Genomic DNA, 72,089 nt, shown 5'->3' on the forward strand with positions numbered 1-72,089 from the left:
AGTAATATCAGTAGGTTTCTCGATTCGAATGGCCAAATCAAGATCCAATACACCTAAGTGAAATTGGACTTTTTCACTCTCGTAAAAAAAATTTAGACTGGAACAGACGTAGCTTGCGAATGTAAGGCTACATGAGCAGATACTGCAATCACACATACTTAACATTAATACTTCGAGTCATAAACTAAACATACAATACAGATTCAGAAAACATTCTATGTATACTAATGTTCTCCTTTGGGAGATTCATTAATACACAAAACATAATGATGTTAATAGTATTAACTTTATTTGGCAAGATATATGCATTAACTAGAAACACTTGTTATCTTTGGATATACAAGCAAAACTAATAACACATACTCACTATTAACAATCATATCCATTAATTATAAGGACAATTGATCCACCTTTGGGTGATCCAAAAATGTCTTATAATAATGAATTTTCATTTACCCATATTTAAATAATTTAGCATTCATTCTATAGGTAATTGAAATAAAATTTATTAGTAATATGGAATTAAATAAAACTTAAAGATTTGATCACTTTGGTGATTAACAAATCTATCATACAAATAATTCTAGAAATTATATCATTAAATGAAATAAAATTCATCCAAAATTTGGAATTAAATAAAACATAAAGATTTGATCACTTTGGTGATTACAAATCTATCATTCAAATAATTCCAAAACTTTAATTTAAAAAATTAATATATAAAGCGGAAAAAAAATAATTTTTCATTCCTCACTTTTCAATCAATTAATTAAACTTTAATTTAATACAAATTAAATTACATTACAACATAATAAAATTTCATTAAAACTTTAATTTAATGTAAATTAAAACATAATAAAATTTCATTAAAAATTTAATTTAATACAAATTAAATTACATTATAACATAAAAAGATTTTATTAAAATTTTAATTAAATTTATTTTAATGCAAATTAAATTACATTATAACATAATAAAATTTCATTAAAACTTTAATTAAACTTTAATTTAATACAAATTAAATTACATTACAACATAATAAAATTTCATTAAAATTTTAATTCAACTTTAATTTAATGAAAATTAAATTACATTATAACATAATAAAATCTTATTAAAAACTCTAATAAAACTTTAACAAAACTGTTAATGAAATTGATGGCGTAAGGTGCACAAATTAACGTAAGGTGCATAAATTAACAACGTAAGGTGCAAGAATTCACACATGCAATTATATTATAACATTATATTTTAATTTAATGTAAATTAAATCAACTTGAATCTTAATGTGCAGGAAATTAATTCACACACAATTTCTTTTTCCCTTCTGCTAAAACCCTAAAACATCAATTACAGTCACCACTGTCACCTTGCACCATGTAGCAGCTGCCAGCCACGGACCACTGTGCGCTGCCGGCCAATCCACCGTGCGAGCCACTGCACAAATTACCACGCCGCTAAAGGGTCCAGGAACCTCCGCGTCGCAGCCACGAACCACCGTGCACGAAGACAGACTATGCAAACGCTCACGCGAACCACCGCGCCGCATCAATACCGTGTTGCATGAACCATCGCGTCACACTAGCCACCATGCTGCCGAACCATCGCACTCCTTCACGTCGACCAAGTTGCGGCCACCTGCTTCGTCGGCTGTAGATATATGTGTTAACGAAGATATGCGGGTTGACAGCAGTGTTCACATGTTTGGGTTCACAAGGTGTTAACGCCGTTAATGGCGTCTAGTTTAGGACAATTAGGGTTCTGTTATTATGGCGTGAAAACCTTAATCTATAAACCTTTAGTTAGTCTTCGCGTGCGGTGGTTTGTGGCTGCGACGCGGATGTTCTTGGACCCTTTAGCGACACTGTGGTTCGCGCAGTGGATTGCCCGGCAACGCGCAATGGTCTGTGGCTGGCAGCTGCCGCATGGTGTAAGGTGATGGTGGTGGCTGTAATTCATGTTTTAGGATTTTAGAAAATAGGAAAAATAAACTATGTGTGAATTAATTTCCTACATATTAAGATTTAAGTTCATTTAATTTATATTAAATTAAAATATAATATTATAATATAATTGCATGTGTGAATTCCTGCACTTTACTATCGTTAATTTGTGCACCTTACGCCATCAATTTCTATAATAATTTTATTAAAATTTAATTAAAGTGTTTAATGAAATTTAATTATGTTATAATGTAATTTAATTTACATTAAATTAAATTTTAATTAAAATTTTAATTAAATTTTATTATGTTGTAATGAAATTTAATTTGTATTAAAATAAAGTTTAATTAAAGTTTTTATGAAATTTTATTATGTTATAATATAATTTAATTTACATTAAATTAAAGTTTCATTAAAGTTTTAATGAAATTTTATTATTTTGTAATGTAATTTAATTTGTATTTAATTTGTATTTAATTAAATTATAATTTAATGTAAATTAAATTACATTATAACATAATAAAAATTTATAAAAACTTTAATTTAATAAAAATTAAATTACATTATAACATATTAATTTTTTTTTAAAATTTATTTTAATGCAAATTAAATTACATAATAAAATTTCATTAAAACTTTAATTAAACTTTAATTTAATACAAATTAAATTACATTGCAACATAATAAAATTTCATTAAAATTTTAATTCAACTTTAATTTAATGAAAATTAAATTATATTATAACATAATAAAATCTTATTAAAAACTTTAATTAAACTTTAATAAAACTGTTAATGAAATTGATGGCGTAACATGCACAAATTAACGACGTAAGGCGCAGGAATTCACACATGCAATTATATTATAACATTATATTTTAATTTAATATAAATTAAATCAACTTGAATCTTAATGTGCAGGAAATTAATTCACACACAATTTCTTTTTCCCTTCTACTAAAACCCTAAAACATCAATTACAGTCACCACTGCCACCTTGCACCATGCAGCAGCTGCCAGCCACGGACCACTGTGCGCTGCCGGCCAATCCACCGTGCGAGCCATTGTGCAAATTACCGTGCCACTAAAGGGTCCAGGAACTTCCGCGTCGCAGCTACAAACCACCGTGCACGAAGACCCACTACGCAAACGCTCACGCGAACCACCGCGCCGCATCAATACCGTGTTGCGTGAACCATCGCGTCACACCAGCCACCGTGCTGCGCGAACCATCACACTCCTTCACGTCGACCAAGTTGCGGCCACCTGCGTCGTCGGTTGTAGGTATATGTGTTGAAAAAGATGTGCGGGCTGACAGCAGTGTTCACATGTTTGGGTTCACAGGGTGTTAACGCCGTTAATGGCGTCTAGTTTAGGACAATTAGGGTTCTGTTATTAAGGCATGAAAACCTTAATCTATAAACCTTAAATTTTAAATTAGGATTCTTAAATTGAGAATACTTTAAATTAGGGTTCTGTTATAGAGGAATGAAAACTTTGATCCATAAAGTGACTCACATGACTTAGAGTTTGGGCGTTGGGCCCGAGTATGATTTAATAATAATAATAGAATAAAGTGCCCGTTGGTTAACGTGAAAAATATATATATGATGATACCTAATGAAAACCTACATCTGATGGAGATTGAGAACTAAAAGCAATAGAGTTCTGTGTCTGCAAATAAACGTTGTCTCACTATTAGACAATGAAGTAATTGTCAAGAGATAGATTGGGACAAAGGAGATAAAGTAACTGCTCAAGTAGGATCACTCATGGATCAAGGTAAATGTTTATTCCTTCTTTATTGTATGAATATATGTGAGAATCATGATGTGATAAGATCTATATGTGAACATAAATGTATGCGTTCATAATCATGTTTTAATTTACATGTGGTATCACAAGCTTGTTGTTCATTTTTGTGATTCTCCATTAATGTTTTTCCATAATTTTAAGAACCCTAATTTTGTTGTTCCTAATTGAAGAACCTAATTTTAAAATTAGGGTTTATGGATCAAAGTTTCCATTCCTCTATAATAGAACCCTAATTGTCATAAACCAACCAAAATCAAAGAACCCTAATTTTTTTAAATATTCCCAATTTAAGAATTCTAATTTAAAATTAGGGTTTATAACAAATTATAAAATACTTTGAACAGACAATAAACATATATATTATATGTTGCATTATCCAATGAACTGAACTATAGAGAATATCCCAGTTCTGGTTTAGGGTCAGAGTTAACCTACCAGCTCCAATTCCTTATGAATATTCAATCCATTGCCCAGTTGCCACGTCCAGTGTGGTTCCAAATAATTTTAATGAGCTTTGCATACTCCATAGCTTGTGGCTCATAGATGAAAGAAGATATCGTAGCAGACATTTAAGATTTTGAGAGCACGGGGAAGTAAAATTAACAAAGATGTATTGTCAAGGGACTACCTGGATCAGTGATTTGTTTTCGGATGCTGGTTAATCCATTTAGATATTAATTGATGCAAGTTCTTCTCCGACCCTGAACTTCTTCTCACAGCAACAAATTCCTACCATCACATGAACACAGTAACACAGTAAATTCATCACAACAACAAAGCCATAGAGTTTAGGGCGCGCAAGCACAAACCTGAATCCTTGCGCGGAGGTGGCGATGGCGGACCCGAGAGTGAGCGTTAGTTCCGTGAGAGGACAGAGGCATTAGGGTTTCGTGAGAGGACGGAGACATTAGGGTTTCGTGAGAGGAAAAAGGCGTTAGGGTTTCGTGAGAGGACAAAGGCGTTAGGGTTTCGTGTGGAGCAACCAGATGTAAAAGGCGTTAGGGTTTTGTTTCGTGTGAAGTAGAGAAAGGGAAGAGGCGGGTGTGGAGCAGAGAGAGGGAAGAGACGTTAGGGGTGTGGAGCAGAGAGGGAAGAGGTGTTAGGGTTTGGTTTCCAAACTCAAACCAAATTTTAAAAAAAATTATTTTAAAGGAAAAGTAAGTTTTCAAAAAAAAAATTCAATTTTTAAGTGAAAGCAAGTTTTTTTTAAAAAAAGAATAATGAGAAGTGGTGTATGGAGAGAAAAAACTGGGGAACTTTTTTTTTTGGAAGGATAATTGCGACAGTTAAAAATGACATATTATACTGAAATGACGTATTATACAAAGATAATTGTGGCGGTTAGTCAAATGACATATTATACTGAAAATTGTGACAGTTATTAATAACCGCCATAATAAAACCGCCACTTTTTACACTGGTTTTTGTAGTGAGATTAATGTTTCTATTCTTCAATAATAGAATCCTATTTGTCCTAAACCAAACGCCATTAACGGCGTGAAGACCGCTGTCAGCCCGCGCATCTTTGTGACCACCCATATCTGTAGCCGACGACGTAGGTTACCGCAACCTGGTCGACGTCAAGGAGCGCGGTGGTTCGCACAGCACGGTGGCTGGTGTGGCGTGGTGGTTCGTGCAGTCGCAGTAGGTTCTCTTCGCGTGGTGCGGTGAGTCTTCTTCATGCAATGGTTCGCGCAACACAGTGTTGGTGCAGTGTGATGGTTTGCGCGAGTGTTCGCATAGTTAGTCTTCGCGTGCGGTGGTTCGTGGCTGCGACACGGAGGTTCTTGGACCCTTTAGCGGCATAGTGGTTCGTGCAGTGGATTGCCCGGCAGTGCGCAATGGTATGTGGCTGGCAGCTGCCGCATGGTGCAAGGTGATGGTGGTGGCTGTAATTCATGTTTTAGGATTTTAGAAAATGGGAAAAATAAACTATGTGTGAATTAATTTCCTACATATTAAAATTTAAGTTGATTTAATTTACATTAAATTAAAATATAATTGCATGTGTGAATTCTGCACTTTATTGTCGTTAATTTGAGCACCTTACGCCATCAATTTCAATAATAATTTTATTAAAGTTTAATTAAAGTGTTTAATGAAATTTTATTATGTTCTAATGTAATTTAATTTGTATTAAATTAAAATTTAATTAAAGTTTTATTATGTTATAATGTAATTTAATTTGTATTAAATTAATGTTTAATTAAAATTTTAATATGTTGTAATGTATTTTAATTTGTAGTAAATTAAAGTTTAATTAAAGTGTTAATAAAAATTTATTATGTTATAATGTAATTTAATTTATATTCAATTAAAGTTTAATTAAAATTTTAATGAAATTTTATTATGTTGTAATGAAATTTAATTTGTATTAAAATAAAATTTAATTAAAGTTTTTATGAAATTTTATTATGTTTTAATATAATTTAATTTACATTAAATTAAAGTTTAATTAAAGTTTTAATGAAATTTTATTATTTTGTAATGTAATTTAATTTGTATTTAATTAAATTTTAATTAAATTTTAATTTAATGTAAATTAAATTACATTATAACATAATAAAATTTTAATTTAATAAAAATTAAATTACATTACAATATAATAAAATTTCATTAAAATTTTAATTAAATTTTAATGTAATGTAAATTAAATTACATTGTAACATAATAAAATTTTATTAAAATTTTAATTTAATACAAATTAAATTACATTACAACATAATAAAATTTTATTATACTTTTAATTAAATTTTAATTTAATGCAAATTAAATTACATTATAACATAAATAATAAAATTTTATTAAAATCTTTAATTCAATTTTAATAAAATTATAAATGAAAGTATGACGTAAGGTGCACAAATTAATGACATAAGTGGAGGAATTCACACATACAATTATATTATAACATTATATTTTAATTTAATGTAAATTAAATCAACTTGAATCTTAATGTGAAGGAAATTAATTGATAGAACATATTGTTTTTAGTTCCCAATCTTCATTAGGTATCATCAGATAAATATGTCTCACGTTAACCAACATACCATTTATTCTATTATTATTATTAAATCATATTTGGGCTCAAAGTCCAAACTCTAACTCATGCGTGTCACTTTAAAATTAGGGTTCTTCAATTGGGATTAATTAAATTGGGAAAAAAATTAAGGTTCTTAAAATTATGGAAAAACATTAATGGAGAATCACAAAAATGAGCAAAAAGGTTGTGATACCACATGTAAATTAAAACATGATTATGAACGCATACATTCATGTTCACATATAGATCTTATCACATCATGATTCTCACACATATTCATACAATCAAGAAGGAATATACACTTATTTTGATTCATGAGTGATCCTACTTGAGCAGTTACTTTATCTCCTTTGTCCCAATCTATCTCTTGGCAATTACTATATTGTCACACACTTTCTTGATGGCTAATAGTGAGACAACGTTTATTTGCAGAGACAAAACCCTATTGCTTTTAGTTTCCAATCTCCATCAGATGTTGATTTTCATTAGGTATCATCATATATATATTTCTCACATTAACCAACGACCCCTTTATTTTATTATTATTATTAAATCATATTCGGGCCCAAAACTCAAACTCTAAGTCATGTGAGTCACTTTATAGAAATTAATTTACATAATTTCTTATAGCTCTTCCATTTCTTCATATTTTTCGTATTTTATTTCTTTCTACCCTTCTCTTTGGGAATGATGGTCATTGTGAAGGGGATTTATACCAATGTACACCTCTAAATCCATAGCTCAATACTCGCACTTTATAAGTGTAAAGGTGTCAAAAATTGTGCCCATCCTCTTCAACTTCTCACAAATTTCCCACTCTTTGACATCCAAGTCCTCCAACTAACGAGTGACTTGAGTATAGGAGTTCGGGGTCCAATACAAGGGAAATCCTTTCAAAATATTGGACTCCTTGGGTAAAGATAGGACCTTGACTAAACGAACCTTAAAAATTTTGTACGATGACTAGAAAAGGATAAGCAAGCCCCTTCCACTAACACTACTCAAGGACGTTCATAACTAGCAAGACAAACCTTTAAACTCGAAGAAATAAAAAAACACATTCGACATTGGAATAATGTTGAAATGGGTACAGAGAATACTAAAGGCGCAAACGAAGACCCAACTATTAGGATGTAATTGGGTTAGAGCAACATTCAAAGCAGTCAATATTTATTTTTCAAATAAATCTAGTGACAATCGCAACCCTAATTTGACAAAAACAGTATCATAAACAAAGCAAAACAGACTCTCAGTATCCATAGTTTCATCTTTACACAAGGGTTCATCCAGCTCGCAAACTTGAACCCTTACTTGTTTTTCATCAATTTTATTGAGAGCTTGTGATTCCCTCAGTTTCTTAATTAAGCCTTTTACTGAATGTATACATTGAGATTTCCCTCAAAAGATCCTTTCTTGCCCAAGGATCGAAGCAGCGTAATCCATGGAAAAAAATATTGAACTGCGATTAAACAACAAATAGTTTTCTAGAAGACTCCTAGATGAATCTCGTGATGAACAAAAATACACAGAGCACACAACCTCACCAATGCATCCACTCGAAGGAAAAAAAAATTAGTTTGAACGAAAGGAGTATTGGACGTACCTATAAGTATCGAGGTGAAAGGGGTAAGTTGCTCAAGACACATTGCAAGGGAGAACGTGAAAAGACTCTTGGAAAGTTATGGAACACGTCCAAATGTTTTGTATTCTAAGAAATGAGGAGTTAGAAAGAGTTACACAAAGTTAAAAAAGTTATAAGATGTTTCAAAAAAGGAAAACCACGTTATTGTTAAATAGATGCCACATATAAGAACAAATGAGAAACTGTCATAGGCATATCGTTCAACATCTTAATTTACTTTTATTTTGTATTCATTTATGCATATCTTCGGCATTGTATGGTAACAATATTGTTATTATTGTGCTGACACAAATAACGTCATAAAATACACGAAGACAACAATTTAATCAAAATTATAACATAACTATTAAAGAAAACAAAATAAAAGAATAGTAGGACTTTGTTCACTGTATAAAAAATTGAAAGGGAAAAAAACGTACCAGATAAAAGTGCGTCGGTGGGAGTGAGAGGGGTTAGTCTATGAGAAAGAGAGGGCTTAGGGAGAAAAGGGGAAATGTGTTAGTGTATGAGCGAAAGGAGTGAAAAAATTGATGGGAAGAGGGAAGAACAAACAAGCGAAAAGCTAACGTTTTGGGATTTGATTGGAAAGGTTAAGAATAAGAGGGTGGTGGTGATGGAGGATATAGAGGGAAAGTGGTTGACGGTAATGATAAAGAATATGAACGGTTTGACTAAGTATCTCTGTAAGTGTAAGACAAAGAAAAGACAAACATATTTCATTATATTTTAATGATTAATGTTGACTGAACAATTGAGGATAAATATTTGGTTTATTGCTTAATGATGTCACATGTGTTGTAATGATAAAAATAAAAAATACGGATACACAACTCGCCTAGTCATTATAAAAAAAGTAGTGGAAACACATGTTTTTAATATACATTTTTTATTAATTTCATTCTTATTAATATAATTAATTTTATAAAGTTATTTATTTTCTTTTTATTATAACAAAAGTGATGCCATAAAAAAAAGACATAACACTTTGTTGCTGCCCAGGATCGAACTGGGGACCTTTAGTGTGTAAGACTAACGTGATAACCACTACACCACAGCAACTCAACGAAACATACATTAATTGTACGTAGTATACTCTATAATTTATTACTAAAAGCAGGCCTATCAAACCTGCGGCCCAAATATTCATACATGGTTGGATGAAATTGGATCCCAAAAACTTCTTCATAAATAATTTTAATCATCGCCAATTCTTAAATGCAAGTATAACTAGCTGTTATTTTTCTCATTTATTTAAGAATGAAATTGATGTAATGGGTACAACTAATTTTTTTGAACGATAATTCTTAAGAACAAGTTCTTAATTAAATATCAAATAAAAATATGAAGAAAATAAAGTGAATTAAGAATCCTGATATATATTTTTATTAGAAAGTAATAGATAATATTTTTAAATCTTATGTAACATTAAGAGATCGACCACAAATTGTACTAAAAATCTTCAAATAGAATACCCTTGATCTAAAAGAAGAAAAATAGATTAATATATGTATTTGATAAAGAGATTTTGAGTTTAGTATCATACATACATTTTTGGAGGAAGGAAAAAAATAAAAAATGAAAAATGGATAAAATAATAAAATTATTTAATGTCAATTTTGGAAAGTAATCAATATAAATTTCAAAACCAATATTGAAAGATGAGACATTGAAAATAAAAAATTTCTATATCGGTTAATATTTTATGTAAAAAGTTCAAATCCTACATTCTTAATTAACATTTAAAATTAGAACAATTCATACTCATTAAAATTAACCAACCTACAATCTGAAACCTGAATCACTACTACTTTTAATGTATATAATACGAGGTCTATGTTGATTATTAATGACAGAATTAATATTTTTAATATTGAGTATAATCATAACTTATATAAATTGTGTCCTTCTAATATGTTGGTTTCATCTTACAAAATTAAAACTAGTTTGATGCGGACAATTATATTTAAAAAATACATAAATAACACATGTATACATAAAAGCATACTATGTTATTCAAATTATAGTAGAAACCAAATTTGTATCCAAACATAGAATTTTTCATGGTTTATAAATTTCTAACTTTTGTTGTTCATCTAAGTCTAACATCTTCTCTTGTTTTCATGGGAATGATTCATTTTCTTTAAATACTTGCAACATAAATTTATTGATGGATATAATTTTAAAGATTACACATGTGGGTTGTTAAAAGTAATAATAAAAATTACATTATCTAATTTTAAAGATCTCTTATATTTCCTACTACTACGAGACATGTGTGAATTACAACCAAGTTAAATCTACATGATATTAATATGTACTAAAATCAAGTTGTCTTCTTCAAGTTGTCTATTATACTAAAATCAAGTATTACATATGTGAATTAGTTGTTTAAAATACATATACATTAAATTCCTTAAGATCATATTGGGAATATAAATAAATTAAAGTTATTTGTATCTTCTTCACAAATTAGATATACATGATGATGTTATATATTCTTCACAAATTAAATGTACATTATATTAACTCTAAATATTATACTCACTCAAGTTCTCATATAGAATAATATTGCATGTAACTTGAAAGTGTCATCTTGATGTCTATAAAATACTTTGACTCATTCCTCCCTGATAGTTGTCGTTTTGCTGTCAAATTAATATGATTTTAGCGTAGACTTGTCTAACATTAGAGAGATGATAGTATAATTGTGGTCAAATAACTCCAAGTCGTCTCCCAATGAATCCAATAGTAAAATCAATAAATCAGTGTTTAGAATCTATCTGCAAGCAATAAAATTTAGCAATAACAATAATAATAAAAAGGGGTAAAGATAGTTGTGTAGAAAATATAAAAGAGATTAAAACAGAAAATAAAAAGCAGTTGATCCCTGATGTGAGTTAATTTTAAATTTATCCATTTTACATATGACACTTTACTTAGGATTGAGATTTTTATCAATTATATGGTGAGAACCCAAAGAATATCTTCATTGAACACGAACTTAACCAAGTGGTTAAATAAGTGTGAAAGTTCGCTTTTAAAGGGCAAAGGAAAAATACAAGTATATGGTGATTGATGATGAAGGGCGAAAATTAAATGAACATGGAAGGAAACATAAAAGCAAGATGGAAACCGAATTGACAACGCAGGAAAATAAGAACAAGAGAACACAAAGATAAATGGAGTAATGGAAAAATGAAAGAGATCAAGGAAGGAAAATGCTTATGTGGTGGAAGAGAGTTGGACACGCCACTTGGAGTGTGGTTTTCCTCCAAGATAAGTGTTGATGACCGCCACTTGAGAGATCTCCAATCACTCAAGATGAGACCTAATGCTAAGAGGAAACAAGCCTAAAAAACACCTCACACAATTTGTGCAGAGTAATTTTTCTATTCAAATTCAACATGAGAAATACAAGGAATATGACACCCTATTTATAGGAATGGGTGGCTTGGAAAACAAGAAGAGCAAGGGTAAGATGAGAAGGACTAAAAGGGACGGCCTAGGTCATTGACTTAAGTCAAAACCACACCTAAGGCTCATTCTTCTAGAAACTAGGTTAACTTCCTAAACATAGATGCCTTGTCTTGAAAAAGTGGGCTTGAATCAAGCCCATTTTGCAATGAGCACTCCTATTTATGCTAAAAGCACATATTCTTTGCTTATCTTGCTATTTGGACCCCTCAAGTGAGTCCAATTTATTTACAACTTGTTTTATTCTTAAGAAGACTAGTAGAAAGAACATTAGATGCTCTGGTCTTTGTCCATTTCTCCCTCTGGTGAAGTCTTCACTTGAAAGTGGAGATGACTTCTCATTGTGTGAATGGTAATTTGCATCCTTGGTCATCATCTCCTAGTTGGCTTGGTTTGTATCAATCCCCAAGTTCTTCCACCATTGAATTCTTCCTAGGTTCTCTAAAGATTAATCTTTTCTCAATCCTCCAACAGAGCTCAAATATATTGAACATGCACCGACCTGATTCAATTGAAACTCACAAGTAAAGCATGCGTCTTCTGGTTTAATCAATACCCACTTTGTTCCATGCATATACTCTATGGGAATGCTTATCTCCTCTCCCTTGAATCATGCGCCCCTAGAAATTAATTAGAACAATGCAAGCTAACTATGAAACCAAAGTTTAAGATAAAGAAGACTCTCAATCGTGCGTTCAAGTATAACCTCTCACAAAAACTAGTTTTCCAGGAGATTAGACTATGAAAACAACTGCCATAGAGAATTAAAAATCAAAATTTTTATTGACCAAAACCTCATAACTCAATGAGAAATTACAAAGGAATCAACCAAAAAGGTTTAGTCTTCCATGCGGAGACAAAACAAAAGAATTACAAATAGGAAAAGTAACTAAGAAAACCCTATGAAGCTCCCATTTTCTCATTGATGTTTGTGTCCTTTTATAGGCTTTTCTGCTCCAAAGATCTTGGGAAAATATTTATATTTTCTTAACAATTTCCAAGTTTTAACTTTCCAGAATTCTTGTATTTTGCAGAAGATTTGTTTCCAATTCTGTTTCTGAGATATTGTAGATTTATTTTCTTTTTCTTTTCCTTAGAATTTGTTTTCTGTTTTGGTTCAAGAAGCAACTTGAATTTTTGCATATTTGGCCCATTCACAAAGATGCTTCCTCCGGATAATTTACTCTAAAAACACAAAATTAACAATAATAATAGTTAAGGCCCAAATAAACCCAATTATATGAATCCGAATTAAAACAATGGATTTATTTATTATTATAGTCCAATAATCCATTATTAAAGCTATTGAGTGTGAATAAATATATGTTAATCACTCCCAGAAAAATTCTTAAGTCATTTATCGAATATGTATCATTTTCATAATTTCCCAAACCTTAAATCATTAAAGATAATGTGATGTATTTTCCCTTTATGCACAACTAATATGTAAGATTGTGCATCATCAATTGACCATGAATTGTTAATGTCTAAGTCACAAAAATTAATATTTGTTTCATTTCCAAGTGGAGTTTTGCCCCACTCTCAAAATTTGAAAAAAAGATTATCAATTTTCTTCCACTAAAGATAATTAGTAGGATGATGAAAATCTCCATCACTTTCTCTTCCATTTGCATGTCATATGAAGTATTTTGCATCATATTTACTAGCAAATAATTGTCTAAATCTTAAAATTATTGGAAGGTACAATAAAACATTTGCAAATAGACCATTCATTTCATTTTTTTTTACTACTATTCAAATTGGGTATTTGTTGTGTAATATCAAATATTGTAGACATTTGTAATAAATTTCAAACTATTTTCTATATATTATGAAATCATTATGGTAAACATGTTTTTTTTTTTATGATACATACAATTTTTTAAGATGTTATCATTTCATAGAATATCCTTGAAAAAATTAGTAATTTAAATAAAATTTTATGACTTTAACATATTTTGTCTTCAAATTCACGACTTTTAAAATATATGTCAACCATGTGAAACTTATGCACATTAGAATATGTGTTTGGTAAAACTCTCTCAACCTACATCAAAAATAATTTATACAATAAATATATATCTAAACTTTATTTGAAAGATGTTGTCTTATCTCATTAAAAAAAATCATTAATTATTTTCATAATATTATGACAACATTCACATTAATATCCAAGTACTCAACATAAAATTAGTTAGATTAAATCCACTACAATAAAGAATACACTTGAAAAAAAAATATTAACATATACCAAAATTTCATAATAATTGAAATATATTTTAATTAAATAAGCAATAATAAAAATTTTAAATTGAACAATCCGAAAATATAATATTTTATAAAATAATTAATACTATTAAATCTCAAATGAAAAACAAGGTTTTACTCATAAATTCAATACAAAACAATTACAATCCTAAATATAATAAATAAATAATTTCATCAACTAAAGTATGAAATTTTAACCAAAATTTAACAAAGTCTCCTTTTCTTCTCTTTTTTATATATAATTCAATCGTGACGTAAAATGTATAATAAAACTATTAACTTATAATGTGTAAAAAAATTATATATCATGACTTATACAAATTATTGTGTAAAACTTTTTTATAGACAAATTTAAAATTAAATTAAATTTTTGTATCAATTAATTTTATTATGCAAAAATTATTTTTAACTTATAAAAAAGTTAATTTCTTTTGTCTATATATATTTTTCAAAAAAAAATTAGAAACTCTTCCATACATCTTAAATATAGAAAAAAACAAAAAAAACAAGTGATGGATTCAAAAGTATATGATTCTACAAAGAAATGGAGTGGGTTGTAATAAAAGCAATATTAATTTTAACAAATGGCAATAAATAATTCATTTGGTTTTTAATATAGCAGGAACTTTTCAACTTAAAAAAACAAAACACATTTGCTAATATAGCAGAAACACTTCCACTTATAAATAAATCCAACTAGATGACCCATGGGTGTTGGTATTGCTATCATATCATAAGTTTGTAATGCACAACTATACGGTTAATAAAATAAGAGAAAATATAATGTCTCTTAAGAATAAGTCGCTGCCATATATTATGAGCCTCTAGAAACATGTCAGAACTAGTAGGAGATATTGAAAACTGATATTTATTACTGATAAAAAAATATTAAAAAAAAATTATCATTCCAAATACATAAAAGGTAATTTATATAAAATTGATTTTCACATGAGATTTGTTTACACTATTACAAACTACATGTTATTATATTTTAATTTGATTTTTTTTTTACATCTTATAAGTCGGTTTTATAAAGTTGAATTAGGTTAAAATTCACTTCTTAATACAAATCAGAATCATTTAGAATCTATCATAATGATGGAACTGTTATCTCAATGTTACTTGTTCCGACCTTAAGTTCGAGATATAGCATCGCTAGGGTCAATCACCGCATCCAAGGTATTGTCCGCTTTGGAGGTCAATGCTCCATCACGATTTTGTCCTTTAAAGACGCCTCGGCAAGTTAAGGGAGGAGGGAGTATTTAAATTGCCTTTGACCTCGACTCCTGAGCAATGTGAGACTATATTGGCGGTACCGGAACAAACTCCCCAGTCGAGGTCTAAGGGGAATGGATTCCCTTAGTTGAAGGGCTAAGGAACATTTTCGTTCCTACAGACAGCACCAATGTTCTAACCCATCGAGGCGCCTTTTAAGGACAAAATCGTGACGGGACACCGACCTCCAAAGCGAACAATATCTCGGATGCGGTGATTGACCCTAGCGATGCTATCTCTCGACTTGAGATCAGAACAAGTATATTGGAATATTTAGAGAATATTTGTAACATCTTTCAGTTAATTTTTTGGAGATATTTCCCGCATATTTCGGGATATGAATGTGACTTGTTAAGTGCTATTGTAACTGTCGTTACTCTTATTTATTGCGTAACTTGAGGTGTTTTTTGACTCGGTCGATCGGTCACCAGGACCGAAACTAGCTCGTCTGGTACCGACCGGTACACTACTGCTACTGCAACGGAGAAAGAATGAAAGTGTTACGACATGAAATGAAATATGCAGCTTGAATGGAGATATATTATTTAAAATATGAAATTATACTTTATTTAAAATTATTTAAAAAATAAATAAAAAAATAAACCTATTTTTTCACAATTGATATGGAATTATAGGAGAAAAGTACAAAGGTGAGAGAATTTTTTAAATTTAAAGTCCACTTCTTACATTTGTGAAATACAAACACGAAATGTGTTAGTTTTTGTTCTCAGAAAATAGGAAGAATAAATTATATATATGATTTCAGAATTTGTAGGTGGCACTTTGGTGACGACCAACTCGATGGGCAGAATCACCAGCCAGCATCTTACCATGTGGTCTGAAGTTTGGAGAAACCGTAAAGTCTGTTGGAACATCTTCCACACTGTCCTACGCTATCAAAATTTGGAGGATTTTGTGCATTCAGATAGATAAAGATCCAACACTAACATGCCTCATACCTCTTCTCCTTTCATTTTCCATTTGCTTTTCCTCAAACCACCAATTTCAATATGTTACAAGTTTTTCAATGTTATATAATACCCATGTTACTTTCATTCTCCATATTCCTTTTCTCTTTCCTTATATTTAAAAAAGTTTATCTAAAAAGTCTTTCTTCAAACCCTATATACTTAATTGATTATAATGTATAAGTGAGCCATGTGCTCATTTCCCAGTATTCATATGGAAATCTTCTTAACTACCACTAATTAATCATACTTAATTTATTGAACGTGGCCTCAACCACCTTTTTATATTTGTATTAAGATAATCATTTCGTAGATAAAAGAAAAGTCTGAGAGAGAACGTGATTCATGGACACTCTTATTTTGATTGATTTTTTTCTTCTTCTGAGAATTAATAGATTTTACAACTGAAGTGAAGTGTATTTAATGTAAGCAATGCATTACAATTTCGTAATCATTTGTCTTATGATATTTTCTACCTAATTGGAACTTATTTGCTTTATATTTGTCAACATTTTTTACTTTGGAAATAAATCTTGATAATTAATTAACAATATATAAAATTCTTTAGTCTTTACAACAGCCAAAGAAAGCTTTACACGAATTAAATCCCACTTCACGTGAATCCTCTTTTTAAAAGCATTGGAATCAATATCTTTGGTTGATTTGATGTTGGAGTTTCTACGTTTGGTTCTAAAATCTTTGTATTCCTATATGGGATTTGGTAATCCTAATCCCACTCAAACTTTATGCTTCCGATAATTAAGGATTCAAAACAGACATAACCGTTTCTATCAATAATCAACAATCTAACTATAAAGATACGATAGAGATTTGTAGAGAAGATTACTGAAAGAAATTCCATCCATTTCTATATAGTTAGTGTACCGATAAGATCTGCACGACTGAAACATAATTAAGATTGACTGATACCGTAAATCTAACTACGTTTAACAGAGTTGGTGAAGCTAATTAGTAGTTAAGAGCTATAGGTAATATGTTTTTAAACATAGTCCAAGTTCTCTAATTTGTTCCAATAAAAAAATCCACCACAATTATATAAATAGACACAAATTTCAAACTCAGGTACGCCATAACACCAAATGCCGAACACCGTACTCACTACTTGAAAGTCGGAGTGTTTTTTGCATGTATCATCCGAGATCGAAGACCATAAAGACGAGAGGTAGAGCAACGAAATGGAAGTGGAACATCCCTCTTAGAAGGGAGTATCTACTGAGTATGCAATAGTTCTCTCGCCTCAACTCCGAGAACAGTTATAGATTAATTTTAATTCAAAAAAATCCAAATATTTATATATTTTCATATTTTAAAAATCAGTTATAATAAGTTAACAAAATCAGCGTGGTTCGTGATTGTTATTGCTACATTATTTGTAATGCCTTTTTTTATTCGTTTTTTCCATATTTCCAATTTTGCTGACCTTGGCCAGCTATAATTCATGAAGCTAATAAGTTATCCATGGATTTTCTGCAAAGTGTCTTTCATCAATAATTAGTGAGGTCTAATAGTAATTAGTTTAACCATCCCAATACAGGAAACACAATAATTATGATATTGATGCTAAGTAACTAACTAAACTCCCTCTTCCATCATTGCTTTACCTTTACGAATCAGTAAAATTGAATTCAATGAAACTCAATTTGCTCTCAAAAACCTAATCAGACATCAGTGTTCCAAACATGTTTAACAAATTACTGTAGTTGTTTTCATGGATCATGTTTCTTAATAGCCTCACATATATTTCATACCTAGTTCTAATAAACCGCTAAAGACTAGTGGTGAAAGAAACAAAATATATATTTATAAAGACATTTTATAATATATAAATAAATATAAATTTTATTAAATTAATTAAGTTAAATTTAAAATTTATTTTTTAATATGTTATCAAAATTATTTAAATTTTATTTTAATAAAAATTAAAAATTAAAATATTTTATAATATATAAATAAATACAAATTTTAATTAACATGTAATTTTATTTTAGAACTTTACATATAATAACCTATTTATAACAACAAAAAGTAGGACAATAATTATAATAATACAATCTATCTTGCAATTTTGTGGGGTGGGAGACATGAATTGACTGCATAATAGACTCCACAAATCATGTTATCTCAAAATTCAAACCAATTCTATCTAACATCTGTCATACCATAAATATCTAGGATTTTTTTTAAAAAGACGGGACCATTATTTTCTTTTCCAAAAATAACAGAAGAAAATCCCATAGCTTAATTTTTTTTATTGACTTTTCCTAATTTATTTCTACATGTGATGTCATCGTCTTTTATATTTCAATTCATTCAACAGGTCCCGTGATAATAGTTTAAAATAATATATGAGGAGGATACATCTTTTTTACAGTTTCTTTTTAATTTTATTCTTCGTAATATTAAAATATGATATTTTTCACTATTACTTTTTAGCAGTTAAATTATTATTTTAAACTTAGAAGTAGAATTTGAAAAAAAAAAATAAGAGAATATATTTTTTTTAGATAAAAAAGAAGAATACGAAAACATTTATCAACTTTTTTATATCTTAAAAGAATATGAAAAGAGACCATATCAGTAAGAATCTCTCTTTACCTTCTATATTTTCTTTTTCTTTTTCTTCTGCAAAAACTATAAATAATGTACATTTCTTAATTAGGTAAATTCAAATTTAATGTTTATCTTTTATCGTCTACTATTTTGCTTATACTCGTTTAACTTTTATAATTAAACATGTGAAATCCTTTAAATGATTATTTTTATTTTATTAGCAACAAATAGAATAAAAAAGTAAGCAATTCAGAAAATGTGAAGAAAAAATAAAGGGAATGTTAAATGCAACAAAGGAACCAAATTATGTTGTTTACATATAAGAAAAACAAATAGAATGACGCAAAACATATTTATGCTTCTATTTGTAATTGTCAACACTAAAAAAAAAGTAGAGATCAAAGTATAAAGTTGACTTAATCATGGATGATGTTAGACATACTCTATTGCAATACAATCAAGTTTTGTGTGGGTCATGCATAGTTTAGGCAAATGAAAATGGAAATAAAGTAATAGAATCTAATTGACATAAGAAGAAGGTAGGTCAAATATGTTAGGACTTGACTGTCGAAAGGTATTAGGTGGATGATGCTAGGACTCGATCGCAACAAGTGTTAGGTGAGGATGTGAGAGTTTTGTCTCCGCATGGTGTTAAGTGAGGTTGTTAGGGCTTAGCTGACGCTAGGTAAGGCTTATAAAGCCAAAACGTGTCTCATTCTCCATGCGAGCCATTTTTTCCTACTTTCTTAACTCTCCCAAATCCCTAGTTTGTGCATCTTCTTCTTCCCCTCATTCCTTGGTGTGTTGTTGGCCACAATAAGATGGTGTGGAGGTTCTTGTTGCAATCTCGCAAGACTCCTTATTGGCTGAGCTGGTGTGGAGGTTTGGGTAGGAGTTGGAGTAGCTAGTGCTTCGAATTTGTATTCTTGTTTAGGCTTTTGTTTTTTGTTAAAGGATGAGTTTGTTCTTGGTTTTGGTGATTTCATTATTGAGTTTGTGTTTAATTTTTATGGCTATAAGTTTGGATTTTGGGTGTGGATTACTTATAGTAACTTGCATGCAACTAAAATCTAACCACATGAAGTTGATTTCTCATGGTTGCTATTGTCGTGGACTTAATATAGGTTATTTGTAGATATTTTTCAAGAAAAAAAATGGTGACCCAAGATTTCAAATTACATAAACACGGGGTTTCATTCTTATCTTATTTCAATTGTGTTTGCCTTTGATTAGAGTCATTATTTCATAATAATATTTGAAAAAACGTTAAACTTAGAGAAGATTTAGCTCACTTTATCATTCTTTTATTTCAACTTAGCGAGGACTTAGTCTACTATATCATTTTTACCCATTTATGTAGTGTCGACTACACCCTACCTAAACACATAAATTGTTTAAACATACAATTTAGCGAGATTTTGACCCACACTATTAGCTGTCCCCCAGTGAGGACTGAACTCACTCTATTAGCTTCAGACTAACGTTATCTTATTAGCTTTCATAAATCATTGAATTTTTTGCTAACACAACTTCAACGCAAGTCTGACCTCAGAGTAAACATTTTCTCATACTTTTTCCTCTTGAGATAGTTAGTTAGTGACCAACTCTATGACAAAATTTTCATATAATACAAGTATCTTTACGTATATTTTATTTGATTAAATTATATATTTTATCATTCAATTATAATAATAGTTTCAAAATTATAAATCTTATCTATTTTTCCAAAATTTATTTATTGTTGTATTGTTATCATTCAAACTCAATTATAATAATATGAGTATTTATAATTTTCAATCAAAATAACTACTATTATAATTCATAATATTTGTATGCGTATAAAATTAATAAAAAAATAAATTGGAATAAAGTTATTTATTACTTTTAAATTCTTATTTATTCTTTTTCGTTAATTTTAAAATAACAAAATTTTGAGACTATACTAAATATATATGTTTATTTTTATTTAACTAATTTGACATATTTTTAAAATAGCATAGTTTTATCCTAAATGTTTGGAAAAAATATGTTAGTGTTACTTAGGTGGTGAATGTGTGAATTTGTTAATGCATTCCTTACTTTTGTTTGACACTTCTGCTATGTACCACTCATTCTGTATCGGGCCCACATGTATATTTTTGAAATTTTAATTTATCAATTTATTCTCCTAGGTGTAGTTAAAATATGGCTTAATTTGATGAAGATGCAATTTTGTTATAATTATTTTAAATTATTTTAATTATCTGTTTTAATTTATGTTAGTGGTGCACTTGATGATTGATCTTGCATTAAGTAACTTCTTTTTACAATTCAATTCCAATACTCCATCCTTAGATATTAAAGTGGTTTAAATTTGTCTTGAATTTCTTTTTTATAAATTCTTTTGAATATTTTTGTGCATTTTGGTATCACTTTTGGCAACACCCAACTTTTTTTTTAATCTTAAGTTTGTATTAAATTTTGGTGTGTTCCATTTACTTGACATCCAAAAATTATCATAATTTTATTTTTAAAAAAAGTATAAAAAAAAAAGTTATTCCTTAAAATAACGTCATTTTCTGAAAATGCTTCAGTTTCATTTTCAGTTGTTCTGATCGTTAAAAAAAAAGTTAACGGTAGAAAAAATAATTAATAACTATGGACCAATATACACAGTTGCTTCGACCGTAGGGCACGCACATGCGGAGTTGATGCCTCAACTGCCGGTGGGACCCAACACAGTGGCACCACTTGTAAATAAACACCAAACAAATGGATAATAAGGTCAGGGCAATTATTCCGTTGAGTCGACCCCACTGTATTCCAGTATAAAAACCCCCAAAGCCATGTAACGGTCTCATACAACCAAAGCAGAAACAACAAATAAAACTCTGCCGCCATCAATCAATAACTGTCGGCAACACTGCATTCCCACCTTTCCTTTAACTGCATTCTCGGGCTCCGAGCTTGCCGGAGCCGACATTCGAAGCCGCGCATTACCCTATTTTCTCAATCTCATTCTCTCAAAATGCAGCGCCACCGTGTCTCCGCCGTGTTTTTTCTAAGCTCGTGCTTTAGCATTGCGCTAGTATACGCGCAAGGACAGACTCCTCACACTGTCCTGGACCAACATTGGTACCCGGGAACCGCCACGTGGTACGGCGAGCCCGAAGGAGACGGTAGCACCGGTAAGGACTAAAACTGACTCGCGAGTTGACTCAACAATGCAAAGAGCAAATCAACCTAAACAATACCTATAGTTTCAGTTGCTATGTATGAATTACATGCACATGTAACTTCACGCTAATTATAAGTTTGATAATTAGCATCATTAACGCACTTTCTAACACATTTTAAGACGAGTTTTGTTGTGTGATTGCGAAGGAGGAACTGAATTTGATGAATTAATTGGATCAGGTGGGGCATGTGGGTATGGTACATTGGTGGACGTGAAGCCGTTGAAGGCAAGGGTGGGTGCAGTGGGGTCAATGTTGTTTCAGAAGGGAGAAGGGTGCGGGGCTTGTTATAAGGTGAAGTGTTTGGATCATAGCATATGTGCCAAGCGGGCAGTGACGGTTATAGTAACGGATGAGTGCCCGGGCTGCCCGTCCGACCGAACGCACTTCGACCTCAGTGGCTCTGCCTTTGGCCGCATGGCGTTTGCCGGTGAAAACGGTCAGCTCCGAAACCGAGGGGAAATCCCAGTCATTTACCGAAGGTATGGACCACATTTACACACACCATTTTATGTTTGTTTTTCTTCTTAATGTTGTTGGACTAGAATACTAGGATAGATAGAGCCGTTGAATGATCATTTGTGGGTGAAACTGAGTGTGAGTGAGATGTGAAGAAGAATTTCCTCGAAAATATCATGACTTGGTTAGTCAATCTGTGCAGTGGAAATGTTCAACAGAGTACAAAAAAGATAAAGAAGTTATAATGTTGAGAAAGGACTTCCTCCTTTTGTCTTTTGGTTCTACCATGTGTTTTTTAGTTTTTGACAATGACATCGGGTTAAGTGAATTGTGATAATAGTTAAATAAAGATGAAAGAATGGTACAAAAATTGTTATAACAATATTACGTAATGTAATATAATATAATAAATTCAGCAAAACTTTTTGGTATTTGCTGGTGGAGCATCGACTATTGACTTGCTACTTTTTTTTCATTTTCCATATGTGGATTAAAAAGAAGGATTTAGGTAGAAGATGTTTGAAAAAGCATGTTGAAACTACCCTTTTGTTATGTGGATTAAAAAGGAAAGGAAAATTTATACTGATAATGACCTTTGTCTCTGATGTGTTATTGTATTTTTGGCAGAACACCATGCAAGTATGCTGGCAAAAACATTGCCTTCCATGTCAATGAAGGTTCCACACCTTTCTGGCTATCACTTCTTGTGGAGTTTGAAGATGGAGATGGAGACATCAGCTCCATGTATATACAAGAAGTACGTTTTTTCATCTTTCTTCACCGCACTCCTTAACAAACATCCATGAATTATATCTATCTTGTAGTATATATAAGACTGAGAGAGAAAAAACCTTGAAATTCTGGTGTCCAGAAAATCATATACTGCCACTTTATAGCAGCATCTTACATATACTATAACAACATGATGAGATACTCTATATATTTTAATTAAAGTGCAATAGATAGTAAACTAGTACTAATACATTGCATATGGGTCCAAGGAATTTTCATACCATTAAACTGATTATGTACATTAGATAGAGCTGTTAAATTACCAGTGGACTTCCAAGTTTAAAATTTTGGAAACAAGAGGAAAATTTTGTATGTGAAAAAAAATAAGAGCAGAAAGCATGGGCATGGTAGGACATGGTTGGGTGGACAATGCCAACTCCAAGTGTTGTGGAATGTCTCTTTAGATCACGTGGCGGTGCTATGCAGTTCCACCTTTTGTACTTTAGATTGGAATCATTGTATGATATGCTAAAGGTTGCTGTAATCCATTTCTATCCAATTAAAAATACTATCCAGAGTGTTATCTTCACATAATGTTGACCATTGGCACACAATGTCCCTCTTGTGGTGCCTTTTTTCTGTATCTTTCGAACCCGAAGCATGTGACAGGGGACCTCTAAACAAAATTCCTTTCCCCATTTCTCCCCCACAATAAATAATATCTGCTGGGTAGGTCATAGGTGCATGTGTCAGATCAACTCCTAACTTGCATATTCATTCTTATGGTATTTTTGCAACATGTACAATTGTAAGTCTTTTTTCTTTTCATCTCTGTTAATTTTCTCTTTGTTGTGGTTTTTATAAATATATTGCTGATATGTTGTGACTGGAAATTGGTAATGGCAGGCAGGGTCAAGTGAGTGGCTGCAGATGAATCATGTATGGGGTGCAAATTGGTGCATTGTTAGAGGGCCTTTAAGAGGACCTTTCTCAGTTAAAGTAAGCACATCCACGGGGAAAAGCCTCACTGCCAAAGATGTTATTCCAAGCAATTGGATTACCAAAGCAACTTATACATCTCGGTTGAATTTCCTTTCTTAGCACAAGGTGTTTGCAACTGAACTAGAACAACCATTTCCAAGCAAAAGGGATTAGCAATTAATAAAGCACTTTTTACCTTGCTCAAGTTCCACTAGGAAGAGACTCTTCTTGGCCTTAGTGTCTGTGTTTTTAAATAAGAAACAAAAGTAGAAGTTGAGTGCACAAGGTTATCCCAATGATCCTTCCTATTCTCAATTTTTTTTTCATTTGTATACCTGTAAGTTTGTCATTTCTGTGGTGTGCAACTGTTTTGTACTTTGTATTCTAAGTCATGGTAGCCCTCTCCAAACTGGAGGGAGAGCGTCTGGTGCTAGTGTAGTGTATTTAGTAAAATGTGTGTACTAATTCCAATTTAAGTGATGAATAAATAAGTTTTGTAGTATATTTAGTAAAATGTGTGTACTGATTCCAATGGACTTTAAGTGATGAATACACAAGTTTTAGAACCAGACTAGACCGGTTATATTTTACTTCCCTGTTGATATTGGGATGAACCACACATTGTGGTCCTTATTATGGCTTCTTTATTTTCAACTTATTAAATCTTTTATACTGTTTTTAATTGTCTAAATTTAAATATCTTGAAAACAATTAGAATGTTGACTGTATATAAACTTGATGAAACTAAGAAAAAAAAAACTATAGTAACTCGGTCTAAAACTAAAACTATCATTTTTGTACCTGTCTGTAAAACTATCATTTTTTTACTTCGGTCTAAAACTATCATACTTCAGTTCATGTATGACATATATGATAATTACATGGTAGTAAGTATCGTGTGATTCCCATACGTATGGTTGATACAATTTTACCTTTTCACAATACAAATCGTAAGAAGAATCACTAAATCGTGAAACGATTTCGTATAGTGTGAACTTTAAAACTCTAATCTGAAATTTTTTTTCCACGCAAACCTCCTCTGTTTCACGAACTTTCTCTCCTCCAACAACGACGTCCTTCGAACTTGATAACGAGTAGAAGACACGCTGAGAGGTACAAAGATGTCGAAGCCAACGACAACAGAGATCATGGCAGTAAAAAGGACACGCTGAGAGGTACAAAGATGTCGAAGCCAACAACAACGGAGGTCATGGCAGTAAAAAGGCGCACAGCAGCGACAACGGAACAGAAAGAGGCACGTGAAAGCGATTGAAGACGCAATAGTCACCGGATGCGGCAGATCGCACGGCATTGAAGAGGCACAAAATAGCAGAGGAGGAGAAAATAGTGGAGACGCAGAGGAGGAAAAAAAGTTACTGATTTTCCTGCTTTCGATTTATAAAAATGAGTAAAACAAAAAAAGATAAATATGCACCACATTATTTTTTTTCAAGGTTGTTTTGTTGCTGAAATTGTGTGGTATATATAATTGTATCTTGAATGTATACATATCTTATATATTTAACTATATATTAAATTCACAATATGAAACAATTTCACTATTCGATTCAAAATATCAGTCAAAATATCAGCTCCCAAACACTATTTGTATCTCACTCTTGGTATCTCGATTCAACAGCATGCGTAAGTATACAAAGAATTGATGTTAGTGTAATTTGGGTTTATTATAAACTTGCAGAGTAATTGATTAAATTTCATGGATTTTATGGTTTCTATTACGCTCGCAAACAAGGGTAATCCTTCATGAGATTGCCATCAAAGCTAATTAGAAAATCTCACGACTATCATACACAGTTGCATCAATTCAAGAAATCTGTTGAAAACATTAAAATTCCAATTCCTGTGATAATTATTCAGCGAAGGTCTAGAGATTAACTCCAGCATAGGTTAGGCGTGTGTGTTCGGAGAGCGGGTTAATTTTGACGATGCTGGGTGTTGTTTGAAAAAATGAAAACCAAGTTTACCAAAACAACATTAAAACAAATCCAATGTGAACAAATTGGGGCCAGAGACAAAAGAGGAAATACGGGAGTGGACAATAATACAGTGGAGGCAAAAATATAGGCAAGAAAAAAATATAACGTAAACATTTCTCCCATCAGATTTCTTAAATGAACATGAACCCACATTCCAAAGTTCATAGCACTACAAAACCAAGTCTTATACAAATATAAATAACCAGCACAGATAGAAAACCTAAAATATCAATAAGGAAAGTTAAAGAACCACAAAATTTGACATGATATTGGAAAACGTCCCTAATCGAACAAGCCGAATCCCATATCATCATCACTCTCTTCTTCAGGTTCTTCCTATAAAATTATAACACATAAAAATTAGACGACCATAAGTGAAAAGAAGATTGAACACAGGAACAACAATAATTTCAAAAGGGTTACCTTCTTTTTCTCCTCAGCAGCAGGGGCGGCGGCAGCACCTCCACCTGCAGCAGCAGCAACTGGTGCAGCTGCAACAGCAACTGGTGCCCCACCTCCTGCAGCATTTGCTATCAGATCGCCGAGATTTTTCTTCGCGGCAAGCTTAGCAAACAAAGTAGGCCAAAAAGAATCGACTTGAACCTTGGCCGATTTCAACAAGGTGACGATATTGTCGGACTATTTATTACATAAGGAACAACACACCATATCCAAGCAAATTCATATGCTATTAAACGCTAAAACCCACTATTTATCTCCAAACAAAAAACGTAAAGGATTAGACCCACTTATCCAAACAATCATCATTCAATTAAAACTAAATAAAGTTGACTTAATCCTTGGAACATTGAGTTCAAAAATATTCTGTTTAAATCACAATTGCAACATAGCATAGTTCAACGACGCTTCCATCAGTGTTTAAATTGTTTCTAAACGAATCCCAACTACAAAGCACCGGTCAAATTAGACCCACATTACTCAACATAAATACGTTAACAGAATCATAACATTCGAATTACTTTCTTCTTCCAAAGACACCTCTGCTTCGTTTTAATCACAATTATCAATCCAACAATAAAAGAAATTGAAACAAGTAAAATAAATTGTTTCAAACATCCACTCACAATTCATTAACGCTTAACCTATGGGAAAACAAGAAGGATACAGTGACAGCGATTCCTTCATCGTGAAGGATGAGAGATGCATATGAACAAGCAGTTTCCCCAACCGACATTTTCACGCTGCCAAGAAAATAATTATAGAATACAATACAAATCAGAATGACATAGTCACAAAGGACATTCAAATGAAAAGGCGAAACATTGAAAAGGAATAGCTAAAGGGATTACCTTCAGAGATAACAGATCGGAGACAAGTGAAGCGAGGAACGAACTGATCGGAGATGCGGAGAACGATAACCGAAGCTGCGCGAATGGGATGCCACTCTAGGGTTTTGAGGATTTAAGAACAGATAAACCGGTTCATGGGCTTCGTGATCTCGAGCCCGTTTTATTAACCCTTGGTCCAATGTATTTTCTACAATCAATCAACCCATTTAATACAAAAAATAAAAATAAAACAAATGTATAAATATTTAGGAAATTATTAGAGTTACAAACTTCAATTAAAAAATATGTTCAATCAAAAAAATTAAATTATTAATATAACATTGTTTGGCAACTTACAACACATGAATATTTCTTACTGATATCAATATTCATGATTGAATTGGAATATTTCATACCGTAATTGAATAAGGATTAAATTTAATTAAATTAAAAATATACTTTGAAATAATCCTATTATAATAAAAAACATTAGGGACATATTTTTGTGATAGTTGTGGTTTTTCTGAGATAATTTAAGAGTATCTGAATACTTTATTTATCATTTTTAATTCACAAAACTAAAACAAAATTTATTATTACTACTACTATTATTATTGTTATTATTATTATATTATCCGTTAATAATAATTTTAGTTATGAGTAAGAAAACAACGAAATTCATAGTGTTTTTATTTTTCATAGATTTGAGTAGTTTGCTAATAGCTTAATTGGTTGGTGGCAAGAATGTGTTTCTCCATTTATTTGATTTATTCATCTTTTGCTGTTTGCACAATAAGATAAGTGAGCAGTTATTAATTATATTTATTTAATTTTATATTTGACTTTTCATCAATGTATCATTATAAATAAAATTTCACATGAGATATTTAATTTTTTTAGGAAGTAATGAATTAAATATAAGTATGATTACGTACACCATCTGATTGAAATAATACTTTTTATTTTAAATTTCCACTAAAACATGATATATTAAAAAAAGCTAACATTATTATTGGTGAATTTTTATTATATAATTATTCCCCTGTTCATAATATTATTAGATCAATAATTGAGATACTATTTATTACAAATTTAGAATTCTATTATGAATTTCTCGTTAAAAGGCTTAACAGTTAGACCTAATTTCTGACATTGTCAATTGATTTTAAAAGGTTTGATCGTTCGATCTAATTTTTTACATTGTCAGTTGATATAAAAAAGGTTTCAACCTAATTCCTGACATTGTCATTTGACCTTAAAAGGCTTAATCGTTCAGCCTAATTCCTGACATTGTCAATTGACAGAAAAAAGGTTTTCACCTAATTCCTAGCATTGTTAGTTGACCTTAAAAAACTTGATTGTTTGACATAATTTATAGAACTGCTGGTTGACATAAAAAAAATTACTTTGGCCTAACTTCTACCATTGTCAGTTGATCTTAAAAGGCTTGATCGTTCGATCTAATTCCTGACACTATCGGTTGACATAAAAAAAAAGGCTTCAGTCTAATTTCCGACACTGCCAGTTGACATAAATAAAGATTTATGCTTAATTTTTGGCATTGGCAGTCGACCTTAAAACGTTTGATTGTTCGACCTAATTCCTATAACTATCAGTCGACCTTAAAAGGCTTGACCGTTTGGCCTAATTCCTGACACTACCAGTTGACATAAAAATGGATTCGCCCTAATTCTTGGCACTTCCAGTTGACATACAAAAAGGTTTGGCCTAAATCTTGGCACAGCCAATCCACATAAAGATGGTTTCAACCTAAATTCTGGCTTTGTCATATTAAAAGGCTTATCAATCGACCTCAACCATTAAAAAAATTGAATAAGTAGAGCATCATCAAATAAATTTGAGCAGTCTCTCGGCGAATATATGATTTTAAACCTTAGACTCAACTTATGAATAAGCGATCTAATGTTTTTATACACGACCATAAACTGATTAAACACAACTTAATTTATTTATGATTTTTTGTTGGATAAACCTCTTCTCCTCGCTTACTCGGCTTGGGGTTGGGGAGCTTTGTACCGTCCTGGGTGTTGGGAAATTGAGCTAAGTTATGTTGCATGATTGAGTCGTCCTTTAGACGACTTACATGCAAAATTATGATCGTCGTTCCACATACGTTATACCTCCTTTCTAAATGGATGATGTGTCAATTAAGTAAATCGATCCCTGGGAGACCCATTGATTGGTATGATCGATTCCTAGGAGAGACTCGATGATTGGTATGGATCAACCCTAAGAGAGGGAAGACTTGGTGATGTGGATCGATCTCTAAAAACCCCATTCAATCTCAACTATATTATCGAAATAACAACCCTCTAATATTGAGATTTTAACAAAGATTCACGGCTAGAATATAGTCATTCGTTTTTATTGTTACACAAAATTTGTTCATTCTAAATTTTAATCAAGACTTCAATAAAAAAAAATAAACAAAACAAAGGGAGATCAAATCAAATTTGATATACTCAATTGTTTCTAGTTGACGTATTCATAAAAAGAAGAGTCATTGTACTAAGTACCAAACACACATTTAAACCACAACATAAATGTCATTTTAATTTAGAAGTTACAAAATGATAAAATGTATTTAATGTTTAAAACTAATTTTAATCAATATTTTACTGTCGGTGTTGTGAAAAGTATAGCGAGAAAATAATTGGTAGCCAAGAATTCACAATAAGTGCAAAGTAATCTCTTTTATCAAGTCTTTATTGTTATTGTTAAATTGGGTGGAAAAAGATGGATATAAATATGCCAAGAAATTAGGATCAAAATTGACAATCAAATTTGAACATTTCATTAGGAAGACACTAAGTGGTAGAAAAGCACATTACTATATAGCCTTTGCAAACTAACAATCTGGACAAACATTTGAAGGAAAATATTTTTTTTAACAGAAAAAATTATAAATTCTAAATATTATAAGCTTAGGGTACTTAATTTTCTTAACTATGATGACCACTTATAAACTTGATTTTCAATGAACATAATGACATTATTCAATTTCAAGTATATTGCTTAGTAAAAAAAAACTTGTTATTATAGTTGTAAATGTGATTTTTGTAGCAAATGATTAAAACACAATTTTATATTTGCTTATGAATCATGAATTTATGATCAAACCTGGCCTAGTTGCATACATATAACAAACATAGTAAATTGCACAAATGAATTCATAAAATTTCACAATGGGACTATAATTTAAAGATGACGTTATCATTAGAGAATTAACCCATTTACTATTCTTAATAATGTATTTGAGTCTATTGTATCTCGTGTTTCTTTCTAACTATTTTTTATTAGCTAAAACTTGTCAAATGTTACCATATCATCCATCAAAAAAGTTAAATAACAAGATTAAAATATATTGTAATTTTCAATCCCACTAAATATATATGTTGAGTGATATTATTTGGTAATTTGGTTAAAAAAATTATAATGGGAAATGAAAACTATGGTAAACCTACACAAACATCTTCTAATAATTATTTAATCTCTATCTTTGAACCATATACACTTGAGAACTTCAATTATATATTTGAAGGTTGATATGAACAAAGCAAAACCCTTTGAATTAACAAAATCAAGGTTAAGCTCTTGTTATTTAGAAGATAGTCATAAGCAATGTAAAGAAAATTTCTGAAGAAATGTTTTTTAATAAGAAGTTTAAAAATGTGAGAGATGACACCAAAAAATTCATTTAAAAACATATAAATGTAGGATAATAATTTGGATCAATGCTCTCTGTTGGCTTATTGCAAAGCCTAAAGTATCTTCAACTGGCCAACATTTATTCTCCATTAGTATAGCAAAAACAATTTAGCAAGATAAAAAAAGTGCAAAGTATATTAAAAAAACTGCTGTAAAAAAAATATTGTCTTCGTCATTAAGTAGTTGTGGATTCACCTTCAACTATACCAGAATCTTGTGGTTCACCATTAGCAGCAACATCTTTTGCAGGAGAAGTAGGTTGATTTTCTACAACACTTGTAGTTGAAGTTGGTGTTGAGCTTTGGACACCTTTTTTGTCTTTGTCATCTTTTGCATCTTTGTCATCTTTTGCATCTTTTTTGTCTTTCTCATCTTTTACATCTTTCTTATCTTTTGCATCCTTTTCTTCTTTGGGTGGAGGAGGCATCATATGAGAGGGAGGATTTTGTTTAAGCTTTAAAATCATTTGGCGCATTCTTGCTAGATCAGTAGGTTTCCCTGGCTTTGGACCCTGAATAACATGAACTGAAGGATTATTCTCAGCTTCTTTCTTTCCTCTTCTCTTCTCAATATTAGGAACCTCTCGAGGAATTATCTCAGCTATTGCTTTCCAATAATGTTTGTGAGCTTCTTTATGAAATTTATCTTGATTCTCCAAGTGTATCTGCACACACTCATTCTCTTCTTCATTTGCATGCAAACAAGGAAGTATATGACAATGCTAAATGAATGCATATGGTTCACAAAAGAATAGAACATGATCTATGAATGCATGCATGATTCACAAAAACAATTCAAGTATCAGAAGTATATTTCTACCTTTTCTCTTTCCCTGTTGTTTTTTTTGTTCGACTCACAGTTGAGTTTTCTTTTCTCGTAAAAAGCTTCTTTATACTCTTCAGCTTCCTTTATAATCTGGTTTCGCATCTCCTTCTCTTTTTTCTCCTTTTCCTCCAGATGAATGGCATTCAAACTGCATTAGAAAAGGTCAAGAAAAATTACAATATATCAGGAAAACAAATTCTAATTTATGAATAACTAATACAAAAACACACTTTCACAAGAATAATAACCACCACAAAGATTGATTTTTGTTTGTTTATCTTATAACAATTGAGATATACATAAAGACAACATTCATTATTACAAAACATTACCAAATCTATACAAATTTATAGAACCATTGAACATTTCAATCACTGTTTCAAGAAAATCAAATCATGCAGGTGGTGTTGAAAATAACGTTGCAGCTTGCAGAAAAATAAAAAGCTTTGCAATGAACATAAATGTCACCGTCGCCATTCACGTCTGGCATGTCCTTCCTCTTGCATGTGAGATGGGTCGGGGAGGATTGGGCCATCGGAGGTGAAGGTTGCTTCATCGGCGGGAGTGGATTCGAAGGGGGAAACAAAGTCAGGGTTGGGGGTGGAAATTCCAAAGCCATAAACAGAAGGAGATTGTGGGTTATTGTTGAAATCATTGGTGTTTGGATCTGCATTGGGTTGAGGTTGTTGATCATCGTAATCGTAATGCTGAGACTCATATTCCATGCCCATGCCTGAGTAATTGTTGTCATCTTCATAGTGTCCCCTTGTTGGTGATTGATCCTCAAAAGAGTCGAACGATTCCATTTCTGATGTTGGATACCTCTCCAACGTTGCGTTTGGATCACAAATATCACTATGAATCTTAGATAATCTTCAAATTCTACTTGTGTTTATGTTTTATCATAGGCACAAAAATACCTATTACCATTCACACTCATCACAACAATTATGATTATTATTACAATTATTATTATTTTTAAATACTATATATTTTTTACTTTTTTACTCGATCTTTTTTTTCGGTGTAGGTTTATTCTTTGACCACTACTTTTTTGTTAGTTTTATTTTATTTATATGAATTATTTTATATAGTTCTTGATTCAATAAATTTCACATTTAGCACTTCTTTGTCCATTTCACACTTCATTCTTTAATTGTTTTTAAGTTGTCACGAACACAAAAACTATATATGTTAACATAAGTGGTGTTTAACATTTGTTCTAAAGTATATCAACATGTTAACATTAAAAAAATAAATATCAAAACACATTATTTTGACACTTAACATGTTAGTTTCTCATACTTTTTTTAATATAAGTAAACTTACAAATATATTTGGCAATTACTTCCTGCACCATATCAATGCATCCAAAAATACCCTTAAATAAATAAGATTATACATTATGGATATTCTTTTCTGAAATGTTTCGAATTTTTTTTTTCTGGAACAAATTTTATGTATTACGGATTTTTTAATCTGAAATGAGATTTTAAATTTTGAATTTTGGATATATTTTTTAGAATGTATTATTTTGTTTTGGATTTTTATTTTCGGAATGAAGGGTGTTTTTTCGAAATAAAAAAAATTATGTTGAGTGAAAGTTAAAAATATTGGGTGTAGGAAGAAGTTGCCAAAATATTTTATTTGTTTTGCATGTTGATACAATATTTGTGATACTAGTTTAAATCATAATTCAACACTATAAGTTCTTTGTTTTATGGACCAATTTCTCTGCGGATTATTTTTTTTTTAATTTTTATTTCATTAAAGTAAGCAGATTTTTTCCAATTTGCTTATGTAATAAATAAGCAATTATTTTGACATTTTAATTCGAAATCATAAATATTTCTTAATAAGCGAGTGATTATTTAGAAAAAGTACTTATTTTCAATAATTTTAAATAAACCAACCTATGTCTTTCAAAAGTTTTATTCGTTAGAAGATTTAATAAAGGAATATTATTTTCATACACGAGTAAAAAAAAAATCAAGTCTTCCACAACATTTTTTTTATATTATTATACTTTAAATCTGTATTATTAGTGTTTAATTTTGATTGAATTTTATTTAGATTGATGTAAGGGATTGATTAAAAGAATAATGACAATAACTATATGTATATAATCTTATGTAAAACTGTTATCAGATGAACTACACAGATTAACTTACTAAGTTATTATATTTATATGTCATATTAATACATGCACACAAATCCACTACAATATAAAGTTAGATTAAGTTACTTAATATATTGAATTCATATTCCAAAAGAATATAAGTTCTAATTTATTATTAATGTGCATAGTCTTTTATTGATAACCAACAGCCTTCTTTTTCAGTTTTGAGACTTACTATATTTTTTTATTATTCTTCATAGTGCAGCTCATCTAAATTTTATATATAAAAGATAATTGCTACCAACTTAATAATAAATATTTGATAATTTACACAAGATTTTAGATTTTAATTTTGTTGTCATCATTGTATAAAAAGAATGGTAAGACAAATTAATCCGTACGATTGTTAATGGATACATTATTTTTTTACTGATTGATGTAAAGATGATAGTTTTAAATAAAAAAAGGAAATGTAATATAAATAAGAAAAAAATACAAAAATATTAATAACAAATGGAGTGTGGGTTGTTGCATTCACAACCTCATTTTTTAGATTTGTATTCTTATGGTGAAATGATAAAAATACTCGTGTTTCAATTTATAAATCAACTATACTTTTCCCTTTTCCTCCGGTTCATCTAATTCCTCTAACATTGCATCCCATTTGCTAATTGCTGATGTTTGTGTGAGAGGCCCTCTCGAACCATCATTGATATTTTATGAACAACTTGAGACCTCGTTGCCCATATGTGTCTTTTGAAATATGTTCATTTTTTTTTCTTCATTATCGTTGTTGGTAATGTACTCCACAATGGTCGATCCGGGACATTCTAAGATTTTATAATCCATAACATATTTAAAAGTTTATTTTTGTATTTTAAATTATGTATTTCACAATGTATTTGTTTTTTTAAAATGAACTACTAATGAAATCATTTGGCACTTGACAGAGATATGTCTGGACTAGAGGTGAAACATTTCAAGTCGAAGCTAAACTGAGATTGACGACGTCAGTTCATAAAAGAGACCGGGAACAAATTGTAACTGAAATTGATGCAGATGTGTTGCCAACTGATATAAGTGACGAGCAACAAGGATTTGCTAGTTGACCTTCTGATATGTTCTTATTAGTGATTTATGTTGACCATGTGGCCTTAAGACTATAGGAGGGTGAGGATTGAGGGAATTTGAAGTTAGTCTCTCAAAGATAAAAGTTAAGAAAAATTGGGATTTTTCATCCTCAAATCGAGGTCGAAGTGATTAACATCAAATTGTTGTCACTATGCAACATTAACTATGAGACCACTGATAAGAGTCACATTTCAGTCTTTCTAAAAATGGGGCACTACAACATCAAAACTTTCCACATTTCTATTTGTGAGATGACCGTCACATTGGATAATAGGACAATTTTTTCATATGTAACATCGAATTTCAAATCAGCGTAAATATTGTTGGTTGAGTTCTTTGGGTGGAGTTTGGTGATGTCAAGACAAAGTTGAGGTAGTGTTGTGGTGCACATATTAGACTCAGTTGGTTGCACAAGGTCTACAAAGAGTGCATCGTTCAGTAGAGATGAGAGTTTGCAACCTGAACTTATTTGTTGCATCTTGTTGGGTGCACAATATTCATTGATAAAAGCATTTGTTAGTGTGTTGTACTTTGGAACTATTCAATAATTTGGACATGCATCAAAAGTTTTCACACTCACTCACATGTATGACTAGCTAGGAGACACTTGTTTTGCCTAAACAAAGCAGATGAGTGGTTTTGCCACACTTTTACATGTAAATAATATACATGATTTTAACAACTTAGATTTATATTTAGTTGATTATATGAATAATATTTTATTCATGATGAAATAAACGTGGATACATGCGCACTTCCCTGTGATGGGAGGGAGGGATATGAATCCCACATATCAGGAGGTTCTCCCCCAGGTGTTATGTTATGTATTCATATGTCATATGCACTGTTGGAGTTGTGTGTGTTGAGTTAGAGGATGTTACCCATGGGGTGATCTAAACTCCTTATGACGAACATCTTCCTAACAGGTCGTTTGAGGCTATATCCATGTTCTTAGGATACATTCGGCTTGGGACGTGCTCACCACCATTTTCCAAAGCGTGTTCTACGACATTTTGGGTGTGAGCATACGGTTCCTCGATCTCCCTCATCATCAAAAGGAGGTGTATTATAGTGGTTATACTCAAGCGTACAAGGTTTATGTTCAATCTACTCTGACTGAAACATGTGCTTGAAATATTAATCATACATATAAAAACAAATAGAGTAGAAGGAAAATCTTCAATTGCTATGAGTAGATGATTCTACAATTGTTATCTCAATTGTTTGTACTGATGTATATGATTAATATTTTAGATTTATTTATTTATGTTCAGTAGTGGTTGTAGTGTATGATGGTGACAATAGAGAGGATAATTATTTTGTGAACCAAAGGCTTTCATTTTGTGGCGATAAGGTTAACGTAAGGTCAAGAAACTTGAGGATTTGCATTTGAATGCTAGTACCTATATATACAAATCAAGATAATTTCTTACGAAAATTGAGTTACATCATGAGAATTCAAGGATGTGTGCATTTGCAAATCTTGACATACTTGTTGTCCTTCTTTTGTGGTATAACAACTGTTGGAATAATTGATTAATCTAAAGTCTTGATTTTTGTTGCTATGTTAAATGAAATTGTGCAAATAACTATGTTAAGTTGAATAATAACCTTTTTATTATGGATGTATCATAGTAAATGGCAGGTGATCAAATTAGCATCACTCTTTGGCTTCGTAGAATCCTTGGTTGTTATTAATGATCGATGGTTGCACTTTGCAGACCACCTTCTTACCGGTGTGACAGTAACTTCACATCCATCAACATGTGCTTTCAGAGACATGCACTGGTTCATATAAGTGTCACACTCGTACATACTTTCTAAGGTAGACGATGTATTGCCACGTCGTTGACTTCATAGTTTAGATGATGGCGAGACACGACCAACATCACAATAGGACAATGCTTGTCTCATGAATAATTTATTTTGTTTTGTATCTATTTTTGTTTTACCATAACTATTTATTTTCATATTTAAAGTGTCTAATGTTATTTAAATGAATGCAGGGTATATTCAAGAGGATCACTGACATCCCACATAACATAATCGACTATGGACATGGAACGTAATTTATAGAGTTGTTAACCTATGTTATCACAAATGAAAAGTTCATTTACACTATACATCCACGTTATTTATGCTAGAGGTGACAAAAAATAGTTCTTAGATAATTTGTTTTATGTACTTAGATTTTGTATTTTTAAATTAAAAAATACATTGCACGATAACTTTTAAATAATAATATATAAAATATTCTCATAGTCCATGACAAATGTGTTATGTGCATAATTTATATGAATATTGTTATTATTTAAAAAATTTCAAAGAATTAATTTTTTATTAAGCATATTACAAAACATAAAAATAGAAAAAAAGAATGCTAATATATTTTAAAATACATCTTTTTATAATTTAGATTGTAAAATACAAATTTCAAAAGGAGACAATTAGAATTTGAGTTTATATGGGTGCAACTTTAAAAGATACAAGTACAAAATGGATAACTTTTTCCTACACCTAATCTATGTGGAATTACTATTTAGCCCTTAATAAAAATAACTCTTGAGCACCCTCTCGTCTCTTCTCTTTTCTTCTACATTTTCTTCATGCACCAAAAATCCTACCCTCCAAAACTCAGCCGTAGAAATGTAAACAATGGTCAATACCTTCTTTCGGTGGTGACGAGCAAGATTAACAAACAGGTGAAGGTGAGGTGAGGGAAAGTGGTAGTATCGTGGTGATGGTTGGAGATGTTGTGGTGGCTATTGAAGATGGACAACTTCTTCCTGCACCTCCATGATTTCTTCGAGCACCTCCATAAAGTTTTAAAATACCAAAATTATCCTTCAGTAAAAAGATAAAAATGAAAATATTGTTTGTCTGCTAGTGAAAAAAGAAGAATTTACTTCGTGTGGTGGGGTGCAACGCTCAAGCTCGAGTGGTGGTGGTCCTTGAAGTGGTGCTGGAGGTGGTGCTTGAGAGGGTGGTTGAGGTGGTGCACGGTGGTAGGTAGCAGCGGTGGTAGGTGGTGTTGGCATTGTCACCATTGGTGAGGTACATTCTCATACTCTAGTAAGTTCTCATTCTCATTCTTTTGCCTTAAATAATCATTTTCGCATTAGTTAACCCGGTGGATCCATAGATCACACAATTCGGTGCCTAAGTAAAACGTTTCGGATTAGATAACTCCTGTGCATACCGGATCGGGAACCTGCCAAAGTCATACTTCCAGATTGTGTAATCTAGTGCCAAATGAACTATGGATTACACAATCCGGAAGTGATTTTAGAACTTTCAATATGCCTTACGTATTACGTAATCCGATACTCATTTTGCTACATGAATTTCAATTACGCATTACACAATTCGGAAGACATTTGGAACATCAAACATGACTTACGTATTACATAATCCGAGAGTCATTTTGCTGTGAAAATTGACTTATGGATTACACAATCCGGAAGTCACTTAAAATGACTTATGGATTACATAATCCATAATTTATTATGTTGTTAAAATTTGACTTATGGATTGTACAATCTGGAAGTCATGTTTAAGTTGTCAATTACAAAATCTTATGCTATTTTTGTTTTGCATACTTATGTGAATTTATGGAAATTATAATAAAATGTAAATTTATGTTTTATGAATGAAGGTGTAAGTATGAAAGAATTAATGAATTTTGTGCATCAACAAGGATTTTTTGAAGGGGACTATGGTATCCATTTTACAACAGATGGGATGATCGACCAGTCTATTGACCCAGTCAACCTATGCAACCAGACCCCACCTTAAGGTACGAGGTCGACCACGTGGCATATGTGGCTGACCGACATAAGATGCTCAAGTCAAAGGTTGACCCGATTAGCAAAGGCTAACCCATGGTTAGGAAACGACCTAATCCAACCCTAATCGCTAAACAACCCCCTAATCCGGCCCAACAGCAAGGGCCCATCAAGGTAATATAAATATCACACATTCCAAGGAAGAAGGTACGTCATTATCAACAGTATTCTGACTAGCCGAATACGATACCCCACTGACTTGAGCGTTGGAGTGCCATCTGCAGGTACCCCACTAGTCTGAGGAGTCGTTCGGTGAGGAAGTTGGAAAGAGGAGCGTTGGACGCAGTTGAACCGACCGAGTAGCATCTGAAGACAATAGTTCTCCCAGTCCCCAAACTAGTTTGAGAACACATTATAATTTGAAGAAGTGATTTTGTAATATTGTTAGAATAACTTTGTGTAAGTGTTTCCTTCGCGAGAAGACTTACTTGAATGGGTCTGTAGGGTTGGTTATGGACTTGGTTTTGTTATTGTCATTATTAGGTCTGACATAGCAAATGGTAAGCAAGGGAGAAAGACATATGTCTTGTTAGGCTGTGAAAGGGGGGTAGTTACATAAAGTATAAGAATGGTTTGGAGGTTAGTGTAACTGGTACTCGAAAATGTGAATGTCCCTTTAAATTGCGAGGTAAACCTGTTATAAAGGGTCAAGGTTAGGTACTTAAGGTAATATGTGGTACTCATAATCATGATTTGTATGATACATTAGTTGGTCATCCATATGTAGGTAGATTAAAAACGAATGAACATTCAATGCTTGTTGATATGACTAAAAGCATGGTTAAGCCATGTAACATTCTACGTACTTTGAAGAAGAATAATGAGGATAATATGACAACAATAAAGCAAATATACAATGCAAGATACTCGTACAAGAGATCAGTTAGAGGACCAAGAACTGAATTACAACAATTAATGATGTTGTTAGACCGTGACAACTATCTTCACTGGAGTACGTGTCATGAGTCTTCAAATATTGTTAGTGATATTTTTTGGACTCATCCTGATGCTGTGAAACTCTTGAATGCATTTAACATTGTATTCTTAATGGATACAACTTACAAAACAAACAAATATCGACTGCCTTTGCTTGAGATTGTTGGTGTAACTTGTACAGGTTTGTCCTTTTCTGTTGGTTTTGCATTCTTATCTAGCGAGAAAGAAAAGAACTTCATATGGGCACTACAAAAATTTAGAGGGTCACTTTTGACATTGCATGTGGGGCCTGAAGTCATTGTTTGTGATAGAGATCTTGTTTTGATGAATGCCATCAATATTGTGTTTCCTAAAACAAGAAATCTTCTTTGTCGGTTTCACATCAATAAGAATGTTAAAGCAAAGTGTAAAATGTTGGTAGATTCTGTCGAGGCTTGGGAAGTTGTGATGGATTCATGGAAGACTATCATTGACTGTACAAAGATTGCTAAATTTGATGAGTTTGTGAAAAATTTTGAAACTATTTGTTCACTGTGACCATTACCTCTTAAATATGTGAAGAACACCTGGATTATTCCGCACAAAGAAAAGTTTGTCAAGTGCTGGACAAATTTGTTAATGCATTTGGGAAATACAACATCAAACAGGTATATGAATGCCTTTACTTTGTTTAGAACTTGTATAACGTGTAATTATTTTATTATGCTTTATACTTATACAGGGTTGAATCAGCTCATTGGTCTTTGAAACGAATATTAGAAAATAACATAGGAGACTTGTGCTCGTGTTGGGATGCTATCAAGCATGTTATTATACTTCAACATAACGAGATCTAGGCATCATTTCAAATGAGTCTACATGTGATAGGACACACATTCAATGTGCAATTGTATAAAATGTTGGTTGGCTCTAAACATGCTTTTATTCTCATTGCTGAAGAGATTGATTGGGTTAATGATGTGGGGTTTGATAGTACGATGTGGATGTGTACTTAGACAGACTCATGGATTACCATGTGATTGTCAGTTAGCCAAGTATGCTATGAGTGTCACTCCTCTTAATGAAGTTCATGTTATGTGGACGAGACTGAGTTTTTCTGGTTTATTTGAATGTGATTCATCATCTCGGTTGTCAATTCAACAAGAATGGGATCTGATTCTATCCCGGTTCGACGAGGTTGATATTTGTGGCAAAGTGACAATTAAAAACAAGTTGCGTGAAATTGCCTATCCGGACATGACAATATTATGTGCACCACTTAATGTAGTTAAGACAAAAGGATCTCAAAAGAGTCAAGTAAATAAATTCCAGAGGTCTACAAAACGCACCCCTTCATATTTTGAGCATGTAGATTGCATCCATTTTGTAAATGATAGTTCATCATCTTTGAAGACTCGTAAAGGAAAGGATAAGGTGATGACCAACACCAATGCAATTCCCATGCTTGATCAATTTCATCCGAAATGTCACCCTTATATTTTGGATGTAATAGATGTTAAAGCTGATGGACATTGTGGGTTTCGTGCTATTGCCTCATTGTTGGGGATGGGTGAAGAGTCATGACCACTCATCAGAATGGATTTATTCAAAGAAATATCTCAGTGGTGTGAAGAATACACAACATTGTTATGTGGTCATCAACGAGTAGAAGATATCAAGAGGTCCTTACTAGTGGATGAGTTGTCAATGGTAAGTGCATATTCATAAGACTCATGTGCATTGATTAATTGAACTTGTATGCAATCTAATTTCATTATTGCATTTTGCAGGCTAGTGTTGGAAAATGGATGACAATACTGGATATGGGATACTTAATAGCAAGCAAATACAATATTATCTTAGTTTGTTTGTCATTGAAACAAAATATTACTATTTTTCCATTGCATACTGCACCCCCTACCGATGCTAGTCTACACTGATTACTATGTATTGGTCATGCGTATGATTCACACTTTGTGAAGGTAAGGTTATTACTCAACACATTTTTTATATTCCTTTGTTTGCTAATTTCCATTTGTGGTGCAGGTAAAATTGCTTGATGATTGTCCCATACCTACCGCTGACATTTTATGGTGTACACATTGTTACTCAGAGGCAAGGTTATGGTCATCATATTACATTTCTCAAATGCAATCTTTTACCCAAATAATCAGTATTAGCCTGACATATGTGAACCTTGGAGACGATTGATGTAAACATAATTTATTATGTGGGTTTCTGATGCATAATTTATTACTTAAGTTCTGATTCATAATTTATTACTTCAATTCCGATTCATAATTTATTCGCATTTATGTCAGATAAAAATAAAATAACAAACACTATAACATAAATTAATTAAACCATATTGTACACATACAAAGTTACTATCATTACAATCATGTAATAAAAAAACTATCAACGACGTCCACAAACATTACGTGATCGTCTCGTGTAGACTGCCCCGTCATCTGTCACACTCCGGGCTAACTGTAGCGCTGCCTCCGTACTCTCATATGCGTCAGTGCCTTCAGTGACCTGACGACAATCTATCATGCGCTTGAGGATACTGACAATGCGCCTAAATATACCATGTACCAATTTCAAAATAAATTAAACTTGTCAAATATATTGTTTAATCACATAACAATAAAAAAAACTTACCGTCTGTGCACCCTCATCTTGAGACGAATGACCTGCCTGCTCAGCATTTGGACTACGAAGGCGACGATGTGGTACAACACTGGGTCGATCTCCAAGTTCACCTCTGCGAATGTATGGGTGTGATACCGTCCTAAACCAAGACATGTACTCAGGAACACATGCAGATGGACTAGAAGCAACTCTCAAACCTGTCACCACGTGGTGATCAAACTGCAACCACCTTTGATCAATGACATGTGCACCAGGAACCTCAGCCGCCATCGGTGATGGTGGAATGCTCTGCTCGTACCCAAATTGGCGCAAGACACGCTCGGGCATATGTCTCTGTGATAAGTTGCCCAATCGCAAGTGACCCGAGAATAAATAAATGGTCTCAAATGGTCTGCTCAATCTATGGTCCTCATACGGAGTCCAGAAGATGTCATCATGTGTGACCCCATCCAACTGCACCCGCACATCACCAACTGCGCAATTCCGATGGGCAACAATATACCGTGCTGCCCGCGGGTGTACCTCGTCATATGAGGGATTAATATCCCTTCTTCCCATGTCTGAAAAGTGCTCATAAATCCATGCCTACGTAATTCAATCATATTAATTATAAAATATTTAATACAAAACATTATGGAATGTAACATGTGATTGCTAATTATTTGTATGGTTTCATACCTGAACCAGTGTCGCATAACTGGCCAACTGCTTCATGTTAAAATAAGATGCATCCCCCAACTGCTCATATAGATATGTAAGTGTTGCTGCTCCCCATGCATATTCATGACACATATATAGATTGCTGAATAACAATAAGTACGATATAGATACAGAGGTGACACTTTTATATGCAAAAATAGTGCATCCAAGCAGATGCAACAAGTAAGCCCTGAAAGCACACTCTCAAGCCTCCTGAGCGCAACATTCTTCATATATATCTCGAAGCCAACTCAATCGTACTTGGACGCCTCGACACTGCCTCATCTCAACCTTCCCCCGATCCTCATCCACCCCTAGTAACTCAGCTAAAATGTTGCAGCTCCATTGTACTCTAAGGGCACAAATGTTGGGAATTGACCCAAAATGGGGAGGTGTAAAAGAGATAACACATCATCAAGTGTGATGGTCATCTCACCTACGGGAAGGTGGAAGGAGTTTGTCTCCTGATGTCACCTTTCGACAAAGGCTGAAATCAATCCTTTGTCACCCACTTCATAACTTATATTGCACAAACTAAACAATCCAGAATTTTGTACTAGCTCAATATTAGCATGAGGCATCCCAAATTTACGTAATTTCCTACCGTGAGATACCAATTTAAGTTCTCCCTGATCCTAATATTAATTTTGTATATATTAAATATAATTAAATAAATTTAAACAATAATTAATAAAGATAATTTAAATGAAGGTTTTTTTGTTCTTACCTCACCCTCCCAAAGCTTAACGGCAACATGGTCAGCAAAATTTGTTAGAAAGCACGGCTTTAAACTAAAGGGGGGGTGAATGGTTTAAAAAGGGTTTTCGCAAACTTTTAAGCCAATAATGAAATTACTTCGAGAAACACTTGAAACAGAATTCAGTTTGCCAAAACACAAAGTAAATAAGCACAAAACCAAAAAAACAATCGGTTGTTTCGCAGAAACAATTGGTTGTTTATGTTGAAGATGGTTGCTGCCCCTTCAAGACATGCGTTTGATGAAGACTTTTATGTACAATTCATGTATATTTCCTTTTGCTTTAAGAATATCTTAGGTAGTGTTTGGATGTTGTTTAAGAGTAGGCTTTTTGCTGGGTAACTCACCTCTTAACCCCTGACCATGTGATAAGAGCAAGCACAAAGTTTCTTAAACTGTTTTTCACATGTTTTACAAAAAAAAAAAAACACGTTTACTACATAAAAATAAATATGTTCTTTTCTAAATAAACAGATTCATTTTTAAACTGATGCCTTGGCTAAGTCTTGTGAAAATTAGATTTTGTGCATCAAGTATTTTGACTAAGTCTTCTACCTTTCAAAACGACTGTGTTCTAATAGTTAAGTTTTTTCTGTTATCGTTTTGAAAAATAAATCTGTTCATCTGTAAATGAATAGATTCTTTTTTACTCTGGTGCCATGACTTTCTTAAACGGTTTTCAGTTTTCCCAGCACCAGAATGGCTGACTAAGTCTCCTAACATAACAAATTCTCTAACTGTTTTTGAAAATAAATTTGTTCATTTTATTTTCAATCTGTTCTTTTTATAACAGCTTTAACTGTTTTTCAAAAATCTGTTATAAGTTGGTTTTCTATAAAAGGAAAACTTGTTTATGAGTTTAAACATCGATCATACAATTGTGAAAACAAGTTTTGCATAAGAGAATTAAGGATTTACAAAGAATAAGCATTTGTTCTTGAAAGATTTCGAAAATCAAAAGTGTGCTTGTTCTTGTTTGGTTCAAAGCTTGGTGAGAGGTGCTGCTACAGTTTTAGCGATCTGTTTTACTGGTTTAAGGTAGATTTCTGCATCCTCAATCAGGTGTAGTCGTTTCACATTTCTTTTCCTGTAAAAATGTGGTTGTAAACTCTTCTTGATAGAGTTTCTTGAAGAGTGTGTATGCTGAAATAGGTTTTTCAGCAAGTGTACGTAAGTTCTTGTAGGGTTCAAGAACAGTGGGATTTGTGTTTGTTTGAATTGTGTTTTAGTGAATTTCACCTTGGTTTAGGTGAAGACTGGATGTAACTCAGTTGAGTGAACCAGTATAATTGCCTTGTGTTCATTCTCCCTTAATCTCTGCACTTAAATTTCGGCATATCTATTAAATTGTCAAGAAATAAATCTGTTCAATTAATAATAAATATGTTCTTTCTGGGCTTGTTTCATATTGTTCTTAATTTCTGGAAAAGTTGTTTGATTATGAAAAGAACATATATAATCTGTTAAAAGTCACTGGAATAGATTGATTGTGATAGGTTACTCATGTAATTGTCAAGCTATCAATTGAACCTTAATCACTTGCTTAAAATTGAAGCTTGTTGTTTTGTGATTCACAATTTTTTTTCTTCATTACATCAATGTGTGTGTATCTGGAAAATCAATCTCCATAATCTTGTGATTAACTTGATTGTATAAACGTTTTTGAAACACAAACAGTGCCAAAATAAATCTGTTCAATTCCAAATAAATCGATTTATTTTCTGTACACCGTGATAAACACTGATTCTGCGAGAAACTTTTAAAAGGTCAATTCAACCCCCCCCCCCTCCTCTCTTGAACTTTGACACTATTAAACCCAACAGTTTATACCAGTTCACAAATAGAAAAACTGAATTTAAAGAAATTAAGGATAGAAAGAATGCACACAGAGATTTATACTGGTTCACTCTTAATCCAGAGCTACATTCAGTCTTCCCAGAAACCACTGGGGAATCCACTAAGCAATCAACCCTAGATTACTTACAACACAACCAAAGAAGTGACCTTGATCCCTTCAAGACACACACTTCCTTTGGTCCAGCACAACACCATTAAGAATGTTGATCTTTATCCCCTCAAGAACACACAACAATTCTCAGCTATACACACAAAGTTTCTTTCAAAGTACAAAAAATTACACTTGTTACAGAAAAGATTTGAAATCAATACAAGATGAAAATCCTATCTCACACTCTTTGATCAATGCAATCTCTAAGCAATTCTCAACTTTTTCAAAAGCTCAATCTATTGAAAAACTTAAATCTGTTTTTCTGTATTAAAACAAAGTTGTTCGTTGCATAATCTTAACAAACTATTAATTGCATTTAAAGATTGGTTAAAGCATTAAAAACTGAAGCGTAAACAGTTGTAAAATCATTTAATGCTCAGTCAAAACACAAAACAGTTTTATGTTATGGTCCCAAAACAAACAATCGGTTGTTTCCACGAATCAATCAGTTGTTTTGGTTTGACATCAAGTTAACCATTAAAAACAGTTTTCAACCTTTCTAAAAACACCTAACTATAAAACAATCGGTTGTTTCGACAAAACAACATGTTGTTTTTCACTTAGTTTGAAAAACACTTTTCAATTAAAAGGTTTGAGAATGCTTATGCTTTGGATTCAATCAAGAGTGGATTTATACAATTAATCTACCCCAGATCCTATCTAAAGACAACTCAACAACAACAAGCACATCCTGCCTTTCATCAACCTTCAAAGGGATTGGATTCTTTAAAGCTTGAACACACTTGATTCAACAAAATTTACTAGTAAAGACATATCAGAAGGTCCTCCAGGAAACCCTTCTCTCTGGTCTACTTGGTCATCATTCTGTAATCCTTGTTCATTGTCATTATCAATATGAACATCATCACCAATCCTTTCCTCAACACCACCTCGGTCTCTTCTACGGACGGATGTCGTCGGTCTTCTGCGATCATGATCTTGAGATCCACCACCTCTAGTTTTAGCCATATCTATCCACAACACTATTTGAATTTCAATTATTTACAAATAATAAATAATATAATCATGAATTTGTGTACATAATATAAAATTTAAAAAAGTTTTTACCAAGTGGGTTGGAAACTAACTACATAACAAAAACGCAAAATCACAAAAATGCAAACTTTGTAAGAACACTACCGGATTACATAATCCGAAACACTAAGCACACAATGTAAACCTAAACCGGATTATATAATCCGGAATTACTAAAATACCTAAACTAGATTACCTAATTCAGAATTACTTAAATAACCTAAACCAGATTAGGTAATCCAGTATTACTTTACATTCTCAACTGTACCGGATTACATAATCTGGTGTCTATTACGAAAAAATGCAGGTTTTAAACGGATTACACAGTGAGTACCGAGTTATACAGTGAGTACCAGATTACACAGCGGTACAAACGAATTACAATACCGGATTACACAGCAGCACAAACTCAGGTTTCAAAAGCAATGCAAAATCAAGAAAATTAAACTTACTAACCTGTGAAGAGGGCACTGTGGATGTGTGAGTGATAGAGAATGTGGGGTTTAGAGAAATTTGAGAGATGAAGAGAAAGAAACCTTGGAATGGGAGGGGTGGTGCGGCGCCGTTGGAAGGTAACAGAAAGAAGAGGCACAGTGAAGGTTAAAGGAAAATTTAGGTTAAAGGTTAAAAATATATTAAAATATTATTTTAATTTTTTAATATTTGTACTGAAAGATATATTAGCAAATGTGCTTTTAGTATGGGGATGGGAGAAGAAATCATGGAGACTTGAAGATGTCGTGGTGACTGTTGGAGGTTGTGGAGGGTTGCATACAAGTTCGCTTCCAATTTTTAAAAAATTCTAAATTACATAATTTGAAAGCTAAATAGCTTTCAAATTACAAAATCTGAAATATATTTAAAGAAAAAAATATTTTAGATTGTATAATTTATGTTTTCTGGATTTTAAAATAAATTATGAATTATATTTAGAAGCTAATTATAATTTTTTTTAAATTATATAATCTAAAATATAAATTATATTTTAATTTTTTTTTTCTAAAAAACTATTTTTGAAATACCAAAATTTATAGGATCACACAAAAGAAGAACGGATGGAGATGCAGAAAATGTATGGAGATAAAAGTCCACAAATATTTGATTAATAGGCTCAAGTATGAGCTGAAATCAAGGTAAGAACAAGGCAAGGCTAAAAGACTTCATAGTCGGTACCTTATAACTTTTTTGTTTCGTTTTCTATTAGAACGATCGTTACAGATTTGTCGTGGAGAAACACCATAGCCATAACCATGGTGTTTATTGCATCACCCAACCACAAAACCCTAGCCATAGACGTAAACCCTAACACCACCACTCTCCTTCACCTAAAACTTGCAATCCAACAAACCCTAACCCTTCCAATTTCTCAACAGCGCCTATTCCTCTCTCAGAGTCATCGATTAGCCGCCGCTAACGACGACGACAACGATTCGGTTCTCATCTCCGATCTCGGCGTTGGACCCTACTCAACCCTAACCCTTCACGTCCCCCTCCTCGGCGGTACCAATCCTCCGGCGGTCCCCAAACCACGCTTTGATTTGCTCAACCTCAAGCCCCCTCCCAACTATGTCGCCGGACTTGGTCGTGGTGCCACCGGTTTCACCACTCGTTCCGATATTGGTCCCGCAAGGGCCGCCCCTGACCTCCCCGATCGCTCTGCCACCACCATTGGCGGCACCAGCGGCGCCGGGCGGGGGCGAGGGAAGCCCGGCGAGGAGGAGGATGACGACGAGGGCGAGGACAAAGGCTACGACGAGAATCAGAAGTTCGATGAGTTTGAAGGGAACGATGTCGGATTATTCGCCTCTGCGGAATACGATGAAGATGACAAAGAAGCCGACGCGGTTTGGGAAGCCATTGATAAGAGGATGGATTCACGGAGGAAGGATAGGAGGGAGGCCAGGTTGAAGCAGGAGATTGAGAAATATCGTGCCTCAAACCCTAAGATCACGGAGCAGTTCGCTGATTTGAAGAGGAAGCTGTATACTCTTTCTTCGGATGATTGGCAGAGTCTTGAGAAGTTCGAGAGTGGGGGTTATTCGTCCAGGAACAAGAAGAAGAGATTTGAGAGTTTTGTGCCTGTGCCTGATACTCTTCTTGAGAAGGCAAGGCAGGAACAAGAGCATGTGACAGCGTTGGATCCTAAGAGTAGGGCTGCTAATGGAACGGAGACTCCATGGGCACAAACCCCAGTTACTGATTTGACTGCTGTGGGTGAGGGTAGAGGTACTGTGTTATCTTTGAAATTGGATAGGTTATCAGATTCGGTTTCTGGGATGACGAATGTGGACCCCAAAGGGTATTTGACCGTGCTTAACAGTATGAAGATTACTAGTGATGCTGAAATTTCGGATTTCAAGAAGGCTAGGTTGCTGCTTAAGAGTGTTACTCAGACGAATCCGAAGCACCCTCCAGGTTGGATTGCTGCTGCAAGGCTGGAGGAGTTGGCAGGGAAGCTTCAGGCGGCTAGGCAGTTGATACAGAAAGGGTGTGAGGAGTGTCCCAAGAACGAGGACGTGTGGCTTGAGGCTTGTAGGCTGGCTAATCCGGATGAGGCAAAGGCGGTGATTGCAAGGGGTGTTAAATCGATTCCCAATTCGGTGAAGTTGTGGATGCAGGCTGCGAAGTTGGAGCATGATGACGCGAATAGGAGTAGGGTTTTGAGGAAGGGATTGGAGCACATTCCTGATTCGGTTAGGCTGTGGAAGGCCGTTGTGGAGCTTGCTAATGAAGAGGATGCTAGGCTTTTGCTTCACAGGGCCGTGGAGTGTTGTCCCTTGCATGTTGAACTGTGGCTTGCGCTTGCGAGGTTGGAGACTTATGACAATGCTAAGAAGGTTCTTAATAGGGCGAGGGAGAGGCTACCCAAGGAGCCAGCTATATGGATAACAGCTGCGAAGTTGGAAGAAGCTAATGGCAATACTTCTATGGTTGGGAAGATCATTGAAAGGGGTATACGGGCTTTGCAGAGAGAAGGTTTGGTGATTGATAGGGAAGCTTGGATGAAGGAAGCAGAGGCGGCAGAGCGAGCTGGGTCAGTTGTAACTTGCCAAGCAATAGTCCATAACACTATTGGGATTGGAGTTGAAGAAGAAGATAGGAAGAGGACATGGGTTGCTGATGCAGAGGAATGCAAGAAAAGGGGTTCTATTGAGACTGCTAGAGCTATATATGCACATGCTTTGACTGTCTTCTTAACTAAGAAAAGCATATGGCTCAAAGCAGCACAGCTGGAAAAGAGTCATGGTACCAGGGAATCTCTGGATGCATTACTTCGTAAAGCTGTCACGTACAGACCACAGGCTGAAGTTCTTTGGCTTATGGGTGCCAAAGAGAAGTGGCTTGCTGGAGATGTGCCGGCAGCTCGTGCTATCCTCCAAGAAGCTTATGCTGCCATTCCCAATTCTGAGGAAATATGGCTTGCTGCTTTCAAGTTAGAATTTGAAAACCATGAACCTGAGAGAGCTAGGATGTTGTTGGCCAAAGCTAGAGAGAGAGGAGGTACAGAAAGAGTCTGGATGAAATCAGCTATTGTGGAGAGAGAACTGGGGAACATTGAAGAGGAGAGGAGATTGTTAGACGAAGGTCTGAAGCAATTCCCTTCATTCTTTAAATTGTGGCTGATGCTTGGCCAACTAGAGGAACAACTTGCAGAGAATGCGAAGCGACTTGATCAGACTGAGAAGCGGCTTGATCACATGAGGGAAGCAAAGAAGGTCTATGAATCTGGACTGAAAAGCTGTCCTAATTCTGTGCCTCTTTGGCTATCTCTTGCTAATCTTGAAGAGGAGATGAATGGACTGAGTAAAGCTCGTGCAGTTCTCACAATGGCTAGAAAGAAGAATCCTCAAAACCCTGAACTCTGGCTAGCTGCTGTTAGAGCGGAATTGAAGCACGGATATAAGAAAGAAGCTGATATTTTGATGGCAAAAGCGTTGCAGGAGTGTCCTAACAGTGGTATTCTGTGGGCAGCATCAATTGAGATGGTTCCACGTCCGCAGCGTAAAACCAAGAGTGTGGATGCTATCAAGAAATGCGACCATGATCCCCATGTTATTGCTGCTGTTGCCAAATTATTCTGGCATGATAGGAAGGTGGACAAAGCTAGGACTTGGCTGAATCGGGCTGTGACGCTTGCTCCTGACATTGGGGATTTCTGGGCATTGTGCTACAAATTTGAACTGCAACATGGAACTGAGGAGAACCAGAAGGATGTGTTGAAGAGGTGTATTGCTGCTGAACCAAAACATGGAGAGAAATGGCAAGCAATCTCAAAGGCAGTTGAGAACTCTCATCAACCAACAGAATCCATCTTGAAGAAAGTAGTTGTTGCACTTGGGAAGGAAGAGAATGCCGCTGAGAATAACAAACATTGATTTGCCAAGCTTGTAGCATCATCACATGTATACTTGAGCTGTGCCATAAATGGTTAGTTTGTAAGAGAAATTTGAATATTCAGCAATAGTTTATACTTGAATATGTCTAATGTAGAATATTGAAGGAACTTATCCATGTTCTTCTTTCCTTTGATTTTGTTTTTCTTTCATGTGTAACTCTGTATTTTTGCATTCTGCTGTCATCTACCCATTCTCTGATTTCTAGTTTATTTTTCTTGTGCATCATAGAATCTCCTTCTTGACCTGTCCTATCAATCTAGAAAATCTGTTATTTTGTCCAGTTTCTGTTGAGTGTTCTGTTGACATGCTTACAAGCAAACCACTTTAGCGGTATTTGAATACACAAAAGTAAACCTCAGGGTACTTGGGTACATAAACGAACCTCAAAGCAAGTTATGTAGAGTCATTTTTCATTTTAGTTTTCTGATACTTATTTCATGAAGTTCATTATTTGTTTGTTATAATTTTGCTGTAATGAAATAGCCATTCTGACAAAAAAGATAACCTGAGCCCTCTTGTATATTTTGCTTTATCGGAATTTTGTATAAACTCTCTGAAATACAACGTTGATGATTAAGTGCGCTATCGTGAGTGACCCTGTGCTGCTATATTGTCTGCTCAAGTAATGACTTTTAATTTCAACATTATGATTTTCTCAACCCTTCCATTTGGTTTCCTTTTAGTGTGTTTGCTACATGCTAAATTTTGGACCTCTAGCTTTTCCGTAGTGGAAATCTGTTATTTTCTGAGCAGCTACATCTGTTGCCGAAACCTTGCAGCAACGGAGAACCAAGTTTCATAGTAACCATGCTCCTCTATAACAAGTTTCATGGTCCGAACTGTGCAGCGGTTCAAGTATATCGCGACAAACTGACTTAGGTAATCAGATTAGGACTGATAAACAATTTCTGCGGATAGGTAGAAGCTCAACGTGATATAGGATGAGACATTAGGCAAACCAAGTAAGTCGGCATTAAGGAAAAGGGATTCTCTCAAAGTCTAGCTGTTTGACTTGTTTAGTCACTGTCGCAGGTCATCAATGTGATGTATTAATGTTGACGAGAGAGCAAATACCATTTGTAAACAAAATTACTGATTAACCATTGGTAGTCTAGGATTGGTTCTGTCAATCCTGATAGTTTAACATAGTGAAATTAACGGACTAGAACATCTGAAACTATATGGAACCTACAATGCAAATCTGAAGCCAGATTGTTCATATAGTGATGCATAGGTTGCCAATTCTTCCCCAGAGAACCATACTGGTTGGGGCGTAGATGGGTTATACAAGTCCATGATTTCCTCATTATTACCCCGCTAATGGTCTAATGGTATCTCACTTCCAGAAAACAGTGTGTAGATGTTCCTTATAACTGACCTAACATCAAAGCGGCCAAAATTTACTACTGCCCTCCCAGGCTCCTGATCCATTAGTTCATTATTGACAGGGAGGGAGATGAAAATGATGGCAGAGAATTATCACCTGCCACTTAATAACATAGGATCCTTTTGGAAGGTTCTGAATATCAGAGGGACCCAGAAGCATGAAAGGAACGCCTAAGGTTAGCAACTATGTCTGGATGGAGAGAAGCTACAATATAACATAGGCTCGAATGACACCGAAGTCCTAACCAACAAGCACAGGCTGATACAGACAAATTTTTAATTACATGCAAATTAGCTTAGGTTTTCACTTGAATAAAAGAGCATTGTCTTTCCCATTTGCATTTGATATATAACCACAAAAGTATAGGAGATAAACCTGTCCTTGGTTTCAGTTTTCTACCTTGCTCTCTGTACTAAGGGCGGCTTAAATTAAATTTGAGCTAAAGTTCATAATGGAAATTTAGTTTCAGAATTGTATATTGTGTTATTTTTATTCTGTATATCATAAAACTGTGCAGTTTTAGAGATATTACTTTTGTATTGTGTAGCACATGTTGCATACCTTGCTAACTATTGCTTAATGAATCTAGAAGACCCACGACATAATCAACAAGGTCAAGTAAGTTTGCCTTTTCTGCCTCCGCTGGATGCTCAGAAACTCCATAACCTCTGAAATCAAAGGCAATAGCCCGGTAGCCTGCATTTGCTGCAGCAATGATCTGGTGCCTCCATGTATACCGTATTCTTGGAATCCATGTAAGAAAATCACTAAAAGTGAGGTTTAACATGGAGCTTCACTCCCTTCACTTTTACGTGACTGTGCTGGATGCTCTCCATCTTATCAGGTGTTAGGATCCAGGTCTTTCACCGCAGAGTGTGGAAAAGGGCGTGGAGTTTATATGGGGAGAAAATGTTATCGGACAAAAGAAGAACCTTAATATGTCTGAAATTGAATATTGAGATACGATTTTTGAGTGCCAATTTTTGTTTCAATAGATATTCTTTTATGGCACATGATAAGTATACAAAGAACTGATGTTCATGTAATATATGTTTATTATAAACTTGCAGATTAATTGATTGAACTTTCTGGTTTTTACGATTGCTATGTCTTCAAGGCTAACTTGAAAACATGGATACAACCAGGGATACAGATTACATGAATTTGACACGACACAATTTAATTAATAAATACAAAACACAAGTTAAGAATACAACAGATAAAACTAGTATAAATTTGAAAAGTATTAAAATTTTAAATCACTAGAAAGAATTAATGTTTTTCAATAGAGTTATTACAAATTAATAAAAATTCTAAATTTATCTAATTACTATGCTATTATACAAATCAATGCTGGTATACCTTTTTTGTAAATTTAAGTAAAAACTTGTAAAAATATAATTAAACATTTAAAGCATTCTTGCAACGTCCATCACGTATACATATTCAACTTTGTTATGACATATTACTATGATTTAGAAGTGAGTTTCGTGAGATTGAATCCAATACGTTAAAAGAATTTCCATCTCAATCACATTCATTCAAATAATATATAATGATAGTTTGGAACTGAATTGGTCAAAATTCTCTTTCCATGTTAACAAAAAAAAAACATTAATGGTTGTACAACTAAGAAAGCATAGTCAGAATGTAATTTCTTTTCATATTATCTTCTGCCCCTTACTGATAGATCCCAAATCTGTGGTTGTAGAAAGATCATCCATGGAAGCAAAGGTCCTCCCCAGAATTTAACATACAGGATAGACATGCATAAGTAGTGCAATTTGTGTATCCTTGGCATGACTCCGCACAACCTCTTCAAATCATCGTACATTCATATGAAACATTAGCTAATAAATTATTTTGTCAAAATTGTTTTGTTCTGCACAAGCTGTTCAACTTCAACATCTGCTAACTCCATTTCACCTCCTTGCCTCTCATGTTCATTCTTAAACATGAGCTCTATCTGCTCCAATGACTTCCCTTTGGTCTCAGGAACTAGCATGTACACAAAGACAATGGCAAGAGAAGAAATAGCAGCAAACACAAAGAATGCTCCAGCCACTGTAATTGCACGCGAAACAGAAAGGAAAGACATGGCCACAAGGCCACTACACACCCTATTGCCCACAGCCCCAAGTGAAGATGCTTGAGCACGTAGCCTTAAAGGGAAAATTTCAGATGTCAAAACCCAACACACAGGGCCTAATCCAACAGAAAAGAAAGCCACATTCCCACAAACAAGTAGAATTGCCAATGCAATTACAAATGATCCTTGTGGAAACAAAGAAAGACTAGCCCCTATGCTAAACAAACAAATTGTCATTCCAATTGTGCTTACGAAGAGTAGTGGCCTCCTACCTTTTTTGTCAACGAGAAAGATTGCTACCAATATAAAAAGTGTCTTTGTCACACCTACAGCAACAGTAGCAGCTAGGAGTTTTGCATTATCCTCAATCCCAGCTGCTTTGAAAATCTCAGGACTGTAATACACAGTTGCATCAATTCCAGAAATCTGTTGAAAACATTGAATCCCAATTCCTGTGATCATCATTCGGCGAAGAGAAGGAGAAGGAAACAACAGTTCATACCACACAGGTTTCTGTTCATACTCCTCACAATTGGCCAAACCAGCAGCCTGCTGTATTTCTGCCAGCCTCTCCTCCACTTCACTATCACTGTCATTTGTTTTCAGAAGCACTGATCTTGCTTCTTCAATCCGGTTCTGCATTACCAACCACCTTGGTGACTCGGGAATGATGAAAAGAGCAAACCCAATGAAAACTGAGGGCAAAATCCCCACAGCAAGCATTATCCTCCAGTTTATGTGTGCTGAAAAGCCTGAAAAAGCATAATTTGATACATAACCAAGCAAAATTCCTAGATTGATGAAAATCTCTGGGAAGGTAGTGAGAAAGCCTCTGCTGGTGTTTGGTGATATCTCTGCAATATATATAGGGGCAATCAAGCCTCCAAATCCTATTCCAACGCCAGCAAAAAGTCTTCCAATCATTAGTATTGAAAATGAAGGAGCAAGAGTCATTATTAGTGAACCCATTTGAAAAATCACTGCAGCTATGGCCATTGTCCATTTCCTACCAATAATATCTGAAGTTCTTCCACCACCTAAACTTCCAAGCAGAGAAACAATGCTCAATATACCAACTAAAAATTCCTCCTTCACCTCAGATATCTTCAGATCTTCTTTTATAAATATAACTGCTCCACTCATCACACCCACATCTGACAGTTGACGAGAGTAATTCATGTAAACGTTTACCAACAAATATTCATCTACGGCAAATTTACTGTTATTTAATCGTAAATTGCCATGTACAATAAATTTGTTAATGTTTATAATATATATCTCAAGAAAATAATACTAATGGTTTTCTGAATGATGGATAGTGTAAAAGAACTAACATTTTTTATTTGGTTATCGTTTTAAAACAGAACCAAAAATCAGTACCCTCAAGTCCAAAGTTGAAAATGTTGGAAGTTCTTTCATGAATCACAAAAAAAAGTAAGAGACTAAGCGAATCAAGCATACCATAGCCGAGAAGGACATTGTTGAGAGAAGCAAAGGTGGCACAAGCTATAACATATTTCCTGGTACTTTTCCTCCTTGCTTCCTGTTGCAAAACATCATCGTCTCCCTCTGGAAGCTCGGAGTGCATCCTCTTGTACTCGTTCTTTGATCCCAAAGCAATTCCAGACAACCCCACTTCCCTATTCCCATGTTGTTGGAACCCCATACTATCTCCTGTTTCTTTGCTACTTGCAGAAACCTGAAATTGTGGTTGGATCTGACTTATGAGACTACCAAAACCATGGCATGAACAAGGAGATTGACCTTACGGTATACAGGGACAAGAAACGAGAACCAAGTGGGGGCACTTTTGTGTCATGAAAGAAAAAAACAACCCCACTTCCTAATACCATATTTTATTTGCTTCCATGTGTTACCTTCACTTTTATCAAAGTTTAAATGGTGCTTTCAATGCAACATCTTAAAATCATTAACAACGATGACCAATTAAAGGCCATAAACTACATCAACATGCTATATTGAATTGTTGTTAAATATAATATAGTATTCATAATTGAATTATTTGAAGAAAAAAAAGATACAACAACAGAAGTTGTAGTGAGTTAGACAGAGAGCATGATGTATAAAAAAGGATGAGAATTCTCATCTCATTTTGCAGGATTTTTGTTAGATCTACATTAAAATTGAAAAAATAGTACCAAAATTAGGATCAATGTTCATCACTCTTACTTTTTTTATTAAATATTCAAATTGGTCCCATGAAAGATTGAAGAGTTAGCTAATAAGTTCCCCCAATGAATTTTTTATGTAAATGGGACTTTGAAAATTCACTGCCTTGCATATAAGCCATTTCATTAGTGGAAGTCCACCTCAGTAGTTAAGTGTTATGTAGATATGTTCTTCACTGACATTATGTTATATTAGGGCTTAAACGTCCTTGTTGAAGATTTTAAAAATTAAATGTTACTTTCTCAATCTTTGTTTTTCTTTCAGTTTTTAGAGTTTCGTCTTCTTTTCCATTATAGAAGAAGTTGTTTACTCTAATGAAGCTTTTTATAATTCATAGTTAGGATTTGTAATTGTTCTAAAAGTTACTCCAATATTTATTATTTCTAGTTTTGTGTTATCTTCCACTTATTATTTAATGTTATTAGTTACCCTAATTTGATTCTATAACAGAATCAGAATTTGTGTAGTATGCATAGTGATAGTAAAAAGTCTAATATTTGGATCTGTGATAGCATTATGGGTAATTCGGATGGGATTAATAATTCTTTATGTTATTTTAGTAGAAAATTGGAATACATGAACTTTAATAGTTGGAGATGCTATTGTGTTAATAGGTTTGTGACGAGGGTATAAAAACATTAAGAAATATTGAAAGAAAATGTTTTACATATGTTCTTTTCTAAGAGTATATGATATTTAATGGTTAAAATTTTATATTTTTTTATATCTAAAAATTATAATTATCTATGAATGTTCTATTTTTTAAACTTATCACTTTTTTATTTGAGCAAATATGATATAATGATAATTTATGGAATATAACTCTACCATTGTGAATTTGGGATCAATTCATGTCTAGTAAATGAGGAAGAAGACATCTTGTAATAGAGTCTTATAGAAATATAGTTAACGGCTCGGTAAATAAGTCACTCCTTAGACAATAAGTTTGTCGATCATGAGTCGTCCTTCAGTAATGAGTGTGTTGGTCACAAGACATGTTATCGAAATTTTAGGAGTTTAGAGAAACAATTAAATCTTTGAATTCAAAATCATATTTTTTTTGGTATCTTACATCTCCTACTTTCTAGTACTTAAATTTATCCAACAAACACTAAGAAAATAAATTCCCATCAATATGATATATCTCAAGTTGAGAGAAACACTTGAATTTACTAATTTAAAGTCACTACTTTGAACCTAAACAATTACAAAAGAAAAGAAAAATGAGAGAGAGGAATCATGAGAAAAAAAACATAGAAGAAAATATATAGTTAAATTTTAATTATAATTGATAGTAGATATTACTACTTTGTAACAATTAGATTATGTAATCATGATTGTTTTTAACATGATTTAACAAGTAATATAAAGAATCACAATGAAGAACATATATTTTTAAAATGAAACTATAAAATAGATAATTTTTTTTTGTACTTGTTAGCTTCCAAAACTTATGTGTACAAGTGTGAATATTAAGATTGACATCCAAATTTTATAGAAAATTTGAACCTCGTATCATTGTCCATTTGAATCTCTTGATTATAGAGGAATCTAAAAATTATTTTTTCTTTTTTCTTTCTCTAACCTACTCTAGTGCATTGAATTTAAGTGAGCATTTCTATTAGTTAATTTCATTTTTTTTCTTATTATATAACATTTTACTTCTTCGAAAAGTCATATTAACTTACCACTCTCACAATCGTTGCATTGAAAACTTCAAAGTTGTCAACCTTACACTCATCTTTTGAGTAGAGCCTTAATTGGTTGTTCTTCAACAGAGAAACATTTTTTGTGACAAGCCTCCCTCTGTGGTATAACTAGTTCAACAAGCATTACAAAATCATCAACCACACCATATATTACATTAAATGTGTATTTCCATTTGATCAAGTTTCAATTTCTCACCATTACGATTCTGCATCTCAATCTTCCAAAAGCCAATTTATATATTTACTCATTTATTTAAATCACATGACAAATTAGAAATTGTTTTTTAAATTATTTTGGTTCAGATTATACTAAATTATTTACATTGGCTGTTAGTCGTAATCGCCTAATCAAATCAAATGCATTGACCTGGAATTCGAAATCTGAAAATCTTTCAATTAATAAAGGGCAGTCTTAAATTGGATTTATGATCAATCAAATCAACATGACATTTCATTCACGCAAAGATATCATAACATCTCCTCAAGAATTTTTTTAATAGCTTCATAGAGTATATCGTGCCTTTCAAATTTGTTTGCTGCCTAAAAATTGAGTCACTAAATATACACTTGTGGATTTTTCATGTTGCCTAAGTATTCCATAAAAAAAAATAATTCACGCGAGACTCCGTTTCAACATTTTATAGAATCACTAACCAACAAAAAGTACTTATTAGAAGAAGAAAAGTAAACTAAATTTGCTATATGATTGTATATGGTTACTTCAAAAGAATTGCAACAATTGTTGTAATTTGGCTAAAAGATTGACACCATTATCATTATTACGCTTTTAACATGAAACGAATATGTTTATATATATGAACATGTATAGATGAGAAAGTTGATGGACCACTTGATCCAACTAGTGTTTTTTTTCTTATTTCATTTCGATCCAACTAGTTTTTTTTTTTTCTTACTTCATTTCGATCCAACTAGTTTTATCCACTCTCTTTCAAAGTTAACATGAAAATAAGTGAAGAAACCATACATCAGGTGAAATTTGCTAGATTAATTCCTAACTGCTGTGCTATGGGAGGGGGCATTAGTTAAAATTTTCATTAAATACTATCTAAACTTTTCATTCTATTATTCTTTACCATGTATTAACTCATTTCAGTTAATTTTTACCTTTTCTAATTAACTAAATTTTTTTATCACTACAAGAAAAATCCGTTTTAGCTTCCAACAAAAAGCAGGGGCCATAAAAATGAAGTCACTAGCAAAGGTGAAGTCTACTCAAGTTGGACACAAAAATAAATGTCAAATAGTGTCCACAATGAAAACCTTTAACTCACACTAAAAATTATTAAAATAATAAAAATAAGTTAGCGTCTAAATGGGGAAAGTTGATGCAGTGAAAAAAAAATTAAGTGATAGAATAATATTGAGTCTAGAATGGAGACACAAAGTGAATGCAAGTTAAAAATTATTAAAATAATAATAATAAGTTAGTGTTTAGAATAAGGACACAAAGTAGATGCAATAAAAAAATAAGTTGTAGAGTAATACTGCGTCGAGAATGGAGACACAAAGTGGATGCAAGTTAATATTTTATTACATTTAGCATAGGTCTAGGCGACACTAATATTTGTTTCACAGGTAGTGTTCCCAATGACGACAATTTACTCACATTTGCTTTCTCACATAGTGTCTCCAATGATGACGCTAAGTTTAATTATTGTTGGAGATCCCACATCGACTAGAGATTAGGACATTTCATAGTATATAAGTGAGTGCAAACCTCATCTTATAAGATGATTTTATGAGGTTGAGTTAGACTTAAAGTCCACTTCTTAATATGGTATCAGAGCCATTTCGAGTCTATCCTAGTGATTGTTTGTTGGGCTTATCAGGTCACTTGCTATCGGTCTGTTATCGGACCACCCATAATATATTGTTCCACACAAGAGTTGGCCGTCTTGACATGAGCAGGTGTGTTGGAGATCTCACATCGACTAGAGATTAGGACATTTCATAGTATATAACTGGGTATAAATTTCACCTTATAAGCCGGTTTTATGAGGTTGAGTTAGACTTAAAGTCCACTTCTTAATAATTATTTAATTATATATCTATTTTAGTGTCCCCTAAACCCACGCTATAGTTAAATAATATATTTTTCTTTATGTAGGCTTAGCCAACACTACCTTGTAAATTTGTGTTCCATTGAAGGCAATCTCTAATGCATAGCCACAAAAAATTAACTTCCATTTCTATTGGGACGCTAAGCCCACACTAGGCTCATGTAGTGTCTCTCTTTTGCTCTTTGCATCACTCTTTTGGGGACTCTCCCATCATTATTTCTTGTAGTGTATATTTAAGATTAAAAACAATATTTAGTAAATAAATACTTTGAACAGTTTTTAACGTGTTCTGAAATATTAATTTTAATAGTATTTTATTTAAATTTCAACTTATAACTATTTATATAGATTTCTTTTATAATACTTATTAAATTAATGTCTCACATTCTTTCTTAAATAAGTTTTTGAAGAACTCACATGAACTAGAAATAAGGTTAAATTATAGTGTATAAATGAATGTAAATTTTATCTTATAAATCAATTTTGTAAGATTGAGTTAGGTTTAAATATCATTTTTTTAAATATCATTTGGTTTTTAACATTTCATAGTATGTTTCTATCTTATAAATGCATATATTACGTTTTACAAAGAATGTTTCTTTGTTTGACCACCAAGAGGATCTCACAAGAAATGTTAACACTAGGCGATCTCTTGAAAAGTGTGTTAGAGCTGCTTTACACCAATAACTTATCAAAAAAGGAATATCTCTCACCTTTGCGTAGTGCATTAGCCTCGCATGATCTTGACTTTTACTCAAGAAGAGTTAAAAGATTATGTTAGCATGAATCATTTAATGTAAGTATACCAATCACACAATAACAAATAATAAGTAATTATCGTTGTCCCAAAGGGCTTAGACAATACAAAACAATCATTGCAATTGATAACTAAATTGGACAAAAGAATATTTTCATAAATAGTGTTGATGTTTAAAGAATTAAAATTGTGCAAAAAAAAAATAAAAATATTTTGGGATTTTATCAAACATTGAGAATGTGGAATAGATTATAAATGATATGATATTTTATTATTACAATTGGATGGGCATTGGAAAGTGCAAGGTCACGTGCACATGAGGGTGGTGGCAGTTTAAGTGGAGCATGAACCGTTGATGGATGAAAAATGTTATGTTGAGAATATAGGAGAACAAAACACAGGGAAAAAGGGACTAAGGAAGAACTAACCAAGATAAGAAAAAACTATAATATCATTCTCCCCTCTTGACTATCTATCAAGGCCATTATATTGTTTTTGCTAGCTAGTCTATAAGAGACAATTGTACTCCTTGTAACAAAAAGCATAAAAAAAAATATTCTTCCTACTCTAAAAGGACAACTCATTGCTTCTAGATGTAATCTCTAAATCTGATGGGTTTTATATGTTTCTAATGGGCCTTGCTTTCTTGGGTTGTCTATCAACTGCCTCTTCCTCTAATGAAGTGGACATGTTGGGCTTTGGTGAAGTGGGCTTGATACCGTGAGTCTAGAACCTTTGAGCTAATGGGAGAGTTATGTGAGTGGCTTATAGTTGGCTGAGAATTTGAAAGAGCATGGTGCAGTGAGTGGTTTACAACTGGATTAGTATTGGAAAATGGAGTGTGACGTGCTGGTTGGGAATGTGGAAAGGCATGGTTAGGTTAATGCTTTGCTGCTGGATTGGAATTTGAAAGGGGCGATTTTAGTGAATGGGTTCCAGCTGGATGGGCATTGGAAAATGGAGTGTCACGTGCTAGTTGGGAATGTGAAAAGGCATGGTTAGGTGAATGCTTTGCTGCTGGATGGGAATTTGAAAGGGGCGATTTTGGCGAGTGGGTTACAGTTGGATGAGCATTGAAAAGTGCAAGGTCACGTGCTGATGAGGGTGCTGGCAGTTTAAGTGGAGCGTGAACCGTTTTTTTAGCGTGGCTTTTAATTGGTGGAGCATTCGCGTGCGGTCCTGTAATGTGATATCCAAAGTGGGTTCTGCGGCTTGGAATGGAGGGAGGCGATTGTCCATACAGAGCCTAGAAGGGCGTAGTTTTGATGGCCGAGTGGTATGAGGAGTTGTACCAAAACTCTGCAAGGTGGAGATAGCGATACCATGTTCGAGGATTTTCGTTGGTAAAGCATCTGACGTAAGCTTCTAAACAACAATTTATAACTTCGGTTTTGTCCGTCAGTTTGTGGGTGATAAGCCATACTGAACTTTAATTTCGTGCCTTGCAGATGGAACAACTCCTTCCAAAAACGACTTTGGAACACTGGATCACAATCTAAAAGGATGGATTTTGGGACTCCATGTAACCTGCAAATTTCATCAGAAAAACGGTTAGCTAAATGGGTGACCGTGAAGGACATGGGATGGGCGATGAAGTGGGCTGATTTGGAGAGCCTGTTGTAGACAACCCAGATGACTGTGTGCCCAAAAGATGAAGGTAAGTGCATGATGAAATCTGTAGTTAGTTCTTCCCACAGTTGGGTTGGTATGGGTATGGGTTGGAGTAGGCCAAAAGGTTTCTGATGTAAGGATTTGTTTTGTTAGCAGGGAAGACATTCCTTAATATACTTTTTGGTGTCGCGGTACATACCGGACCAGAAAAAGGAGGCCGCGAGCCTGACCATTATGGGCTTGATGACTAAGTGGCCAGCGGTGGGAGAGGTATGGAATTCATGGGGTATGGCAGAGCGAATTTGTTCAATAGAAGGAACATATAATCATTGACCATGGTATAAAAGGTGGTGGTGGAAACTGTAATTGGTGTCAGGTAATGAAGTTAATCTGTGAATCTCTTCTTCTCCCCTTTTCATCTTGTAATAATCTTGTAATTCCTTGAACATGTTCAGGAATGACGAGGATATGACAAAAAGGAGAGATTGTGGTGGTCAGGATAAGAAATTTGCAGCTTGATTTTGGCCTGGGCGGTATTGGATGTCAAAATTTATCCTAGCAACTTGGTAGCCCACTTTTGTTGTTCCAGTGTGTGGCATGCATTGGTGAGTAACCCCTTTAGGCTTTGTTGATCTGTTATTACTTTGAAATGCGTACCTATGAGATAATGACGCCGCTTTTTGACTGCTTCTGTTATTGCTAGCATTTCCTTGACATATACTGAGCTACCTTGCATTTTTGGACAAAGTTTCTTGCTAAAGAAAGAAATGGGGTGACCTTCTTGGGACAACACAACACCAATTGCTTTGTTGGAAGCGTCAATCTCAACCACGAATGGTAAGACGAAATTTGGAAGACTCAACACCGGAGCTGTAGTTAGAATTTTTTTTCAGTTTTGTAAAGGCCTCCTCTAGATTTGTTTTCCAAGTAAATGTTGATGATTTGAGTAAATTCGTGAGTGGTGAGGCAAGAGTGGCATAAACGCGGATGAACTTTCGATAAAATCCCGTAATACCCAGAAACGCACGTAAGGTAGTAAGGGATGTAGGTTTAGACCAAAGTATGATAGCTTGGATTTTATTTGGATCTGGAGCCACTGTGCCATCTTCCAATAAATGACCTAAATATGAGACTCTGGTGGTAGCAAGCACACATTTTGATTCCTTAACAAAAAAATTATGAGTTTCTAATAATTAGATTAATGTGAGGTGGTGAATATGTTCTTGCATGGAGTTGTTGTAAATGAGAATGTTATGAAAAAAAAAAACTAGGACAAAGTGTCGTAGGTGGGGCCTGAGTAAATCATTCATGGCTGCCTAGAAGGTAGATGAGGCATTAGCAAGGCCAAAATGCATCACTAGGAACTCATAGTGGTCATCAAAAGTCCTAAAAGCGATCTTGTGGCAATCTGTAGGATTAACTCGAATCTGATGGTAACCTAAACGTAAGTCAAGTTTGGTGAAAACCTTGGCAGTGGTCAATTCATCTAATAATTCATCAATAGTTGGGATAGGAAAACGACATTTAACAGTAATGGTGTTTGGACCTCCATAATCCACACAAAAACGCCAGGTGCCATCGTTTTTTTATGAGGATAACTGAGGATGAAAAAGGGCTTGTGCTGGGGCGGATAATGCATTCGTTGAGCATTTTGTTAATGAAGTAGGCCAGATATAAAACAATTAAGTATCATCTTCAGATTTAAGCCCATCACTCGGTTGCAAAGTTTCTCAAAAAAATTTTGATATTCCGTAACTGTGGTGTTTTGACGCAGTTTAAACAACTCAATCTGATGATTAACATATGTTGAAGGCCCAAAGCGAAGTTCTAGGGTGCGGCTAAAAGAAATCTAGTCAGTAAGTTGATGATTTTGGTATATCCACTTAAACCAACTAAGTGCATCACCTCTCATGTAAAAGGCAGTCATATTCAATCGAGAATCCCAAGGAATATTATAAAATTGAAAAAATTGGTCAGCTTCGAATAACCAGTCAAAAGGGTTAGTGCCATCAAAGAAAGATAGTTGTATTTTTGGTGGGCGAATAGGAGAAAACAAATTGGGGGGAATGGTTGTAGTTATAGTAGTGTAGGTCATGTGATTGTTGTTCCCAACCGGGGGTGGAATAGAGGAAGTGGCATCCATGGAAAATTGGTTAAAAGGAGAAGTAGGGTTCATATGGGGTGGAAGTGTGATGGTTTGTGAGGACAAGGTGGGAAAAAGGCTAGTGAGGGTATTAGTGAGTATATCATGCTTAGATTCCCATACATGGCATCCATGGAAAATTGGTTAAAAGGAGAAGTAGGGTTCATATGGGGTGGAAGTGTGATGGTTTGTGAGGACAAGGTGTGAAAAAGGCTAGTGAGGGTATTAGTGAGTATATCATGCTTAGATTCCCATACAGATAGTTGGGACTCTAGATCTCTTTGGAAAGCCAAGTGGTTTTCTTGTGTGGTGTGTAGTTCATCTTGAAGGTTGGCTAATTTGTCAAGGATGGCTTGGGGGTATCCTCCATATGCTTGGTTGGTTTGGGAGGCATGTAGGGAGCTCAATGAAAGCAACAAAATGTTACGCTGAGAATATAGGGAAATAGAACGCAAGGAAAAATGGACTAAGGAAGAACTAACCAAGATAAGAAAAAAGCTATAATATCATTCTCCTATCTTAACTATCCATCAAGGCCATTATATTTTTTTGCTAGCTGGTCTATAAGAGACAACTATACTCTTGATAACAGACAACATAACAGAAATATACTCTTCCTACTTTAAAGTAACAACTCATTAGTTATTCTATCGGATTACAACTTAGTGGGGTGTTTTGTTTGTTCTACACTAAAGAGATAAAGATTTGTGATGTGGAACTTGACCATAATGCTCGTTGTGACTGGTTGAGTGGTTGATGAGAGTGGAAAAATGGATTTGGCATCGGTTCTTTTGCTATTGACTAGTGTGTGCTCGTCGATGTTGGCTGGGCTTGATTCACAAGGTTCAATGTTGCTATTCAAACTTATTCCCTGTTAATCGTTAGGTCATATAAAGATTTAGTTGTAGTTTTTATTTTCTTCATTTCCTTGTCTCTGTCATCTTCTTGATTTCAACTTAATAGAAATTCGATAAGATTCATTCACACTTAAACTCATTAGTATTTCTTTTCTGCCTCTCTAAGTTTTAAATTCTTCACAATCCTTTCCGCTACACTAATGTTGTGTTTGGGTTGACTAGGTCGCACTTTAATCTATCAACATTTTTTCCTTTTCCTTCATATTTTAAAAAATATATATTTTATTGGTACTTTCCTTGGTCATCTATCTGTTTTGAAAATATTATTTTTTAAAATTATTTAATATAGGTTATTTTAGGGGAGATAAAGAAAACCATAACAAAGTGATAAAATTAGAATCAAATCTATCTAACCATAACAAATATAGAAATTAAATATAGAAATTGTAAAAACAATTCATATAACGATTTCTAGATTAAACTATGTGTGTTCCATTTAAAAATTGTAACAAAAAATATATATTTTTCAAATAAATAAATGAACAACAGATGTAAAACTAAGTCAGTATGGTTAAACCAAAGATAATAATGTCTCTTGTTTTATAATGGAAAATGACAAAATGCTTATTATTATCAACATTTTATTTATTATAAATACTTTATAAAATTAGACAATATATATAATTAATTATTCTGCTTTTCATTTCTTTTATTAATTTGTTAGTACGTTGTTATTGCATGTGGTTTTCTCTCTTTATTTAAAAAAAATATTTATTTAATATTTTTATTTTTAAAAATAATTTTTTTATTATTTCTTTTATTGTAAGTGGCATCGTTGGATCGTCCAACCATCGAAGAGGAAGTGTTAAGAGAGATTTGAGAGTAGTGAACATCATTTTTAAAATTAATTAACAATTTTGTATGAACTTCAACGCATTAACTTTTAGTAAAGTTTATAATTATATATGTGCTAGATCATTCAAATTTTATTTTAAAAATATTTATTTGAAATTGTACTCATTATGGAGGGAGTTATACAAATATGAAAATGAATATATCACACATAAAAAATAATACATTCTATGACGGTTACAATATTGTCTGTCATAGAAAATATACATTCTATCACAATTAAAATATTATCTTATATATTTCTATGATGGTTAAAATATTATTTGTCATAGAAAGTACATACTTTCTGTGTCGCCTGTATATATGAGGATCTAAAAACAACAAACAAATGTTTCTTTAAATTGTCATAAAAAGTGTTTTTTGCATTAGTGTTCATCTAATTTGGGTTTATTTTGGCCTTAGTTATAATTTATGTGTTTTAGTCACGATAGATGGTCTGACTAGATGATCCCTAACTAGACATACTGAATGAAGCATCTACCACTACGAGTGGGCCGAATCACGTGAAAGTCCAAGTTGCTTCCTTGAATAATAAGCAGGAAATGAAATTTAAGTTAAAGAATTAGAGAATAAAATCTACAACATCTCAAAAATAGAATTTGAAGCAAATCTTCTACAATGATGATCTCTCAAATTTATTAAATTAAAAAAATCCCTTGTTAAATGCACCAAAAACAAAGCAAATCTCATTCGAAAATATTGTTCAGGTAAATATTTTGCAAATATCTTTTGCATCAGCACTGGATTTAATTATAATGAATGTGCAAATTTGAATCAAGTTTGGGATTAAAATATTTGGAAAAAGAAGAGAGAATAAGGTCTAGAACTGATTGAGAAAGAAAATATCTACTTGATAAATTGAAATAGAGAAAGAAAATATTTGATAATGGTTAAACAATATCCTGAGATAGTTTTTGAATTCAATTTTGTGCAGTAAAAAGAAGAATATAAAAAAGGACTTCAGAGGAAGAACACGAGCATCGTGCTTCAGTGCATTTTGTGGTCTTCTAGATCGCGACACAACATACTTTAAACCTAGTTTTATTTCCATTTTTGTATTGTTTTTGTTTTTTCTTCCTCATGAAAGGCTAAAAGTTGTGGGTTGTTTTCCTTGTAATTCTCCATTGAGTTCCGAGGTTCTGATCAATAAAAGTTTTTTTTTTTCATTTCTCTTTGTTTTAATCTTATGATCTTTTTGAAATTTGGTTTTTGAAAGAGGTTGTTCTCGAACGCATGTTGAGCATTCTACAATAGCATTTAGTCAATTTTTCTTTATCTCCACGAGGTTGTCTAACATGAACCTCCATAGATTTCTTCCAATTCTTTTGCCTTAGATTTTTCTACTAAAAAGGGAAACATAATCTCTTTAGGTAAGAAGAGATTTTTGAAATTCTTCTTCATATGCTATATATATCATTCCAAAACTCTGGATTTTAATTCTTTAGCATCGACTTTTGAATGCCGAGTCTAAGCAGGATTGACTTACTTGATGCTAATTCACCACTAATTTTTAAGTTATTTTTTTAATACTAAATGTTTGTAATCTTTTTAAATGAATGTGACACTAGTAAAAAAACGAGTCTTAATAATTATTAAGGTGAGACTTGGTAAAAAAAATATTCTCTCAATATTAATGTTAATAATATATTTGATTAAATGTAATTATACTCAAAATTATAATTTTATTTTTCATTGGTATGAATTTAATGTTTTTTGTGTTCTAAGTTAAGTCTTCTATATTTTGTAATTCCACATGTTACCTTGGAGACTTGATTTTGATTAATATTGTTTCACTATTTGATGAAGAAAAAGATATCTATTTATCATTCTTTACATACATGTACTATGTTTAAATTATGATTAGGATCTTTAATGGCATTCATGATATGTCTAAGTTATTTTAATAGAGAATTTAAAAAATTGTAATTAAAATTATTTATACTTTAAATGAAAATGATAGTATATATATATTTTTTAATTTGAATATTAAGAAGGTCACGATTTACAATGATGATATTAATGAAATATAGAAAAAAAATCATTTTTGATAGTTTTGTAATTTTGATATAAATTACACTAGTACATTCTAAATTAAAATTTGATTGTGTAATTAATAAAAATTAATAAAACTCATTATCTAACTTTGTTTAATTAGTGTTTACAAAAGAAATGGTATTATAAATAAAAATCTTTTAGTTTACTCATTCTCCATGAATAACATTTTTATCTTTATAATGACTTTCTTATTTCGTTATTTTAATAAAGGATTTAATTATTAGAAGATTGTGCAAACTTGACCACAAAGTTTTTTTTCACTAAAATCCCTGCACAGCAAAAAGAAAAACAATGAAGTTCACTATTCATATGGCCATCCACCAACTCCTTCTTACAACCATCAAAGTGTCTAACTACAAAGATACTAACTATGAAAACAGTAAAGTTTCTATTTAAATTTCTTAATATAATATTATTTTGATATGATATTGGAGAGATAGATACTTTCTATTATTTATTTTGTTATATTAGAGGAATACAAAATAAACTCAAACAAGATTGGCTAGATTATTTTAGGCAAGACTGGACATTTTGGTTTCACGAGTGGTATGAGCATGGAACCTGCTCTAATATGAAATCATTTGATTTCTTCATGTTGGCATTAAATATTTATGCAAGAAATGATCTTCAAGCAATACTTAAAAATGCAGGTATAATAATTTCAGTTGTACTGTTATGTGGTTATTTTAGGTTGTAAAATTCTTGTGAATAAAAACTAACAAAACGAAAATCACTATTTTAATTTTAGTAGAAAAAACATTGTTTTAACTTTTAGACTAATACTACAACCACTCGTGAAACACTTATAGTTCTAAATAAAGAAAATTATTTCATTAGAGCCTTAGCATTCCAGAACAGGGTCTTGCAGCATTTAGCTGGTTTTTCATAATTCCAGGAGGTTGCATAACTCGAATCTCTATCGGTTTCTTCTTTTGTGATTTATACAAAACTCTATTAAAAGTGAAAAGATCATTTTGCGGGCAAGAAGTTGAAACAAAACAACTTTATCTCGTATTTCAATTGATCTTGATGTAAACTCGTGCTTTTCGGATCATACGAAGAATCACAAGATGAAAACATTCTCTGCAACATAATAATGAACTTCAAAAATATTTTCGTTAGGTACAACATATTCTTAAAATATGTGTGTACTTGTCGTATGTTGAATATTTTACTTATTAGATGAAGCGAAAATTGCAATATCTTGTATCGTTTGTTAGACGAAATAAAGTTCAAATCTTTTATCTATTTTTGATTTCTTGGTTAGCTAGTTTACAATGTTCTAATTAATCTCTTGGACGCATTCAAGAGGTAAAATAGAAGCATCTCATAAGTAGACACATGGATACAAATGAGGTATTGAATACATTAGTAGACGCATACTTGGCTGATAAGATTCGATTGAATTTGATTAACACATGCTTGATTTAGTTTAGCACTGTATGAGAATTGAAGGATGATAATCTTTAGATAACCTGTGAAGAATTTATCGGTGGAAGAACTTGAGAGTCACCTACTTTTCATTCATCTTACAACGTCTATTATATTTTCCTGCTAAATAAACACAACCCCCATTTACTTTATTGTTATTGCTAATTTTTGTTACTTGCATATAGGTTTAGAATTTTGTTCACTAAACTCACTATTAAATTCGTTGGAAAACGATTTGAGATCATCTTACCTTGTCTATATTATCATCTTTTTTACGTTAAACGGTCTATCATCGTGTTAGATGGTCTACGTTAGAATCTTTTTAATTTTATCGCAAAACAAAACTTATCATATCTCAATGGTTAGGAAAGAATTTACAACATCTATCTTCCCAATCTCTATAAATGGGAGTAATATTTGAAGAAGGAATAATTTTTGCATAAATAATCCTATAATGCTTTGAGTAAATATCTCATAAATCTAGCTTGTTCATAGAACATTATAATGTTCTTTAGCAAACTTAAAGAGTGAGTCTCATATTGTATTCATGTTAGAATATTATTCCTCTTTTAGTGAATAACCATGTGATTGTTTAATTACATCTTCTTTTAACTAAGAGTTTTAGCCAAAAGTGACTATATTCCAAAAAAAAACTTGGTTATTTAACTAGAAGTGTTTGAGTTCTAAACAATACTTGATTGTTTACTAAAAGTGCTTGAGTTCCAAACAATACTTGATTGTTTAACCAAAAGTCACTAATATCCAAAGAAATACTTGTCTTGTATTTGCAATGATAGTTTGTTTAGTGGAACTTGATCAAGTTAATCTAGAACTAAACATAGTCTTGGTTAATAAACGAGTCAATATATAAAAATATCAAACTTAAATCTTTTTTTTACTCTTAAACTCTTAGCTTGCATATTATTAAACTGTTATCTAACTTTAAAAAATGGAGTCTTTTGAACTAGATTTGCAAAAGCATCTTGATAACAAGTCTGTCTAATTAAACTCTGTCTGATTGCTTTTAATAAGATGTTACTCTTATGAAAAACTACAAAAGGTACACAATTTAATCCTCCAT

General features: G+C 32.9%; 5 protein-coding genes, 1 non-coding gene and 1 pseudogene across 7 annotated transcripts; 3 read left to right on the forward strand and 4 right to left on the reverse strand.

The window, feature by feature from the left end:
• Positions 1 to 9,428: 9,428 nt before the first annotated feature.
• Positions 9,429 to 9,501, reverse strand: TRNAV-UAC (transfer RNA valine (anticodon UAC)). The gene has a single exon. It is a non-coding gene; the product is annotated as a tRNA-Val (tRNA).
• A 12,335-nt stretch (positions 9,502 to 21,836) lies between these two features.
• LOC137835464 (expansin-B3) lies at positions 21,837 to 24,899 on the forward strand. The gene is made up of 4 exons (XM_068643987.1): positions 21,837 to 22,165; positions 22,395 to 22,695; positions 23,300 to 23,429; positions 24,311 to 24,899. Exons 1-4 carry the CDS (start codon positions 22,006 to 22,008, stop codon positions 24,503 to 24,505), a joined length of 786 nt encoding a protein of 261 aa, XP_068500088.1. The 5' UTR covers positions 21,837 to 22,005; the 3' UTR covers positions 24,506 to 24,899.
• A 1,585-nt stretch (positions 24,900 to 26,484) lies between these two features.
• LOC137835465 (large ribosomal subunit protein P1y) lies at positions 26,485 to 27,777 on the reverse strand. The gene is made up of 4 exons (XM_068643988.2): positions 27,693 to 27,777; positions 27,509 to 27,584; positions 26,806 to 27,021; positions 26,485 to 26,718 (listed from the first exon to the last, which is right to left on the reverse strand). Exons 2-4 carry the CDS (start codon positions 27,575 to 27,577, stop codon positions 26,665 to 26,667), a joined length of 339 nt encoding a protein of 112 aa, XP_068500089.1. The 5' UTR covers positions 27,578 to 27,584; positions 27,693 to 27,777; the 3' UTR covers positions 26,485 to 26,664.
• A 3,659-nt stretch (positions 27,778 to 31,436) lies between these two features.
• LOC137834334 (Clathrin light chain protein) lies at positions 31,437 to 33,151 on the reverse strand. Its single transcript, XM_068642392.2, has 3 exons — positions 32,694 to 33,151; positions 32,220 to 32,373; positions 31,437 to 32,064 (listed from the first exon to the last, which is right to left on the reverse strand). The coding sequence occupies exons 1-3, from the start codon at positions 33,029 to 33,031 to the stop codon at positions 31,576 to 31,578; spliced, it is 981 nt and encodes a 326-aa protein (XP_068498493.1). The 5' UTR covers positions 33,032 to 33,151; the 3' UTR covers positions 31,437 to 31,575.
• A 4,028-nt stretch (positions 33,152 to 37,179) lies between these two features.
• Positions 37,180 to 42,446, forward strand: LOC150027579 (uncharacterized; annotated as a pseudogene).
• Positions 42,447 to 48,421: 5,975 nt separating this feature from the next.
• On the forward strand, positions 48,422 to 54,269 carry EMB2770 (pre-mRNA splicing factor-like protein). 2 transcript variants are annotated; one of them, XM_068643990.2, is made up of 2 exons: positions 48,422 to 51,817; positions 53,766 to 54,269. In XM_068643990.2, the coding sequence occupies exon 1, from the start codon at positions 48,640 to 48,642 to the stop codon at positions 51,763 to 51,765; it is 3,126 nt and encodes a 1,041-aa protein (XP_068500091.1). In that variant the 5' UTR covers positions 48,422 to 48,639; the 3' UTR covers positions 51,766 to 51,817; positions 53,766 to 54,269. The 2 variants fall into 2 exon arrangements, with proteins under 2 accessions (XP_068500091.1, XP_068500090.1); XM_068643989.2 differs by having other exon boundaries at positions 48,432 to 51,817; positions 53,763 to 54,269.
• A 414-nt stretch (positions 54,270 to 54,683) lies between these two features.
• Positions 54,684 to 57,220, reverse strand: LOC137835467 (putative polyol transporter 4). The gene is made up of 2 exons (XM_068643991.2): positions 56,724 to 57,220; positions 54,684 to 56,416 (listed from the first exon to the last, which is right to left on the reverse strand). The coding sequence occupies exons 1-2, from the start codon at positions 56,926 to 56,928 to the stop codon at positions 55,032 to 55,034; spliced, it is 1,590 nt and encodes a 529-aa protein (XP_068500092.1). The 5' UTR covers positions 56,929 to 57,220; the 3' UTR covers positions 54,684 to 55,031.
• Positions 57,221 to 72,089: the final 14,869 nt, after the last annotated feature.

The sequence above is a fragment of the Phaseolus vulgaris genome, chromosome 5, assembly GCF_051622355.1.
Source record: "Phaseolus vulgaris cultivar YP4 chromosome 5, ASM5162235v1, whole genome shotgun sequence".
NCBI lineage: Eukaryota > Viridiplantae > Streptophyta > Magnoliopsida > Fabales > Fabaceae > Phaseolus > Phaseolus vulgaris.

What these genes read in the sequence shown, in the direction of transcription:
- LOC137835464 (XM_068643987.1), top strand. Translation starts at nt 22,006, where the DNA reads ATGCAGCGCCACCGTGTCTCCGCCGTGTTTTTTCTAAGCTCGTGCTTT. An exon ending in CGAAGGAGACGGTAGCACCG is followed by an intron (nt 22,166 to 22,394) that starts GTAAGGACTAAA and finishes TAATTGGATCAG; the next exon opens with GTGGGGCATGTGGGTATGGT. An exon ending in ATCCCAGTCATTTACCGAAG is followed by an intron (nt 22,696 to 23,299) that starts GTATGGACCACA and finishes TATTTTTGGCAG; the next exon opens with AACACCATGCAAGTATGCTG.
- LOC137835465 (XM_068643988.2), bottom strand. Translation starts at nt 27,577, where the DNA reads ATGTCGGTTGGGGAAACTGCTTGTTCATATGCATCTCTCATCCTTCAC. An exon ending in ATGAAGGAATCGCTGTCACT is followed by an intron (nt 27,022 to 27,508) that starts GTATCCTTCTTG and finishes TGTAATAAATAG; the next exon opens with TCCGACAATATCGTCACCTT. An exon ending in CTGCTGAGGAGAAAAAGAAG is followed by an intron (nt 26,719 to 26,805) that starts GTAACCCTTTTG and finishes ATAATTTTATAG; the next exon opens with GAAGAACCTGAAGAAGAGAG.
- LOC137834334 (XM_068642392.2), bottom strand. Translation starts at nt 33,031, where the DNA reads ATGGAATCGTTCGACTCTTTTGAGGATCAATCACCAACAAGGGGACAC. An exon ending in GCCAGACGTGAATGGCGACG is followed by an intron (nt 32,374 to 32,693) that starts GTGACATTTATG and finishes TTTCTAATGCAG; the next exon opens with TTTGAATGCCATTCATCTGG. An exon ending in ACAACAGGGAAAGAGAAAAG is followed by an intron (nt 32,065 to 32,219) that starts GTAGAAATATAC and finishes GAGTGTGTGCAG; the next exon opens with ATACACTTGGAGAATCAAGA.
- EMB2770 (XM_068643990.2), top strand. Translation starts at nt 48,640, where the DNA reads ATGGTGTTTATTGCATCACCCAACCACAAAACCCTAGCCATAGACGTA.
- LOC137835467 (XM_068643991.2), bottom strand. Translation starts at nt 56,928, where the DNA reads ATGGGGTTCCAACAACATGGGAATAGGGAAGTGGGGTTGTCTGGAATT. An exon ending in CAATGTCCTTCTCGGCTATG is followed by an intron (nt 56,417 to 56,723) that starts GTATGCTTGATT and finishes GTCAACTGTCAG; the next exon opens with ATGTGGGTGTGATGAGTGGA.